The sequence below is a fragment of the Phacochoerus africanus genome, chromosome 4, assembly GCF_016906955.1.
Source record: "Phacochoerus africanus isolate WHEZ1 chromosome 4, ROS_Pafr_v1, whole genome shotgun sequence".
In the NCBI taxonomy this organism is placed as follows: domain Eukaryota; kingdom Metazoa; phylum Chordata; class Mammalia; order Artiodactyla; family Suidae; genus Phacochoerus; species Phacochoerus africanus.
The window spans coordinates 22,130,491-22,202,579 of NC_062547.1; positions in this window are offsets into that span (position 1 = coordinate 22,130,491).

Genomic DNA, 72,089 nt, shown 5'->3' on the forward strand with positions numbered 1-72,089 from the left:
TCTGTGGAGTGGTGTCTTACTGGCTGGCATGTACGAACTCAGGTCATAAGAAGGTTTCACAAAATTTTTTTTGTGAGTCATCTGCTAATGCTTTAACAATATTTCCTGTATTTAAAGCACCTAAAAAAATATTAGGGAGTTCCTATCATGGCTCAGTGGAAATGATTCTGACTAGTATCCATGAGGACACAGGTTGGATCTCTGGCCTTGTTCAGTGGGTTAAGGATCTGGTGTTGCCGTGAGCTGTAGTATAGGTCACAGATGCAGCTCAGATCCAGGGTTGCTGTGGCTGTGGTATAGGCCTGGCAGCTACAGCTCTGATTGGACCCCTAGACTGGGAACCTCCATATGTCGCAGGTGCTGCCCTAAAAAAAAAAAAAAGACTAAATAAATAAATAAAAACATTAAAAAAGACACTGAATCAAATGTCACTCTCAAGTTCTGAACCCATTGAATAATGGACAGGAAGAGGTACCTTCCTCACATAGTCAGGTATTACTTTGATTCGTAGTCAAGGTGTATTGAGATACACACTTGGTACCTAAGGCCAAAATAAACTTGCTATCATCCCCCTGCACCTGGTCCCTGATGCTTCATGAGGTGAGAGGTGTTGTTACTGAGCCAAGTAATTGCAGGTAGGAATAAACCTGCCTCTTACCTTCCAAAAGCGGATGGTACAGCTGCAGTCATCCTATAAAATGAGCCACTCCTATTCTTGTGGGGATGGAGGTAGAGGTGTAGGATTGGATTCTAACCAACACCTCCAGGAGAGCCGGAGGTTTATCAGTAGAGGGAACACATCATTCTCTTTAGACATAGTTTTGCCATGGCATCTTATTCTATTAATTTTATTAGTTTAATACTGTTAAGAATCTTACGGTCTTTCATGTAATGAGCTTCTTAAGAGTAACAAGTGTGCTGACCAAACCAGGATCAAACGCTAGGAGGCTCACACACTAGGACTGATGGAAGAATATTATAGTAGAGGCATTCACCGCGGTAGAGGTCTATGCTCTCCAATTTTCCATTATACTTGAGAGGCAGCACACAGGAATCTAGCAAATCTAAGCATTGGATACCAGAAGGCTTTTAAGAAACTAATTAGCAAAGTGATAATCTGGCATGATTAAGAGCCAGAATCTATCAACTGCGCATGAAACAGTCTTAGCTCCAAGTCTTGTTCTGCCAAGTCTGACATCCATCATTAGAGAACATAGACCTCTTCCTTGACAGGAGCAGTGTGCTAATGTGTAAGTCTTAGAGTCCCAGCTCTTTGACGTCCTTGAACATGGCTGAATCTGGTATATAAGCCTTTTACCAGAATTGATTGCCTGAGCATTTGCGCCATAGCCGACTTCCATGTGATCTTCATGAGGCCAACTCCTTCTTTGGAGACCAGTGTAGGAGATAAATTTTGGACCAGCCAATTCTTACTTCTCAATGTTGGCTTGATTATTGTCATCTTATCACACCGTGGTGCTTAGTACTGTGTATTGCAACATGTAACTATTGCATAAAGGGAACAATGCATAGATGAATGAATGAATGAATGAATGAATAGGAAAAAATATATAGTCCCTTGAGCTGTTTTTCCCTCATACCAATTCTCCATTCCTCATCTGTCAAGGGGTAGGAACAGATGCCTAGGCACTAATTAGGAATGGAAGCCTAACTCTCTTCTATATGATAAAGTCCTCTTCTTTGATCTGAAACTCAGAATCACTTCATGGTCAGATAATCCTTCCCATAACAACCATGGAGTCACAGACTATAAGAGTTCTCTAAGTCTCTTAATGAAAGCCCTCAAGTTTGTCTTTAAGTTCCTTTTGAGATGTGATTTAAAAAAATCCTTTTAGGAGTTCCTATCGTGGCGCGGTGGTTAACGTATCCTACTAGGAACCATGAGGTTGTGGGTTGGATCCATGGCCTTGCTCAGTGGGTTAAAGATCCAGTGTTGCTGTGAGCTGTGGTGTAGGTTGCAGACGCGGCTTGGATCCTGCCTTGCTGTGGCTCTGGCGTAGGCTGGTGGCTACAGCTCTGATTGGACCCCTGGCCTGGGAACCTCCATATGCCGCAGGAAGCAGCCCTAGAAAAGGCAAAAACAAAAAAAAAAAAGAAAAAATCCCTTTTATTTTGTAGAAAAAAAATCCCCTGGAATTAAATTCTAAATTCTAATAATAGCCAACATTTTTGAATGTTCACTAGGTACGGGTGCTATGATAAACACTTGACATAGATTATCTCATTTAATCCTCACAGAAACCAAATGAAGTGTTTACTGTCATTATCCCTATTTGATGAAGAGGATACTGAGGCTCCCAGAGAATTAATAACTTGTCCAAAATCGTCTAATCTTGAGTAATCAAGATTGCATGACCTGAAAGCACACACAGCAGCCGGGACCAGCCTTCGATTGAGGGGAAAACTTACAGAGGCAGAGCAGTAGCAGGTGAGCAATCTTCTCAGTGCCAGTTGCCCAGGGAACTGGTAAGCAAGACATTGCACTTGCGTCTTGAAAGGTGGGGCTCATGGGCTTCATGTTTGGGGCAATACCAGCTCTTCCTCTCGGATGACTTGAGGCTGAGGTCCAAATTTTATGGTTACAGTTCTTCAACATAGCAGAATGTAGCTTCCAGCCCTTGACTTTCTACCTCAGCATTTACAACTGAGAGTTATACCAGCCCATTCTTTGCTGTGATCAAGGTCTAGGACCTGAACCTTATGTTTTGATTTTGACTTTCAGCTTGGTTCTGTCCCATCAGCATTCTGTTAGGATGTCTGCCTTAGCTCCTCAATTGTAGCCAGTTTCCGTATCTTCTGGGTTTTAATTTCCAAATGATACCACTCTGTGATGCAAAGGGGAATGACAACTGTCTGGAAACCTAGCCCACCAGGTATCTAGGTCAATTGGATTAACCCTTGCCTCTCACTGGCAAGCCATTAAGTGATGGAATCTTTATTCAAATAGTGCAGTTGGATGCCAGAACCTTTCTGGTTTTAGGTGATTTGCAGTAAGAACTTGATCTAACTGCCCATATGTACACTTCATGTAGTGTCATAGCCTACAGGACATACTTTTCCTGTCATATATTTTTTTCTTATGTTCCTCGTTGGCCATTCTAAATATGTCTTATTCACCTGTTTGTAGTCCTTATAACTCCTCATACTGGTACTCTATGCTCTGTTAGAATGGGAGATTTAATTTGGTGGTGAATCATCTAAAGATGATATTTTGTTGACCAAATTATAGACTTTATAGAATTTATAGACTTCTCTACTGGGGTGTCTGTTTGGTGATGGAAGATGGGAATATTTTAAGAGGTAGGGTTCCTTAGAAGAAATGGTAAATCCGAATTCAGAGATTATGACTTCTGTGCCATGTATGTTCATCTTTAGGAGATTTTAAACCAGAACTAAGGATATTAAGAATTTGTCTATGTGTCAGTTGGGTTACATGGTTCCAGAGTTGTTATCAGAATTCTCTTTATTTATGTCATGATGTCTAGTTTCACTCTTTGCAATAGTTCTCACTTCATATATTTATAAACTTTGTAAGCATAGAATGTATCGAACTAAGATAAAATGTCAATAATGTAAATGGTAATAACATCTTTACCACCAAATTATAAAGTTAATGAAGTCACAGGTGTAATCATTTTTGCTGGTTGCTATACATACCTGGTGCCTAGATATGAAAGCAAAGTTTTTATTCAATGAACATTTACTGTCTTCATTAGAAAAGTAATGATTGATTCTTTTGCTATGAAAATTAATTATTAAATCTTCTGAATTGTCTTGGGATGTCAAGATATTGTTTACATTGTATTTATTTATTGATTTAGAGGTGAAAGGAGGATTTTTCATATTAAGAATTTTTCATGTATGAATAGGATGGGATGGGAAATGTAATCATCTTTGTTTTACCACATCCAAATCATTTGGCTTTTCCATGGTAAAGGGTCTATATTTCCAAAATAATTTTTTTAATCTTGTGATTATAAGTACTTTCATGTGTATGGAAGTTGTGTGTGTGTGTGTGTCTGTCTGTCTGTCTGTCTATGGAGAGGGTGGTTAGTGATTTGAAACACATACTCATTTCTGGTGATCATCCATCATTTTGGATATATAAGACCCCCTTCCTTCAAAAAGGAGAAAAAGAATGTTAAATAAGAATGGACCAGAGGAATTCCTACTTATGCAGGTCTCCCTCATAGACAGTTATCCCATATCACTTAAAAGACTGAGGCCTCATGGAGTTCCCGTCGTGGCTCCACTGGTTAATGAATCTGACTAGGAACCATGAGGTTGTGGTTCAATCCCTGGCCTGGCTCCGTGGGTTGAGGATCCGGCATTGGCGTGAGCCGTAGCGTAGGTCGCAGATGCAGCTTGGATCCCATGTTGCTGTGGCTTTGGCGGAGGCCAGCAGCTACAGCTCCGATTAGACCCCTAGCCTGGGAACCTCCATATGCCATGGGTATGGCCCTAGGAAAGACAGGAAAAAAAAAGAAAGAAAGAAAGAAAAAGGCTGAGGCCTCATTTACGAGCTGTATATCCTTGCACAGGTTCCTTCATCTTCCTGTGCCTTGTTTCCCCACTGACAGAAAGGGAGTAATAATAGTAATGACCTTATAATTCTGTTGTGAAGAATCAGTGAGTTCCCCCATGTAAAGCATGTAGAGCAGTGCCTGGTGCAAAGTAAGCCCATAATAAACATTATCATTATTATTATTTTCATATGCTACTGCATGAAACATTGCCTTATCCAAGCAGCATATGCAAGTCAGAAATGAATGATCTCTGATCGTGTCTTCAGTGTTTCATGAATCTATAGAGAGCATTTAAGACTCCCACAGTTGTGTCCTGGCTCAGTAGTATCGAACCCAACTAGTATCCATGAGAATGTGAGTTCAATCCCTGGTCTTGCTCAGTGGGTTAGGGATCTGGCATTGCCTGGGAGCTGTGGTGTAGGTTGCAGATGCGGCTCAGATCCTGCGTGGCTGTGGCTATGGCTGGCAGCTATAGCTCTGATTTAACCCTTAGCCTGGGAACTTCCATACGCCACGACTGTGGAGGCAAAAAGCCAAAAAGCAAAAAAAAAAAAATCCACATGAACTCAAACCATGATGCCACACCATGGCATATGGAGGTTCCCAAGCTAGGTGTCCAATTGGAGCTACAGCTGCCAGCCTATACCACAGCCACAGCAACACAGAATCCAAGCTGTGTCTGCAAACTATGCCACAGCTCACGGCAAGGCCGGATCCTTAACCCACTGATTGAGGTCAGGGATCAAACCATCAAGCTCATGGTTCCTGATCAGATTTGTTTCCACTGAGCCACCATGGGAACTTCTGCCTGTTATGTCTTAATGAAATTAGGTTTCCTGGGACCTCTCCAAACCCCCTTGAAATGTCCTTAAACTCTGAGAGTGATTGGGCTCCTTTGCAGTGTTTTTTAAACTGGGGCTAGCCCAAGACAAACAATGGTGGTAGATGAGGGAACTTTCTCTGATAGTACCTCTGAAACCTCAAGTCACCAACTCTACATCAATCCCTATTCAGCAGAGTTTAGACAGAGGAGGATGAGGTAAACCCCTGATTTTTTTCCCCCCATCCATATTTCTAGTCTAATATTATAGGCAGAAGATTAAGCCATGACATATGATGGTTCTGTTAGGCGACAGAACCATGGCAATGACTAGAAACTCCTATAGGCCTTGAAAAATGTAGCTTTTGAAAATTAAAAAAAAAAATATATATATATAATATTGAAACACACATGCACAGTCAAATGCATTTCAGGAAGGTGTGAACATTTTTTGGGTATTAGTTGAAGGTAGACTTCTGATTTAGGTTTCTGTAAGCTTGCTTTGGTGCCCTTCTGTCTCTTTTCTGGGCCCTTATCCATTTGACTTTCTGCCCAGTGACCCACTCTCTGACTTCCTTTAGATAACTTGAAAATATTGACTGTACAGATGCCAAAGGTGAAAGGGATTTTCATCCTCACAGAACTCCAAATAGCAACTCTCTTTTCTCATTCCCAGAGGAATGATTATAATCTTATTTGGAGTATTTTCTGCTGTACTCTAATGTCTACAAAAGAATAAGGCACAGAGTTTCTCATAAACTACATTTTAATGGGCTTTGTTAAAAAGCCAACTTACCCCAGCCACAAAGTGGAAACAACAACAAAATTTTTGACTTAATAAATGAAATACATATATAAAGCTTCAGATGTTTTTAGTCAAAATAATATGATGACTATGAACAACTATACGCCAACAAGTTTGAAAATCTGGAAGAAATGGACAATTTTCTAGAATCTTACAGCCTGCCAAAACTGAATCAAGAAGAAACAGACCAACTGAACAGACCAATCACTAGAAATGAAATTGAAGAGGTCATAAAATCACTCCCTACAAATAAAAGTCCAGGACCAGATGGCTTCACAGGTGAATTCTATCAAACATATAATGAGGATCCGGTGCCCATCCTCCTTAAACTCTTTCAAAAGGTGGAAGAAGAAGGAATACTCCCAAAGACATTCTATGATGCCACCATCACCCTCATTCCAAAACCAGACAGAGATAACACCAAAAAAAGAAAACTATCAGCCAATATCTTTGATGAATATAGATGCAAAAATTCTCAACAAAATCTTAGCCAACCAAAACCAACAACATATCAAAAAAATTATACACCATGACCAGGTAGGGTTCATCCCAGATTCACAAGGATGATTCAACATATGCAAATCAATCAACGTCATATACCACATTAACAAAAGAAAAGTCAAAAATCATATGATCATCTCAATAGACGCAGAAAAAGCATTTGACAAAGTCCATCATCCATTCATGATCAAGACCCACGCCAAAGTGGGTATAGAGGGAACATTCCTGAACATAATCAAAGCCATTTATGACAAACCCACAGCAAATATAATACTCAACGGGGAAAAACTGAAAGCCTTCTCACTCAAATCTGGAATAAGACAGGGATGCCCACTCTCACCACTGCTCTTCAACAGAGTTTTGGAAGTCGTAGCCACAGCAATTAGACAAACAAAAGAAATAAAAGGCACCCACCTAGGAGGAGAAGAGATCAAACTGTCACTGTATGCAGATGACATGATACTGTACATAGAAAACCCTAAGGACTCAACCCCAAAACTCCTTGAACTGATTCATAAATTCAGCAAAGTAGCAGGATATAAGATTAACATTCAGAAGTCAGTTGCATCTCTGAATACCAGCAATGAAATATTAGAAAAGGAATACAAAAATACAATACCTTTTAAAATTGCGCCTCACAAAATCAAATACCTCGGAATACACCTGACCAAGGAGGTAAAGGACCTGTATGCCGAGAACTATAAAACTTTAATCAAAGAAATCTAAGAAGATGTAAAGAAATGGAAAGATAGTCCATGTTCCTGGATTGGGAAAATCAATATTGGAAAAATGGCCATACTACCCAAAGCAATCTACAGATTCCATGCAATCCCTATCAAATGACCCAGGACATTTTTCACAGAACTAGAACAAACAATCCAAACATTTATATGGAACCACAAAAGACCCAGAATTGCCAAAACAACCCTGAGAAACAAAAACCAAGCAGGAGGCATAACTCTCCCAGACTTCAAGAAATACTACAAAGTCACAGTCATCAAAACAGTGTGGTACTGGTATCAAAACACACAGACAGACCAATGCAACAGAATAGAGAACCCGGAAATAAACCCTGACACCTATGGTCAATTAATCTTTGACAAGGGAGGCAAGAACATCAAATGGGAAAAAGAAAGTCTATTCAGCAAGCATTGCTGGGAAACCTGGACAGCTGCATGCAAAGCAATGAAACTAGAACACACCCTCACACCATGCACAAAAATAAACTCCAAATGGCTGAACGACTTCAATATACGACAGGACACCATCAAACTCCTAGAAGAGAACATAGGCAAAACACTCTCTGACATCAAGATCATGAATATTTTCTCAGGTCAGTCTCCCAAAGCAATAGAAATTAGAGCAAAAATAAACCCATGGGACCTCATCAAACTGAAAAGCTTTTGCACAGCAAAGGAAACCAAAAAGAAAACAAAAAGGCAAGTTAACAGAATGGGAGAAAATAGTTTCAAATGATGCAACTGACAAGGGCTTCATCTCTAGAATATATAAACAACTTATACAACCCAACAGCAAAAAAGCCAATCAATCAATGGAAAAATGGGCAAAAGACCTGAATAGACATTTCTCCAAAGAAGATATACAGATGGCCAGCAAACACATGAAAACATGCTCACCATTGCTGATTATTAGAGAAATGCAAATCAAAACTACCATGAGATACCACCTCACACCAGTCAGAATGGCCATCATTCATAAGTCCACAAATAACACGTGCCGGAGGGGCTGTGGAGAAAAGAGAACCCTCCTGCTCTGTTGGTGGGAATATAAACTGGTACAGCTACTATGGAGAACAATTTGGAGATACCTTAGAAATCTATACATAGAACTACCATATGACACCGCAATCTCACTCTTGGGCATCTATCCGGACAAAACTCTACTTAAAAGAGACACATGCACCTGCATGTTCGTTGTAGCACTATTTACAATAGCCAGGACATGGAAACAACCCAAATGTCCATCAACAGATGATTGGATTCGGAAGAAGTGGTATATATACACAATGGAATACTACTCAGCCATAAAAAAGAATGACATAATGCCATTTGCAACAACATGGATGGAACTAGAGAATCTCATACTGAGTGAAATGAGTCAGAAAGACAAAGACAAATACCATATGATATCACTTATAACTGGAATCTAATATCCAGCACAAATGAACATCTCCTCAGAAAAGAAAATCATGGACTTGGAGAAGAGACTTGTGGCTGCCTGATGGGAGAGGGAGGGAGTGGGAGGGATCGGGAGGTTGGAGTTATCAGATACAACTTGTAATAGATTTGCAAGGAGATCGTGTTGAGTAGCATTGAGAACCATGTCTTGATACTCAAGAACTATGTCTAGATACTCATATTGCAACAGAACAGAGGGTGGGGGAAAAATGCATACATCTAAGAATAACTTGATCCCCATGCTGTACAGTAAGAAAAAAAAATAATATGAAAAAATGTAGAATTCATGATTGTGTTTCAAAGTTTTTAAATCCAATGTGGTTTTTTTTGAATAAAAAGTGAAATGTCCCATATCCTTACTAAATATATGTACATAATGCAATATATAAAATTTTTTGAAGATAATTTTAAGAGATGTTTTTAATGAAGCCTCTTCATTTTTTTTTAATGAAGCCTCTTCAGATGTATCATATAGAAATGTATAGATCTCACATTAAAACCCCTGCATTAATTCAGGTTATTGCCAGACCCTTGCAATCAGTTCATAATCAGTTCACCCTACTACACAGTGAATGGGTTACAGGTTTGCCATACTCTCTTTCTATCTACAAGGCAGAAAGATGGGGTCAAGTGTGACTAAAATCTCAAGATAATTTTCCTTTCATTTTAAGTAAGCATGACAGTTTCTCCCACTAAGCCATAGAAGTCCTGTTTTCTACATGATTTTTTAAATCAAATGGATTGAACACAGAGCTAAATAATTACTTGTTCACTTATTCTTTTGGTAGCTGTTTATTGAATACTTGCTGTTAACTATGAACCAGGGTGTTAGATGTGGATGGGCTCATAAAGGTGACTAAAGTGGATTTTCTGACCTTGAGGAAGTCATAGCCTATAAGGGTAGATAGATACTCAAATAAGGACATATACTGCATATGCTGTATGTGAAGACCTTTTGGAGCACAGAGGCGAGTTGGCATAATTTTATTTGGAATGAGAAACAGCTTGAGGACACATACCACTGAATTTTGTCGGTTAAGTGGAGTTCACCAAAATGAGTGCATATATGTTGTTGTTTTGCTTTGCCAGTAATTAATTTTCTGATACAGCATTTTAATGGTTGCATACTGTGCCTCAATATGAATATAACACAGGTAATTAAATTGAGCTTTTATTTTTTGTCATCAGGCTAGATCCATTTTTTGGCAACTGTGAATAGCATTGAGATAAATATATGTATGGTGAAATCATAGCACATGCCTGTGAATCTCTTCTTAGAATACATCCCTGGGAGTTCCTGTCATGGCTCAGTGGTTAACAAATCTGACTAGGGACCATGAAGTTGCAGGTTCGATCCCTGGCCTCGCTCAGTGGGTTAAGAATCCAGCATTGCTGTGAGCTGTGGTGTAGGTCGCAGACGTGGCTCGGTTCTGGCATTGCTGTGGCTGTGGTGTAGGCCTGTGGCTACAGCTCCTAGACCCCTAGCCTGGGAACCTCCATATGCCGTGGGTGCGGCCCTAGAAAAAGACCAAAAAAAAAGAAAAAAAAAGGCAAGAGTACATCCCTGGATGTGAAAGTATTGGCTCAAAGGGCCAACACGTTTTTAAAGCTTAAATACATTTTCCCAAGCCAACATTATAAAAGGGTAGGGCTTTGAGGTCAGACAAACTTGAGTTCAAATATAAACATTCCTTTTGTTGGTTATTGACCTCGGGCAAGTTGATTCAGTTTCATTACTCTTAGTTTCTTCCCTTAAAAGAAAAAGGCGGGGGGATCATAATTCTTTCCTAAAGTATGGCTTTAAACACTGTAGTATTATACTTACTGAATACCCCCTGTTTTTGTGTAGTTTTTAAGTCTACCACGCATCTTTTTACTTTTTTTAAAAAAGAATGGGCATCATGTAAACTGAACACTTCTCCCATGCTTGTCAGTGGGTTATGAGGTTTTCATATTATGTTGATGTGGGGCATTGACTCGAAGGGTCTGGATTTATTTTTGAACTCTTGTCAGCGCTCCATAATTAACGTTGCCCAGAAGAGAAATGCTATTTTGCCTCCTGCATCATCCACACAACTGTCAGCAAAAACGGAAGCCATCGTCTTTACCATTATTATTGCTAATGTAAGAAGCCAAAAAACAGCTGGATTTTCACACACAGGGCTGTCAGAAGCACAGGCATTTAGTGAAATCTGTTTTCAATTTCAACCTACCTCTTTTTGCTTTAAGAAATGTGTTTAAAGGGGAAAATATCATTTTTATCCCACAGGCTATTTTAAAACTCCTAATTTGGGATATTTACAGATCTCAACGTTGTTGGTCTCAATGTTGCTTTTCCTCCTTGACATAAAAATGTGAAGTTAATGTTGATTGCTTAGTGGCTATTATACTTATCTACTTTTACTATTCTATTTTCTCTGCATCCTCATTTCCTGTAATGTTTCAGTTTCTCTCTCGGTTCTCCAATTTTGCTTAAATGTATAATGGCAGTCGGTAGATATGATCTTTTCAAATGAACAGTTCAAACGGCTAAGTTTGCTGCAATAAAAGGGCAATGTGATAGCTTAGACATTTGCTCTTTTAAAAGGCAAAAAAAAAAAATCTGTAGCCACTGTAGTTACAATGTACCCAAATTAGGTAGTCTGTATGGGAATGTTGTTAAATTGGTTTTTTGGGTTTTTTTTTTTTTTTTTTTTGAATTGCATACATGGTGAGATTGTGAAATAGTCCATCCACTTTGTAAAGCAGTTTGGCAGTTCCTCAAATGTTAAACATAGAATCACCATAGGGTCTAGAAATTCTGCTTGTAGGTATATACTGATGAGAATTAAATAAACTTTTATACAAAAATTTGTACATGAATGCTCAAAGCAGCATTATTCATAATAGTCCAAAAGTGGAAACAGCCCAAATGTCTATTAACTGATGAGTGAATATATGGTAGATCATAAAATGGAAAATTATTTGGCCACCGAAAAGGAATGAAGTACTGATACATACTATAACGAGTGAACTCTGAAAACATTATGAACAATAAAGAAGATAAATACAAATGGCCACATGTATTATTCCATTTATATGAAGTGTCCAAAACTAACATACAGAAACAGAAAGTCAATTACTAGTTTCCAAGGGTTGGAGGCAAAGGAGGCTGAGGTGTGATTGCCAATAGGTGTGGAAATTATTATTATTATTATTGTTATTTTGTGTCTTTTTAGGGCCACACCCATGGCATATGGAGGTTCCTAGGCTAGGGGTCTAATTGGAGCTGTAGCTGCCAGCCTACACTACAGCCACAGCAACACAGAATCCGAGCTATGTCTGTGACCTACACCACAGCTCACAGCAATGTCGGATCCTTAACCCACTGAGCGAGGCCAGGTATAGAACCCAAAACCCCATGGTTCCTAGTCGGATTCATTTCTGCTGCGCCATGACAGGAACTCTGGGAATTATTTTTGAAGTGATGAAATGTTCTAAAATTAGATCTTGGCGATCATTGTCTACCACTCTGTGACTATCCCGAAAACCACTGAACTATATATACTGTAACAGGGTGACTTTTTGGTATATAAATTATACCTTAGTCAAGCTCAGATAAAAAGTGACATTATTAATAAAAAGTAACATCATGAATAGAAAATAGAAATTGGGAGGGGTGAAAATGATTGGGGAAATCATGATTAAACAGTTTATCATAATAAGCTTTTCATGTTTGACATTCGTCATAAACATTTCTATTTTTAATGACTTTGGAATGTCTTTTAACTACATGAGCCGTAAGTTATGTAAGCATTTCTTGGTTTTAAGTGTAGGTGGTTGCCAACTATTCACTAGTAGAAGATTCCTTTTCTTGATTATCAAGAATCAGGCAAAGTGTGGGTGGTCACTGACATATACTTGGTGTAGTGGTCAGTCTCCTAGGACCTGGACATATAGTCCAGAAATAACTACAGCTGGCAGCCTAGTTATCATAGAGGTTCTTGTACTCTCACCTAGGTCACTGCTGTCCTTGTAACTCATTTTAGGAATGGATACCTACAATGACCTGGCCAACAGTCATTGAAAATGTCCTTCACATGCTCCTTATTTGGGGGAAAATGTGGATATCCATTTTTTTTCCTCATTGAAAATATATTTCAAAGCTTCTGAAGTTCCCATCGTGGCGCAGCAGAAATGAATCTGACCAGGAACCATGAGGTTGCAGGTTCAATCCCTGGCCTTGCTCTGCGGGTTGGGGATCCAGCGTTGCCATAAGCTGTGGCATAGGTCGCAGACGTGGCTCAGATTCTGTGAGGCTGTGGTGTAGGCCAGCAGCAACAGCTCTGATGAGACCCCTAGCCTGGGAACCCATATGCCATGGGTGCAGCCATAAAAAGACAAAAGACAAAAACAAACAAACAAGCAAACTTCGCTTAGCTAAATGTGGCAGGCAGATAATTCACAAACTTGTAGACCATAAATTCTGATAGTCTAGAATGGAAAACAGGACAACAGGTTAGTTGAAAAGCTTCACATGTCTTTTTCCTAATGTAAGATTTAGTAAGTTTAATGATATTATAATGAGATCAAATCAAATTTACATTAGAATGAAAAATGAGAATAACAAATGGAGGTCAAAATGTGCTTTCTCAGTTCTATGTTGCCCCCATTAGATCTACAGGGCAGGGACTTAATGCAAGTTGATGTGTGATTGCTCCAGTTTTAAAACAATGTAATTCAGTTTACATCTGGTTTCATTAAGGCTGTCGAGATTGCACCTGAGTGATTCAAAGAGTAATGTGATGGGTACCAAGTGTGTGTATAGAAGTGTATTTTGATTCTGCACTTTATTGTTAGAACTTGCATGGATCTCATAACTCTTCAACGTGCAAAGTCTGTTATGATTTCATCTTGTGTAACTGCAAGCTAACAGCTTTGCTTCTCAAAGAAGTCATGTGATCAGTCCCCAGTAAACCTTTTGCAGTGTGTGACACATTCACTAAGTGATAGAGAAGATTCAGAGAGTAGATTTAGGCATGCAGTCACATGGCCTGTTGCTTAAACTAAATGAAGATGAGTGTGCTAACACTTTGTCAGTTTTCATCTCTTCAGTCTCACAGCTCTTTATAAAAGAGAGATGTTTGTATGCAAAAAGGTCCCAGTTGGGGATTAATGCCCAAGTCTCTACACAATTTTACATAAAACAAACAAACATTATCACAGGACTTGATATGCTACTAAGTTATTTCATGGAGTAATTAACACATATCCTGTGATTATCCTATGGGAATGTTTATATTCTAGAGTTTACAGTATATGGAACCTGAGAATCAAAGTGATTTAAACTTTTCAGTAAAAGTATAAAAATGAGAATTGGGAAAGGGAGTATGAAAATCAAATCGCATTAGTCAAGACCCTATTCTAGCACTATTTGAGAAGATTCTAGAATGTAAATACATTCAGTCCTCCAGAAATCATAGAAGGTGGGCTTTCGTATCTCCATTTTACAGAGAAGAAAGCTGCAGGTCCCTGGTCACAAGCCTAGGTTAGCAGATTTTCAATTTAGTGCCATGGATTTTAGAGTGTAGACCACCTATTCTAAGCACAGTCTTGATGTTGGGCTGATACTCAGCTTTTGTTATGAAAATTGAATCATCACTGTCTTGCACACCTTGATTAATGACTTAATACGCTACTCATCCTCACATTTAATTAGCTACCTGTGTTTTCAAAAAGGTTATACTTCACTCTTGGGTCAAGGCACTGGGAAAGCCTCAAATCAAAGTAATCTTGATTTTAAAAAAGAAGAAAATACTGTGGAAAGGAAGACTGGGCTTTCTTCATGCATCCCAGATGGTTCCTGGTGCAGAGTCTCTCCACTACACACACTGATCAGACCTTAATGTAAATAAAGAGAGAAAGATGAGGAGGCCTCATAGAAACTGGAGAAACATGTACCGACTCCACAGCAGCCCCTAGAGGATCATAGAGAGGCCAGAGCGCCATCCTGCCCTTACCCTGCAGTGGGGAAGTCAATGGGAATGTTTTAAGCCTCATTATAAGCACACCATCCCAACTTTTCCAAATACTGCTCCTTTTTAACCATTGAAATGGTGTAGACAAGATAAACTATGAGGCCCCACTTCTTTCTACAGTATTTTTTTTTTTGGCTATTACAATTAAATTTTACTTATTTATTTTTAATTTTATTGGCATATAGCTGACTTCCAAGGTCATATTAGTTTCGGGTGTACACCAAAGTGAATCAGTTATACATATACATATATCCATTCTTTTTCAGATTCTTTTCCTATAAAGGTTACTATAGAATATTGAGTAGATTTCCCTGCACTATACAGTAGGTCCTTGTTAACGATCTGTTTTATATAAAATAGGGTATATACACTATTTCCATCCTTCTAATTTATCCCTCCCCCCCGCCCCACCCCATGGTTTCTGTCTTGGAAGCTCCCTCTTTTTTGTCTTTCCTCCATTTGTGGGCTGGCTTCCCTTAAGGGCAGAGAGATGGATGCCAACAGCTCCTGGAACTAGAACCTGCCAGTTCACACTTAGGTACTAGACAGCTTTACCAGCCCACAGCTGACAGTAATCACTGGAACCAAAAGATGTCATAGGAGCCTGCTTAGCCATGACAAAGGCTAGGAGGCTTGTACAACAAAAAATCATCTTCTCACATCCCGGAGGCCAGATGTGCAAGATGAGCATGCTGGTGGGATTGGTTTCTGTGAGGCTCTCTACTTGGCTTGTAGGATGCTTGTCTTCTTGCTGTGTCCTCACATGGTTTTTCCTCTGCGCACACATACAATTGTGGCTCTTCCTTTTCTTAAAAAGATGCCAGTCCTATCAGATTAGGGCCCCCCTCTTTTGACCTCATTTAGCCTTAGTTACCTTCTTAAAAGTCCTGTTTCCAAACACAGTCACATTGGGGGTTAGAGCTTCAATGGAAATGAAATTTAATGAGACACAATTCAGTCTGTAACAGATAAGATTGGATTAATTTGCTCACAGGAGTTGTACTGCAGCCCCTGGGTCTTTATAATCACCAGAGGGATAGAGAAAGGTAATTTAAAAATGCTGATGCTGAGGCCATACTCCAGAACAATGAAATCGGGATCATCCAGGCCAGGGAAGAGAAGAATAAGCACTTTTTAAAAGCTCTCTGTGTAATTTTAAATTTACATCCAGGATTAAACACAGACTTAAGTTGTTTAAGGCCTATTGGTCTAATCTATGAGTAGAATATTGTGAATCCTATTGAGAAAAAAGAAAAGGAGAATTAATGCTGGCATGATAAGCATATGATAAACTGCTTACAAAGGATATGTATTGTATATTATACTTATTTGTATCTACACTGAAAACCAAATACTATATACCATTGTATACTTAGGAATGAAGGTACATGATAATAGACAAAGTTCTAGAATCAGATAGCTAGGGTTCTAATTCTGATTACATGATCTACATATTTCTGAGAAAAATAAAATGATAATAATAGTATCCACCATTGTTCTAAGATTAAATGGGATTATATATTCAAAGCTTAAAATAATCTCTCAGTATGATTATTAGCAATAAAGAAGTCAAGCTTGAACAACTGAAAGTATCTATTTTCATTTGTCTTCTCCCTAATCCACTGAGATCCTCAGGCTTTGGAGGAAAAGATTCAGCAGCATGTCCTTGCAAAGGCCAACTTAGCTGCATTTTACATATCAAAGTGATGAGATTCTGGGCAATCAAAGGGCATGGTGAAATAGCAGAGTCATTCTGAAACAAAGGTTAGGGTCAAGGTAGAGATACTGGAAACCTTTGAGCAAAACTGTTGCTATTGGAAGTGATTTTTGAGCTTGAGGGTGCTGCTGGAGCCCTAGCAGAGCATAAAAGCATCACTTCGTAGGTCACTCTTGTTCTGTTGGGATATTAGATTTTTTTTTTGTCATTCATTTTAAGAATCTGCAAACCCCACATGCTGAAAATTTTCAGAAGATAGCGAACAAATGTATTTGGAGTTGAAGCTGCCCTATGTTTCTCAGCTTTTTCTACAACACTGAGCAGTTCAGTTTGGCATTTCAATCTGTCTCCTCTTACATTTATATTGGAAAAAAAGCAGACCTGGTAGAAATGTTGATTCTGAGCCCTGAGAATGGTGAAAAGATAAATCTTTTATTCACTTTCTTTTAGAGATATGTCCTTATTCTCATCTGAAACTGCGGGAAGCCTTACCTGTCTCATCTTTAGCCATTTTGATGAAATTGCCATAAAAAGCTTTTCTCTGTTTTGTGTGACTCTTTATCTTAATTGGAGGTTTAAAGGAGGTTAAAGGGGACTATTTTCCTGGTTATGTTTAAAGGATACAGCTTCCTTGTAGAAACACTGGTTAGCTAAGGAGGTTTCTTCTTGAATCGTTTAGTGATTAAACACATGGCTTCAGAGTTAACCTGCCTGGCTTGAAATTTTGTCTTCAACATTTACTAGTTTAACTTTCCTAAAACTCCAGTTACCCATCTGCCAAATGAGGGTACTCATAGCGTGTACTTCATAGAGTTGTCACAAACATTAAGTTTGCTACTGGATAGGAAACACTTAGAACACTTAGAACACTGTTGCCCTTTAAAGATTCCTGAAACTTATTTTAAGCTTCTTCGGACAAGCCCACTAAAGGCACTAAAGTCTATGAGAAAGAAAACTCGCCTCTAAGGCATAGCAGTCTGGGTTTGAATCTTGACTCCTTCATTTAGGAGCCCAGTACTTTGGGGCAGCAATCGCTAGTAGCCTTTGGTAACTCATCTCTAAAATGGAGCGGTTATAAGGTCTCCTTTGTATATTTGATGTAAAGATTAAATGAGATAGATGAACACACATTGTCACTGTCCAAGTCTAAGCTACTCTTTATCACCTCTTGCCTTCAGGTTGCAGTAACCTCACAGTGGGTCTAACAGCCTTCATTCTTACCCATTTACAAGCCATTCACCACACAAGAGTCTAAATAATTTAAAATGTAAATTAAATTATGATGCTGACCTGCTTAATATGTCTTTTGGTTTTCTATCCTTTTTGGAATAAATGCCAATTTTACAACCATAATGTATATGGCCTCTCAGTAATCTATCCATGCCTACATTTTCAAGCGTATCTTGAACACTGTCTATTCCGTTCAATATATTCCAGTCACATTTGCCTACTCCTAGATTCCCGGACATACCAAGCTCTTTCTACCTCAGGCCCTTTGCACATGTTCATGCTCACTAATGCTGGGATCTATAAAGGGCCAGTGTTCCTATTCGACGTGGACATCTCTACTCAAAGTCACCTCTTCAGAAAGGCCTTTTCTTATAGTCTTAAGTGGGCAACCCTCCAGGGTGCTCTCCATCATATATCACCTCTTCAGTACGTGTCCTCAGACTTTATGATTACCTTGTTCATTTACCTGTTTAGTTGTGTATTGCTTCTCTTCTCTGATACTTGCAGACAGAATCTTGTCTGAATTGGTCATCACATATTCCATAGTGCCTGGCTTCTAGGAAAGGCTAGGGAATGGAAGGAAAAAAGAAAGAAGGACAGCATAAAAGGTGCTTAATATATTTTATCACTATTGAAGAAAAGAATTATCACATCATACACCCTGAATATATAAAATTTTTATTTGTCATATGTACCATGATAAGCCAGAAAAGTAAAAAATAAAAAATTAAAAAAAAAAAAAAGACCAGTGCTTGATTCATGGCTCAGAATGTGATCTATCCTAGAGAAGGTTCCATGAATGCTTGAGAAGAATGCATATTCTTCTGCTTATGAAAGGAAGAGCACAGAGAACTCTACTCAGTAGTCTGCAATAATCTATATGGGAAAAGCATCTGAATGAGAATGGATGTGTGTATGTGTACAACGGAGTCACTTTGTTGTACAGCAGAAATGATCACAACATTGGAAATCAATTACACCTCAATAAAACTTTTAAAAATGCAAGGAAAAAATAAGACAAAGATTAAATTCTAGTAACGATTAAAGAATGTTCTTCATCACAGAGTCTGGACTCTGGAATGGACTTCTGTGAAGGGAAAATGGAGTTATTCTTTTAAAGCCATGATTGGAAGAGTTGTCTCTCAGGAGGAAAGTGGTGTCTCTTTTGAAGTGGTGTTGCTTGACTGTCCATATCTGGACTTGTCCACCAGGTAAGTGCCAGGCTGGCTGGAGAGATATCCACTGTGCAAGGATTTTGGCGCCATACTGCTTCTGCCACAACCATGCCACCCTCAAGACATTAAGTGTTCAAAGAAGGATGTGGTCCCCAGTCAGATCTACACTGGTGTCAGCAGGCTAGTTGGTCCACATGGGATCTGGCAGGGTCCTTTCTGCCTTCTAGCTCCCATCATTTCCTCTCTCACTGAGCAACAGAGTCCCTATGTGGATAATCTTAATTCTTTGCAGTCTGCATCATGGCACTGCTATTTCTAGAAGACCAGGATAATACTTTCTTTCCAAATCTGTTCTTGAAGGCTCTTGTCTCACTGAAATTGCTTTTCCTGTCTCCACCAGCTGGACACTCAAACTACATTATCTCAAGAGGGCCTAATTTAGTTTTGCTATCCATCATCTGGAGAAAAAAAAAAATGTGAGGATTCATCCTGATCTAACAGTTTTGTGTGTCTGCTTCAGAGAGATAGAGAGAGGCTATACCTGGTGACATGCCTCCTGCATCGGTGTCACCCGTGAGTGACTTCTCCAGAAGACATTCTCCCACAGACTTGCTTGAGGGGCAGTGAAATTTGTGTGCACATATATGTTCTCTGCAATACTGATCCCAGAGAATCACCTATTCCAGGTACCCTTCTCAGGCCTTCTCATAGATTAGTGCCCTTAAGCCTCACATTCCACCAATGAAGTAACTGTGATTGTGGCATCTGAGGTGACCCATGAAGTTGTGTGGCTGAGATGGTAACCAGATAATTTGGCCTCAGGGTGATTCACTCTTAACTACTACAGTCTACTCCCTTGATGGTGGTAGATTTTTCTTAAATTTTATTTTTAAATTTAATAATGTTTTTTTCATTTTTTAGTTTTATGAAAGTATAGTTGATATAATGTCATGATAATTTCTGTGGTCAGCGGAGTGATTCAGTTATACAGATACACACATCCATTCTTTTTCAGATTCTTTTCAGTTTCTGTTTCTAGGTGTGGGTTGGTGGGATACAAGACTATCATATATATTGGAAAATAAAAATGTTTGCAACTTTACTTTTAAAATATTAATAATCTAAGCCCAATGGCCTCTGTTAAAAAATAAATGATTCTTATTTACTTCTAAGCCAAATTTTAGGCTTATAATTGTAATTCTACATCTAAAGCTGTCCAATATTTGAATCCCTGTTAGCAGAGCAGCTGTCTTTGCCTCAGTGTCTTAGATGAGATTTGCAAAGCTAAAAGGTTTGTACTCATCATATTTTGGAATTTTGTTTTGGGACTTTCAAGTGTTTGGGATTGTCAGAATGGCAGATGCATGCAGTAACCCATCCATTGTGTCAGTTCAGGTGTCTGTCTGTAGCCCATTCTCATGAGACAGGAGGGATGGAAGCTAAAACAACAGACTTGGGCTGAGCTTAAGGACTTGCTGAAGAAATAAGGCTTTGCTTTGTGAGCATAGCCCAAAAAGCTGATAAAAGTAATCTGTTCTCAAAGCAAGAATTTCCAGTGACTTAGAATCAAAGTAATACCACATCATATTCCTTCGATAAATTATCAGCTAAGTGTGCATATGACATAATAGTAGGAGTCTCTGAGACTCAGTTTGTTATTAAATACCTGTTTGGGGGAACATACACCACAGAATCTCCATTTCAAACTTGAGCCAGTTGAAGAGAAGCTCAAGAAAATAATATTGGAGACAACAGCATTTCTATCTCAGCTCTGCTCTTTGCAAACTGAAGGCCATTAAGGAAAAGTCACCAAATAACAATAGTCTTATAGCTAAAACAGGCAAGTCTTAGAGCTAAAATAGGCAAGATAAGACCTCTATGTTAGGGCTCTCTTGAAGATTCATTTTTTTTAAAAAAAGTATGAAAAGTGATTTTAGCGCCAGGCCTCATACACAGAGGACACTCAGCTAATGACAATTAATCAAAGGAAATCGCTATATAGCTAATACAAAAATCTTTACTTTCAGGCTTATCCTTAAAACTTGAGAGGGAGTGGCAGAAATAGCTCCCTAATTAATTGGTGAGCTAGTACTAATTCTGTATAGAAGGACAATACACAGATGGTTGGAAATCCAAATAATTCCCTACAGTGCTCCCCACTGGCACTCAGTGTGTCAAACAACAACAACCCCCCCCCCCCAAAAAAAACCCCAAAGAGTTGATGTCAACAGAAAGCCAGTTTGAACAAGACCATTTTATCTCTAAACTCAGCATTTAGAGCTTTTTCATGTGCCCATCAGTACTGGTTAGATTAGTTAGGGAATAGAGAGGGAATGAAGTCTTGGACCATCCAGGGGAGAGGACATCAGCCAATTCTGGAGGGAGCCCAGGTTGATCAGGTGCCAAGAATGGGGCAGAGAGGCTCCTGGGAGGTGTCAAGTGTCAAAGCTAATTTTTTTTTTCCCACTTTGGACTCAAAATTATACTATATTTGCTGCAGTTGGGGGTGGGGGGTGTGTAGGTGGAACAACAACCCAAATCATCCTGGGTGCTAGGAAGAACCCCATTTAGAACCACCCCCATCCCCCTCACCCCAAAAGCATAAAAGCAAAGAAAACCAGCATTGCTCATTTTTGTATAAATACTTTTGAATAATTAACTTTTTTTCCCACGAAAATTTGCCAGTGCTAAAGTCAAAGAAAATCAGTGTATATTCTCTGAGATGTTTATTAATTTTTAAAGTGGAAAAATTATCAGCTAGAATACCAAAGAAAGGGCTTTAGGTCTCTAAATTTGTAAATAGGCAGATGTTTGTTGGGGGTGAGATTGTTCAGGAAGAGAATTCTATTTTAGAAAAAAAAAATTAGTTTGGATATTATCTTCAAAACTATAGTTTATCATTTTATTGTAAAGAGTGTTTTCCAATAATTTTTCTCATGAAATAAACACGTTTTCCTCCCACAGAAGTGAACTTGAATCCCCAGGAACAGAGGTTTTCAAAACCTCGTAACTGGGTATTTTTTAGCAGGACCTGAAGGGTTAAGCCTAAAGCTACCACTAGGTGTCACCTTGTGATCGCTTTTGGAAACACAGGCGCCTCCCCTGGTTCCGAACAGGAAGAGGCACCTTCTAGGTTAATTTCAGCTACTGTTCATTTTCCTTAAATAGAGATTCTTACTCGGCACATGTCAAATCTTCGGAATCTTTTGCTTTGTCTTACAGGTATTTGCAACCATTTAAACTTTTCACCCCACCACGCAGACCTCGCAGGAGGTAGATTTTGAACCCAGGGGAGCTTGATGTAATGGGGCCACGTTGTGGGGAGAGAAAGATCTTAGTCTTGTAACCCCTGTAAATCTCCTTTAGTTCCCCCCCCCCTTCTAGGATACCTGAAATTAACTTTCATGTTGAGAAGTAATCTTGCTCTTTTGGAAAAAACCTGCAGCAGGGAAGCAATTGATGGCTACCCCTAGATAAGTTCCATATATGGAAATTCTGGATTTTCCACTGATTTTCTCTACCACATCTCCTCAATTCTCCTCCCGCTTTCTGTGTGCTCCCTTCTCAGGGCATGTCCTCAGTAGTCTTTTCTTTGAGTCATTTAGTCAATTTGAAAGAAGTTTTACAAATTGAATTGTCCACATTAGAGTGTTAAATCATTCAACAATTTGCCAATTCCGGAAATACTTTGTTTGAAGAGAGTTGCGGTGGGAGGCGGTGGGCGAGGAGATGGGGGGGGTGGCGGGGGCGGCTAGGGGGTTTGACCACAGAGAATAGCAATTCAGTACAATTAAACTAGGTGGTGGTGGAGGAAAGAGGATGGTTTGAATCCCAGGGCATGGTGATTACTCTGTTCTGGAAATATTTCACATGGCTACCTAGATAAAATAAGCTTTGTCTCTAGGCACAGACTGATATTTAGTCATGGCTGCTAATACAGATGGAAGCTTCTTTTTTCCCTTGGGATTGGATAGATTAACTCCACCTGGATTAAAAAAAAAAAAAAGAGGGAGAGAGAAATTATGCCAAAGAAATTCTCTGGAGAAGAGCAAGTCTCCATCTGAACCCATAAGAGAAAAATCATCTGAAACATGCAGAACCAGATAAAATCGTAGCGTCATCAAGTTGCAACAAAGCAGACGTGAGTTGCTAGAATTTGAACACCAGTGGAAAGTCCCATTCTATTATAGAAGGAATGTCTTTTCACTCCTTAGAAATTTTCTAATTTTCAGCACATTTAAGAGTAGTCCATTCATATATTCCTTCCTTCAAAAATCGCAACACCTATTAATAGTCATCTTAACACTTGGAACTAAAGACATGACACTAAACAAGACTGAGATTGGCCACATCCTTACCTCTGTGGCACTTACATTCTAATTGGCGAAGTAGACATCAAAGAATTGACATATATAAATTATTTCAGGAATGAGAAATCTGTGGACGATCAAGCAGGGCTTAAGAGTTGGAGCTCAAAAGAGATACTACAGTCTTTGTAATAATTTTCATAGATGTAAACAGGATAATGAAAATGAGCAAAAAGGGTTAAGCTCGCTGGCTGTATAATCTTGAGCAGGTCCCAGAGGCTTGGTTTTCTCATCGTTAAAATAGAATAATACTGAGCAGTAAGGGGGTGTGTGTATTTTATCTGTGAGCTCTGGAGAAGACCTCTGAGGAGGTGACTTGTGGCTGAAGTTTGAATTTTGAGGAGCCAGCCACAAGCTCTCTGAAAAAGTGTTTCAGAAGAAAGTCCAGCTAGTATAAAATTTCTGCACCTGGAACTGTCTTGGGGGGTGGGGGTGGTCTGTGAATCACAGGAGCGCCAGCCCAGCTGAAGTTTCGTAAGCAAGGGGCAGAGATGGGGGAAGGAGTTCACGAGGAGATTATAAGAAATTATATAAGATGCTCCAAGTGAAAGTTTCTAGCATAGATTGTAGCCCATGTGAATGTTCAACCAACCCATCCCGAAAGTCCCCATTCCGCCTGTAATAAAATTCAAATTCCTATCTAACTCCTTACCTATGAAGTCCTATTGATCTTTGCCTCCTGAGATGAAGACTTGCACACCAGACGTATTTGGTTCAGTGACTATGCCAGTATGTCCAGAAGAGGAATCACGTTCTGGCAAGACTATGCTAGTTGTGCTACAGCCTTCCCCAGCCTCCTCAGTTCCTACTGATGGAGCCCAGGTCCCACCACAGTGGTTCAGTCAGCTCCCTGAGTCCCCTGCTGCCAAACCTTGGCAGGTAACCCAGTCCTGGCCAATGAGACAGAAGAGGATATATAAGAATGTTTTTCTTTTGTGATAAAGAGACACACCCGAGGCCTGCCGATCCCTTCCTGCTTTTGATTATTATAGGGTGAGGTTCAGTGCCAAGCACAGGAGCTGCTGCAGTCATTTTTTCCTTAAGGGAGAAACTGTCATCAAAATCTGAGGCTAATGGGACTATGGAAAACCCCTAGGTTTTTGGAGACACAATTTAACCATTGACTAAACTGGGGAGGTGTCATCTCTTGATTTACTGTTTTAAAAATTATTGTGTCTTACTGTTCAAATCTGCTTGTTTTTTTTTTTTTGAAGTCTCATACTTTTACAGAATGTATGAAAGCTGATAGAGTTGTCTTTTTTTTTTTTTCCTGTTTGTATCTTTTTAAAAAAATCTTATGGGAGTGTAGCTGACTCACAGTGCTCTCTGTATTAGTTTCAGGTTTCAGCAAAGTGAATCAGTTATACATATACATATAGCCATTCTTTATTCATATGTAGGGTCCAGCATAGCATCGTTGTCTTTTTTATTTCTACGTAGTCAGTGCCAATGCAAAGGTATAAAATCCATACTTAGGAAACCTTTGTTTGTTGAGTGAATTTACCAAGACTTAATTCTTCAATCAGCAAAGGCGTTAGTATCTTCTCCTTTTTAAAGGAATTTTAACCCAAGGATGACATAACTAAAACAGTAGTCAGGACACCTGAGGGCTAGACTTTACTCAATACGGAACTATGTACGTAAGAGGTGAGTAAACGCAGAGGGCCCAGGAAACGTTTTTCTACGCTCTACTTATGTAAAGCGTGAACTACATGTTTGTCTCCTGATTATGCCTCTGGGACTTGTATTGAATCAATAAAGTCACACTCCTCACCACTGTATCAGCAGCTAGATCGTCTCGCAGAAGACCTCAGTGAAGCATGACTACTGTTCCTATGGACCAGATCTGGCCATATTTTCTATTTCCAATGACTCCCCCCTACATCTTTTGTTTAAAACACCCTTTTTAGAAGGATTCATCTTGCAAAGAAGAGCTACCTTTGTCGTCTTGTTTGGATTCCATTTGTAGTTAGATTCTCAAATGCTTGCATAACTTCTCCTTGAAGCAAATGATTCATGTTATACTCCACGTGTGTTTATTGACATTTTCTGAATCCTGCAAATGTTGACATTGATACTAGACGCTGAATCATTATCTTATTTTTCATTTTCTGAAGAATTAAAAGGTTATTATCAATTATACCTGGGTAACTATTATAACATAGAGAAATTACACTTTTAACTTGGATGGCTGTTATTATTCATAGTGATATAGATTTCCACCATAATACTTTATGATTTTTATTTTTTCCATTATAGTCGATTTACAGTGTTCTGTCAGTTTCTACTGTACAGCAAAGCGACCCAGTCATGCATATGTATATATATTCTTTTTCTCACCTTATCCTCCATCATGTTCCATCAAAAGTGACTGGATGTAGTTCCCTGTGCTATACAGCAGGATCTCATTGCTTATCCACTCCAGATGCAATAGTATGCATCTATTAATCCCACACTCCCAGTCCATCCCACTCCCCCGCCACCATAATACTTTTTTTTTAAAAGGAAGATATAAATAGAGACTCTTAGAATGAAGGAGAGTACATAAATATGTTTCACGTTAGGAATCAGATAGCTGCTAAGGCATATGCAATGGAAGACTAGTATAAATTTAGTTCTTCGATCATCTATGGAATCATCAATTGACCTAATTGTTTATTATCCTTTAATTTCTGTGTATTTTGTCATAGACTCCCATAAGTGAATTATGATGTATTTTAAATACGACCCAACTTTTTTTTTTTCACAGAAAAAAATGGTAGAATGGTTTTGTGCTTAAGATACTTGGTGATGCTGACAGCAACAAAAGTAATGGCAGTGATGGTCGAAGTGGTGGTGAATTTTATTGTGATATCAGCTCTCATTTATTGAGCACCTACTGTATACCAGGCATTGTAATGAGCTGTTTACTCATAAAACATCACTGTTATTCCAAAAAATAGATATTATTATATCTTATCCAAAACTAATACCTAGAGTGACTAAATGATTTCCTTATTTTAAGTTGTTTGATGAGAAGAAATCTTGAGAGAAGTAACTTGCTTGAGGCCAGGAGGACAATAATCATCTGAGATGACAGAAGAATTCATCATCTACTAGGGCACATGGTAACAGAAGGAAGTGTCTACTGCCAATGAAAGGAAATTCCATCTCCATTTGGAGAAAAAAAAATTCCATCTCTGTATTTTGCTTGTAAGGAGTTCTGGGGGAGTGCTACAGATTTCCCTCAAAATATTTGCAGGTATTTCTGGGAAATAACATCACACCTGCACATCCTCTAGAGACTAGAACACAATGATGTGTAGGACAAGCAAACAGCTTTTCCTTTCTTGTTATTTTCTGAAAGTTATTTTTTTAGCATGTTCACAGCTGGGTTGCAGAGCCCAATAAAATGATAAGCCTATCTTCCCAAATGTCAGGATAGGCGTCTGGATCCACCACCTCAGGCATCTCTTAGAAATAGAAATAGATAACTCTTTATCAGCTAAAGAGCTTATTTTCTAAAATAGTGTTGTCTTATATTGTATCCATGAAGGGGGCTGGTGTGTACAGAGATTTGTAGATGAATCTACTGCCAAACAACAACCAAAAAATCCTTACTTTATTGCAGATGTACCACTTAAAGTTAAATATAACTGAAACTTGTTTACTGTCCCAGAAAAAAATTGTACTACCATCACACAGATTCCTTCTTTTGGATCAAAAACTTATTCTTTAGGTTTAGGCCAGGGAAACCACAGAGGAATTTCCAGTTGAAGAATGAAAATCAGTTTTAAGCCTTTATTGTGCATCTTCCTTTCAATCCCCTATACCTGACACAAGATAATGAAGATGTTTCATCAGACATTTCATTTTCTACCTGCAGAAAATTTGAGACAGGAGATATTAAAAATTGTTATCATTGAATGACTAGTTAGATCCTGGCATTAAATTGTCAGTCCTGGTGAGGCTGAGTTGCAGTCTCAAAGAAAACTTGAGATATGTTGGAAAATAATGCGAACAGACATGGGTCATCCCACCCATCCATCCAACCACCCATCCATCATCCATCCATCCATCCAACCAGCTATCTATTCACCCATCCATCCAACCACCCATCCATCCATGCATCTATCAATCTGTCAATCCTTGCATTCTTTATTTCACCCTTTCTTTCATTTCTTATAGCAACAACCCAAATTGAAACCTTCTGATAAGTGCTTAGTAATTAACAGTGAACAAATATTGATTTCCCCTCTATTCAACAAAGTGGTCTTATCCCTTTAATCTCCCAGAGTGCACCCTAAGAATGGAGCTTAATGGATTCAACTCAAAAAATTAGGGATTGTCACTGTAGTTTATAATATAGGTTCTCATCATCACACTACTATTATGTTAATGAATGTTTTCGGATGAGACATTTAGCTTTGCTATGCCTCATCTAGAAAATGAACGAGCCAGTCTAGTTGATTTCTAACAAGGATTCTTGTTTTTAAATGCTGTCATTGCTGTTGTTTCCTCAAAAGTTAGCTTCTACCCTAAGGAATGTTTCTCTCTTTGAATAGAATGTTCCATATCGTCGAGAAACAGGTACACTTCACTTGAGGGAAATGTATCTTTAAACTTCAGGTGGACTTAGGTGGAGGTGCTCTGATCTGAGAGTAGTACATTTTGAAAATATTAAAATTGGCATTGACAAATGTCACAGAGTTAATATTACTTGAGCATAGAGCAAATGTGACAAATGTTACTCTTTTTTTATGGACAAAAGCCCATAAAAAAGAAGAAGAAGAGGAAGCTGATTTAAAGGAGCAAATCAGAGCATGTGGAGAGCTCAAAGAAGGAAATTGAGCAAATCTATGATAGAAAAATAAATATACACACAGATACACACTTCCCTAATATTCCTGAAAGAAGAAACTTACTACACTTGGTCCATTTTATGGATAAATAATAGATTAAGAGGCTGGTGGCCTGAGTTTGAGAAGAGAGACATATTTATATTTCTCTCATCTTCATGTCTGAAGACTCCATCTAAGTTGTAAGGCCTGGATGGAATTCTTATTCCCACCAAAAAAGACCTTGGGGCCACTTTCCCTAAAGGAAATATTTGTGTCTTGCATTCATCTATTTTTAGTTTATATCAGTGTTGTTTTGCTCTTTCAATGAGTTATTTTATCCACTTAATAAATTATTTTCATTCACCTTATTTCTATTCCTGTACCCAAGATGGCACTTTGCATAGTAAAAAATGGGTTAGTTGTTCTAGTTAGTTCTAGTTAGCCAGAATTGCAGCCCTCAACAGAGGTTAAGAGGATGAAATTATTTATTGATAATTTTTCATGTACATCATTTTATCTCTTGATTCTTTATTCAAAGAATTTTTTAAAGCGACTGTTTGAGGTGTATATTCATATCTGCATTTAATGGGAATCCGTATGGGAGATTTCTTCTTTTTTTGCGGGGTGGTGGGGGGGGACACATCTGTTGCATGTAGTAGTTCCAGAGCCGAGAATAGAACTTGCACCACAACAGCTATCCAAGCCTCTGCAGTGACAATGCCAGATCCGTAACTGGCTGTATCATAGCAGGAACTCCAGGGAGATTTATTTTCTAAAAGTTGCCTTTTTTTCTATGCTTTTTCTGTTATTCTTTCACATTTTTAAAAAATATTTTAACTTAGAACACAGGATTCACGTAGTAAAAGTGTAGTATTACAGAGCTGGAAGGTGATTAACTGCTCACCAAAGGTTGGTATTTCCTATTCATAGTACCGATTATTGATGGATGTAGCTGCTCATCTTAGACCTAATGAGCATTGTTGGCCTTGTGACTCATTCCTACCATTAGCATTTGAGCAGAACTGATGGGCATCACCCTTTGATTGAAATGGTTAAGAAATGTAAGGACTTCTTCATCTTTTTCTTTGCTGGCTAGAAGTGAAAGACTCTGAGGCTCTGGGAGATAGCAGAAACACAACATGAAAGGGAGTTAATTACTAAGCTGTGTGTAAAATTTTGTCCACGGATAGTTTAATAAACCGTTAGGTGAACAAGAATTAGACTTATTTTGTTCAGCCACTGTGATTCTAGGGAATCTTCTATTATAGAAGTTAGCATTATCTAATTTAAGGACTGTCATGAAAAAGCTAGGAAATTGAGACTTGGTTATGTTTTCAGGTTGAAATAATTTGCAAGATGCTGGCAAAACTGGGATTAGCCCTGAGAACTGCAGAAATTACCCATTGTAAGGGACTTGAATGAGCAAAGAAAGCAACAGATTAGGAGAAATTTTAGAAGAGATCAAAGAATGAAAGAAGGGTGAAGGAACTACCTCATTGATTATTTATTATCTACAAAGAGTCCTTGAGCAAAAAGTAGACGGGGCATTCTTCCTCTCTCTTCCTTCCCCAAAGGGAGTAACTCCTCTGTTCATTAAATTAGGTTTGATGCTGAGAATGAACTTGGTAAATACCACATGATACCTTACCTTCTCTAATTTCATGTATTCTCTAACTTAAAGGAAGACAAAAGAAAGGAGGCGTAAAGAGATTTAGCGATTGAGCAAACCAACTCGTGCCTTTCACATTTTATGCCATTTGCCTACTCCATTGTCCATCTAAGTTTCCCTTCCATTCCATATCACATAAACTCTTTCTGATATGATCCAAATATTCTGCATCTGACTTCATGGAAATAAAAAATATGTAGGCATGTATCTCTCAGTCATATCTCTGTCCCTTTGCTATTTGGTAAGTTGTAATGTGCTTTTTTTTTGGGGGGGGGTTATTTATCCAGAGAAGTTTACTGAAGTCAAAAATGAAAAGACATCTGCCTATTTTCTGGCTGGACCTTTGTTCCCACATATTTCCATTCTCAGAAACATACCCTGCTTGACAGACACAGAGAAAATTGACATTTTGTGCAGTGTTAATAGTTCTGATTTTTTTTTTGAATGGCTTCATCTATGTGGACTAATTAATGGTAACATTTTTTTAATAGCTAGATCATGATTACTTATTGGCGGTGTATATTTTGTCAAGTCGGCATTTGTGAAAAGATCAGGCCATGATCTGACAAGGCTAATTTAAATAGTGTTTACATTGGTGAGCAGTTTGCAAAGGGCATGTTCACACAATGTGATTTGTTTTGTTAACCTAAAGAGAAAAAAATTGATGGAGGAGTAATACCTTGGGAAATGAAGTTGGGGCAAGAGGGACAGAGGGGTGTGTAAGGGGGAAAAAAAATGGAAAAGCAAAAAAAGAAACTATGTCTGAAATACATCTTTACCTACATCGTTTTAGTGCAGTGGTGAAAATATGTAGCCAAGTGAAGCATCAGTTATTTTTCGAGTCTTCATGAAGTTTAATCCTTTAGTGGACTCTGCAAAATAGAAACCCTGACTTCAGAGGAATAGTTAGCCCCTTCCCCTTCATTGGTATAAGGCTCAGTACATTTGATAAACCTGTCATTACAGCATAGGGGATACTTTGTATTACTTACAGATGTTGTATGACTATATTAGTACAAATGCAGTGACTTGAAGCAACATATATTTATTATGCATAGTTTTTGTGAATTAGGGGTCCTGCATTACTTAAATGGATCCTCTCCTCCAGGATCTTCTCTTACAAGGCTGCAATTAGGGTCTTTCCTGGGGTTGAAGTTTCCTATGAGCCTGGATTGGGGAAGGATGCACTTCCTAATTTGTACAGTTGATAGTAGCATTCAGTTCCTTGTGGACTGTGGATCTGAAGGTAGCCCTCAATTGCTTGTCACATGAACCTTCCCAACACGGCCATTTACTTCCATAAAGCCATCAAGGGAGGGAGTCTCCTGGAAAGAGGGCCATTATAATCTCATACAGCTATGTACATTCTGTCACCTTTGCTATATTCTGTGGGTTAGAAGTAAGTCACAGGTTTCAGCCACTTTTGAGGAGATTATGCAGGGCAGGACATGAAAAATAGAAGAATAACGGCACGTATTTTTAATCTAATCATAATCATGTAATCTCAGCACCCGAACTCCACAGGTATATGTATGTCCAAACAAGTCCAGAGTCATAAACTGATTAGCCAAATATCATCCAGTGAGCTAACAAACAACAATAGTAGAATCCAGCATTCATCAAGCAATCTAAAACCCTTTTTCTTTTGTCTTATTTATTTGGCTATGACCACTTCTTAAATTATTTTTTGGAATAAGGGATGATCATTCATTCATTGAAGAAATAGATATTGAATGCCTGCCACGTGCCAAGCACTATTCCAGTCCTTTCAACAAATAGCACTATTCCATGACTTGTTAGCCTTCACCTTTGCATGTTTACTCCCTCAGTACCTGACTTGCTACACATTAATGTGTATTATTCATCCATTTATTGTCTTTTCACTCTTAGATGTAAGCTTCAGGAGATCAGGAATTTGTCTTTTGTATTGCTTTGTTGACAGGACTGGAAGGGTGCTTGGTATGTTTACTGAGGAAGTAAACATACCAAGGTGAAGGCTAACAAATCATGGAATAGAGTTATTTTAGATGGATGTCCATGGAAGACATCTGATAGTTTGATGGTAAAGTAGAGAAGTGAGTGCATTGAATGGTGCCCCATATGGCAGTGATCCAAGATAATGACAAATGAAAAGGACCTGGTCTCAAGTATATAAGGGAAGCAGATTTTACCTGTCTTCTTAGATAGACTTGGCTGTGCTATTGGAGGTTAATGTCTTCTTTTGACACAGAAGTTAAATGTCATTTCCAAAGTCAGACAGCAAAGAGATGCCATAGAAGATTTAAACTTGCATAATTGATTCCAAAATCAGGGTCCATGCCCCAGGCAAGTGATTACATCTCTGAGGTTTCAGAACCATTTTTCAAATATATTTTATGCATCATAAATAAAATGAATAAAGGTGGAGCTGCTGTGCATGATGCAGAAGGTAAGCAAGAGATGTCCAGAACTCATCTGACCTAACTACTCATTCCAGAGTTCCCCATTTCCAGTGTAGCAGCCCCTTAAGGTTTAAACTGAAGAGCTCAGTTTATTAGCCACCCTGTTAGACCTTTCCTGTTAGACCCTCTGGTGAGCATGACCAAACGTCTCAGCAGTGTGTTCTGTATGAGGCTAACTTATTCACGGTTTGACAAGGTCATTACAAATTTTGTCTCTCATGATAGGAACTGGTATCCTCTTTTGCTTTTCTCTCTGATTTAGGGATGATCAGCAGGCTGAAAGACAGATGGACTTAGTTAAATTGGCTTCAGGGTGGAAAGGACCCCATTTAATCGGGCAAAAAGACATCTGCCATAATTGGTCAAGTCTAAAGCCAATAAAAGAGCAAGGAAAGATTTTTGGCAAAAATAAAGTCAGGAGACCACAAGAGGCTCTTAGCATGCAGCGGAGATTATCTTATACTCAATGTAAGTTGTAAAAAACACCAGGCAAGCTGGAGGTCTAGGGAGCTGTGGCTTAGCTATGTCTTCCCCAATTTAAAATAAAAATAATGTGTAGGACCCAGTGCAAACCAATATTCTTGACATGAATGAGGCACTATTAAGATAAATTTCTACAGATTGCAGAATAAAAACTTTGCCCTTAAGGAAAAAATAGCTGGAGAAAAAGAGGCCAAGGAGGGGTTAAGACGGATTATGATGATCAATTATTAATACAGATGAGCCAAGGCCAGCTGATGCTATCACACTTCATCATTCAAATTCTCATTATTGGAATATACAACAGTAAGTTACTGCAATGGTACTTTCCCTGCTGTGGTTAAGAGACGTTAATTTCTAAGGCGCCCCACAAGTGACAGTGAGCTTCAGAGGGGCTCAGTGCTAAATGATTGGATTGTAATTATTCTGAAAGGGCTTTCATCATCATTACCCAGCATTCTGCAGATGCAGCGTGTTTGAAAATAAACTATGGCCAAACGAGAGCCACATCATTTCAGATTTGAAACATCGAGCCTCTGGTTTGCTGATATATTTTTGTGGATGCAAGTGGAGACGAACACAAATGTACTCAGTCTGGCATATATCATCTTAAAGTTGTTTAGCTAATGCATCCACAGCCGTGCAGACAAGGAGATCTGTATGCACACTTCTGAAGCCATGATCAATGCAGTGGAGGAGAACTTTGGTTCATTCTTTGCTTCATTCATTTCATTCATTCCTGCAAACCTTACGTTAAGCACCCTGCATTGTGTTGTTACAACAATAAAGAAGGCAAATAAAACCCTGCCCCAGAGGCGTTCCCTATCCAAAGAGTTCTTCCAGTAAATGTTTGGATTCTCCTCTTGTTTACACCCCAACAGGACAAGCTAATTGTCTGTTTACTTTGCCAGTGTGCCTTAATTATAAGGCTTTCAAGGCCATTAGCTGATGAAGCTGTTTACATGTCACAAGTAGGTTTGAATTTCACCTCTCTGGCCCTTCATTCCTCTTGCCCTCCAAGAGGCTCAGGGGGGAGGACAAGGGGGCAGGGCAACAGGATAAAAAGAAAGTAAAGCAAGTGCTCCTGAGAAACTGTCAGTAGCATTGCATCATATCACAGGGAGAGTTCTAAAATGTCAGTTTTCATAAGAAAACATACTTCATGTGCTATGATGATCAGAGTTTTGCAGTTTGCAATCTAATTACAGGACAATGGGCACAAGAGCTGATTAACTCTAGCACAGAGTAAATTGTCAAAAAGAGGCCCAGAGAATGAGGCCAGCGTTAAATACTAGAGCCATTCCAGGAAGGGTCATGTCAGTGTGGGGACATGGAGCTCCTTTGTGACAGTAGGGAGGTAAAATGAGAACTAGGTAGGGAGAATTGAAATAGATGGAAGGTTCTGGAAAAAGTATCATCCTAGGAGTTTATTTCCTAATTCCCGTTTCACCTTTGTCTTCAATACTACTCCCTTCTCTTCTCATTCTAATTTCACAGTATCCCTTGGGACTGTCTCTTTCATGCCATCTCTCTCTCACCATCTTTGTACATACAGGTCATTGTCTTAATTAAAATCACCTCCTAGTGGGCTTCTTTTCTCTTAACTCTTTATCTCCTTGATCTTTCTGCTACAATCTTAACATCGTAGCCAAATCTTTTAAAAATGTAATCAAGATCACATCAGTCTTCCACTTAAACCTTCCCATTGCCAATAAATCCCCTTTGCTTGTCATGGCTGGCAGACATGACCTGATCTGGTCCCCTCCCAGTCTCTCCAAACACAGTTCCTGCCATTGACCTTTTCCTGCATACATTTCTGACCTATTGGCATCCGCTTCATTCCCCTAACTCACAAGGTCTTCCCCATATCAAAGCCTTTGTCCTGGCTGGATAATATTAAGTTTGTAATGCCCTATGTAAACTGAGACTTAAATACATCATGGGGAGTTCCCGTCGTGGCGCAGTGGTTAATGAATCCGACTAGGAACCATGAGGTTGCGGGTTCTGTCCCTGCCCTTGCTCAGTGGGTTAACGATCAGGCGTTGCCATGAGCTGTGGTGTAGGTTGCAGACGCGGCTCGGATCCCGCATTGCTGTGGCTCTGGCGTGGGCCGGTGGCTACAGCTCCGATTCAACCCCTAGCCTGGGAACCTCCATATGCCGCGGGAGCGGCCAAAGAAATAGCAACAACAACAACAACAACAAAAAGACAAAAGACAAAAAAAAATACATCATGGGTGTCAGAATTGCTGGGCATATTTTGAAATAATTATACAGGTGCAAATTATATCTACATTGTACCCTACAGGGAGTTTTTGAAGGCATGATAAATGACTCAGCTATGTTACCCAACTTCTATTTAGAAATTCTAGAGATCCTCACAGGATACTTTCTCTCTCATACTTTCTCACTCTTTCAACCATGAAATAGTTTATTATTATCAAAAGTGTACAGATGAGGAAACTGTGGTCCAGAAAGATGAGGTTCCTTTTCCAAGATCATGTGCCTAAGGTAGTGGCAGAATCAGACTTTGAACTTAGGTTTTCTGACTTGATTTCTTGCTTGAGTCTATACTACAAATACTGGAGAAAAGTGTTCCTTCTTATGTAACCTGAAACTTCCGATGTCTCTGATAAAATTTCATTTCTAGCAGAGTATGTTTTCAGGCCTTTTTACTATAATGTAAGATTGGATAAGAGAACACAACCAGGATTCCTTTAGTAGTTACTCTCACCTGGTGGTTGTGATGGTTGTGAGTCACCTGGAGCGTATAAATAGTATCAGTCGGCCTTTTATTCACTATCAGATGCTATTTCAATCTCTTTGGTCTCTGAGTGTTATTGCTTTAAGTGTGGATTTTCAACGTGACTCATTAAGTGGTTATATTATCCTAAAGTACTGGAAGAATACATCAGAAGTAAGTATTAAGCAGTTGGGGCTGTGAATTGGGATGCAAGATGGTTCTTATACTGAAATCATTACTATAAACTCCTTTGACAAGTTCTAATAGCTGCTAGATGCTGTTTTAGGTAATAGCTCAAAGGGAAAGAATATTTAAGTAGAGGCTTTTTTTTTTCTTTAAAAGAAACTCATTAGCATATGCTAGATGAGCTAGTCTACAAGCTAGATAAAAATCTAATAGGACTAAACTTGCATGTGAACATTAGCAAAGTAGCAAAGTGATAGTGATTGGTTAGTATTACCTATTTACCTCATTAGTGGGAGGTAATCCAGGAGGATTAGGGAGGGATCCAATTGTGCTAGCTCATTTGCAAGTTATGGCTCAAATAGAACCACTATGGACATTATGAGTTGACTCTCTTTTGTTCTACTCCTAACTTACTGTAATATTCTGAGAGTATCCATTAAGGCCAGGAATTGACCTTCAGCATTTAATTGATAAGCTCAATGTGTCTCTTAGGTTAATATCCATTAGGTTAATATCTAGAATATTTTCCAAAAGAGCCCAACAGAACAGGAAAACTATAGATGGCAGCAATTAGTTCTTCAGTGTAGGGGAATTTATTCTCTCTAAATTTATTATTTAGTGAGACCAATGGTAGTTCAGGAAAACAAACATTGAAAGTATGATTTTTTTTGTGTCTGACTGTTCTGAAAGATCCAGTTCTTTTAGAGATCACTCTTTTCATATGCATCAGATAGATTCCCTTTCTTCCAAGTTCACTGTAGATGAAAAAAAAAAAATCCCTAAAAAATCTAAAGTTCATTTTGACAAGTTGGTGTGTATGTGGCTAGAGAGAAGGCAGTAAAGGTGGACATCTGAAGATTCACACCAGTGTAAAATAGAAGTTGGAATGTCTTGCTTTTCCTATGGCCACACCAAAGAGGAAAACATTTTGAATGCAGGGGGTAAGTTACTTCACTCACTGAATGGGAAAACAGTTCATTCTATAGTATTGATGTGTTAAGAGTTTATTAATGACCAAGATCCTTAAAAGTTCTTTCTTTCTCCTAACACTGAGGATGGATAACTGACTCTGAAGGAGAGCATGCCTCCTTAATGATTACCAGCTTATAAGGATGTTGAGCTAAAATCTAATCATTATTTTTTCTCATTACCTCCTCGTTTATCAAACTGGAAGTTGATTATTGCACCACACTTTTGACTGAAGTAGATATGTTCTGAGAGTCCAAATTATCTGTAATAAGAATGATCCAATTAGCCAAATAGTCATGGGATCAGGGGTCTGCCCACGGTGGTGTCCTGTGGAATATGGTGAAAATCAGAATCCAGTGCTATAAGATACCAGTTCAGCCCTCAAATGGCTTTAGTCAGGTCATAGGTACTGGGTAGTCATTCTGAAGACTTTGCAAATGACTTGCTAAATTAAATACTCACACACACATGCACATGCCCAAGTTCAAATTTTGTTCCTGATTCCTTTGAAGAGGGAAGGCAGAAACAGATGATACCCATCCAGATTTGTTTAAATAGGAATTAATCTTCTATTCTGCTGGAAAATCTCTGGATTTAAACTACCTTTCTCTGGAGATGGGGAGGAAACATCATGTTTGTATATGACACTATGGGATTTTAAAAATACTTTTCATTTGCATAGCAGTTAACAGTATTGTCATTTTGGTTTCTCTCAAATTCTCTTGAAAATCACTTGATGTCAGCAATCACCTGGTGGCAGGTTGGATTATGTCCATTTTTTACTCAGTAATATCTGCAGCATTATACTCGGCCACTCTCTTCTGAGATTATGTCCTGCTCTTCTCCTGCTCAAGCTCTGCTCACACTGATCTTTCAGTTTCTTCCCCATCTCAGGAAGTTCGCATGCCCTTTTCGAACTGTATTCTTTCATGCTTCTCTTCTGCCTGGCCAGCTCTTAGTGAACTTTTCGATCTCTACTTTGGAGTCATTTCCTTGAAGAAGCTTTTCCTGAACCCCCTCCCTCCCTGAGTAGGTTTCCTGCCCTATATTAGATATGCTTAGCCCACAGCATCCCATATGTACCTCTTACCACAATTATTAATTTAATTCTCTGTTTTAATGTCTATCTTTTCCACGACTGTGATGTCCAGGAGGGAAGAAACATAGCTGTTGTTGCTACCAGCACCAACCCATGCCAAGGATATAGCAGATGCTTAAGAAATAATTTGCAATAAATAAATGATGTTTATGACTAAATTTAAATAACGTCACAAGTGTGACCTAGGCATAGTTTTCTAGATTTCAGAAGTCATATTATTTGCATTATATGACAACATCACATGCCTGTTACCTGGCAATGACTTGGAAGAAACAAAAAAATGATTTGCAATTGTCGTTCACTTGATGTTAATTGAAACAGGGACCAAGTGAATGTAAAGAAATAAGCAGAAGAGAAAGAAATCAAAATGTGAAGGGATATAAAACTGTTGCTAGGGGTGAACCAGATAGTTAATGAGAAGGAAATGAGAAAATTACTGAAAACAACCACAATCCAATTGGCATTTTCAGTTCAGGCCCTCAGGCTGGAAATGTATTGCTTTGGTAGAAAGGTCATTGCAATATAGAAAAAAAATTCCTCTTATAGACGTAGTCAAGTCACATGACCTTTTTGTCCTCAGGTTCCAATTTTGTAAATTGAGCATTAGATTATACAGGATCTGAAATCTCCATCTGCAGACTTGGAATGTCTATTCTGAATGGTTTTGCAGCTCACAGAGAACTAGATTTCAAGTCCCCAACTGCAGGCAGGTACCTAAGAATAAAGAGCCTTGAGGACTTCTTCTCCTAAATGCCCATGTTAACGTGATCTCTCCCACTTCTCGTCATGCGTGTTTTATGGCCATGAATTCACTTCTGAATCCTAGTTGGGCCAGTGGTATCCAAACCTGTCAGAACTGGTGCATGTGCATTATTTAGGAAGCATGTTTAAATCAGGTTCCTGGGTTTTACTTTTGAATAATCTGATTGAGAAGGTCTGCTATGGGTACCATGAATCAGGACATTTATTGAACTCTGGTGACTCTAAGGCAACGATCTGATGGGTCAGCATTTGAGGAATACTGGCTTTTTCCTTTGGTTGCTCTGTATTTTCAAAGGATATTTGCATCAGTTTAACTCTACTTTTACAAGGAAAGTTTGGGGGTAGCAGTAAAAGTGCATTGGATTATATCTAGGAAGTATTCCTGTTCAGTAGGCCCAGTGGGATAGCTGGTTTCTACCTTTATGCTTCAGTGGTAAAACAGGCTTGGGTGACACTGGGAAAATTAATATTGGACCCTCTGAGATACACTAAATATGAGATGGCATGTTTTGTAGAAATTCAGGCTTTAACCAAGGGATCCTGGCTTATTCCCAACTTGAGGCACATTTGGCTTCTTAATCTACGCTCTTTCCTACCTGTCGTATTTGGCTATGGCGTTTGTTGAAGTATTTCTCTTTCTTTCCTATTACGTTACTGTTTGTTATTAAACAATGACCATGTGCCCTGCTAGACATGACTGTGTTTTAGTAGTGGGTGATGTGATTGCCTATATATATAACTGTGAAGGCACTTTAGCATACTTCTGGAGAAATGTGCCTGTATAAATGGAAGCCATTATCATTGTGCTTAAATTGAAATGTCAGGTTTGGGTTTGAGATGGAACCTACTTCTGATTGCAAAGGAATCAACATTTCATGTCATCAACAAATGAACTCACTCAAATTAAACTCTGATTTTGAATTTGCTCTCATAAATATCGAAATGTCCAGCCAGGAGTGAAGGCAGGGAGGCAGGAACACATATGCAGAGATGAGAACATAGAAAATGGAGTTGGATTAAGTTGACTTACAATGCCAGTGTGGTCATACAAAGACCTCAGCCAGTCAGCTCAAGTTCTATTATTGTCTTCTCTAGAGAGGGTGAAACAAGTACCAAACTGGACTGCTCAGAACTCACAAGTAGGAAATGCAAGATCTCCATCTTTTTTTTCGAAAGGAACACATTTCATTCTTGTCTTAGGTTATTCAACAAAATACTTCCCCACAACTGCTGTTTGTACTTTCCTACTGGGTTAGTCCCCTGCAAGGAACACAAGCCTCTCCTTCACTACTCTTTCTTTTTCTTATCATTAAAGTATAGCTGATTTACAACATTGTGCCAATTTCTGCTGTACAGCAGAGTGACCCAATCGTACATGTATATACATTCCTTTTCTTATATTATCTTTCATCATGGTCTATCCCAAGAGACTGGATAGTTTCCTGTGCTGTACAGTAGGACCTCATTGCTTTTCCATTCTAGATGTAATAGTTTGCATCTACTAACCCCAAACTCCCAGTCCATCCCACTCCCTCCCCCTTGGCAACCACACATCTGTTCTCTATGTCTGTGAGTCTGTTTTGTAGATATGTTCATTTGTGCCATATTTTAGATTCTATATTAAGTCCTATCATATGGTATTTGTTGGAGATAATCTAAATGCCCATAGACAGATGAGTAGATTAAGAACATGTAATACATATACACAATGGGAATACTACTCAGCCATAAGAAAGAACAAAATAATGCATTTGCAGCAACGTGGACGCAACTAGAGATTCTCATACAAAATGAAGTAAGTCACTCTTTTTTTCTTATCCAGCCCTACCATCCCCCTTGTTATGTGAGGCATAACCTCACCTTGGGGGACTTGCTGTCTCTTCTGCCTAAAATCTCTTCCCTGAGGTATGGTGGCTCATTCTAGCTCCTCCTTCAGGTTCTGGACCAGTTGGCGCAGGGCTTTCCCCTGACTATCCTACTTAAAATGCACTCCCATTGCTCATTCCTGGCATCTCCCAAAGCCTTTTTCACTTACTTGATCTTCAAAGTATATTTATCACTATTAAACATAGTATAACGTTGATTTATTGTCAGTTTCCTCCCTAAAGCTTAAGAACAGGGAATTTGGGTCTGTACTCATTCACTCCTGTATGTTCAGTATCTAGAACCGTTCCCGATAGTAGTCACTCAATAAACTTGCTAAATGAATGAATGAATTCATGACTGTTGAATCAACTATGTGCTAAACTAAATTTCATGCAAAGCAATTGGTAGGGACTTATCAGAAATGAGAGAAAAGTAGCTGCTGAATTGACCTTAACTTTAATTGAATTTAAATGTTGACTTAAAGATTCTTATATTCAGAAGGTCCGCCTTTATTGTCTTCTTGTACAGTCCTAGGAAAAAGCTCCTTTTAGAGTCAGATACTTCCAATAATTTGACCTCAAGTCATCTCACTTGGGTCTTCTACATGTCTGCTTATGAAATTACCCTGGTTAAAAAAAAAATACTGGCTAAGAAATGCTATATATTCCCAAAAAAGTTTAATAAGTACCCACTTATTGTCAGGTTTTGGGGCAGTCTGTAAGAATACAGTGGAATCCAGGAATGCACATAAAGTCCCTGCTATTATGAGTTTAACTTTTAGTTGAGTAAGATTGGACAATTAAACAAGCAATAAAATGAGAAGAGAATATTCCAGGATACACTATGCATGCATGCAATGAAGAAGGTAGAGGGTAGACATGCTTCTTATAGTAAAACTGGAGTGAGGATTAAGAGCTGAACAGGCTAAGGAAAGGAAAGAGAATCTAGTCAAAATAAGAGCATGCAGGATGGTGACTGTTATATATTCAAGGGCCTGAGAGAAGACTAGAATTGTGAAAGCTTTTAGCCAGAAGACAACATGGCAAGAAAAGTAGCTGCAGAGGGATGTCCAGGCCTTTAGAATTATGTCAAAGCATTTGGATTTTTATCCCAACTGTAATATAAAGCTGTAGTAATCCTTAATGCATTCATAAATATTCTGCCTCTCTTTTCTTCAGCATTGGGAAGATTGTACTTCACCCACTCTGAAGTTAGGGATGCCCATGGAATTGCTCTAGTCAATTCGTTGTGAGTGGAAGTGTCATACTTTACATCCATGCAGAAGTCTTACTTACAAATCAGTACTTACAATCTTCCTAAAGCCACATTGAGCCAATGATCATGGAAGTTCCATCACCTTTGAGCACAGGTGACTATAGAGCACCCCTGCTGATCCACATTAGACATGCCGTATGCATGGAAAATAATATTTCACTTGGTGAAGCCACTGACATTTGGGTGTTGGTCTATTCTTACAAAATAATCTGGACTCTGGGGAATGAGAGAAGAGCAGATGCATGACATAATGAAATGGGTCTTTGAAAGATGACTTTGGTTGGAGTGAGGAAATTGGGATGGATTACAAAAAACCAGAGGCCTAGAGACCAGTTTGGAGGCTGCTATAGTAATTTAAGGGAGAAAAGTGACAGGGATCACACATATTTTACAAATATCAGATAAAAGAATGATGGCTAGGAGCAGGATCTCAGGTATCCGTATTTGGAAGAGAAAAAAAAAATGGGCAGATTCAAAATATATTTGGGCAAGAGAATTTGGTGACTGATAAGATACAGGAATGCAAAAGAAGAAGGAAGGCATTAATGAGATTCTCAAGTTTCTGGATTGAAGAAAGACATGAACTCAAGGGATAACAGAACACTGAAGAGAGAATATAGAATTTGGAACTATGAGAGGTAATCAGTTGGGTTTAAGATGCCTGTGCAGAATCCATATCTAGGTATAGGGAGATGATCGTTTAAAATTGGAGCTCAAGAGAAGGAGACCTAAGCCCAGGATATTTAGATTTGTGAAGCATTATGATAGAGATAATAAGTCCTTGTAGATGAGATCACTCTGAGGGCGTGTATTCTCTGACAAAATGCAGTTGGACATATCAGAGAATATCTTTGTTTAGTTAGTAAAAAAGAAAAAAAAAATGCATGTGATGGGAAGCTGCATGACGTAATCTTGAAAAACAAAGGGGATAAAAAATTTACCCAAAGCGGAGTTCCCGTCGTGGCACAGTGGTTAACGAATCCGACTAGGAACCATGAGGTTGCGGGTTCGGTCCCTGCCCTTGCTCAGTGGGTTAACGATCTGGCGTTGCCGTGAGCTGTGGTGTAGGTTGCAGACGCGGCTCGGATCCCGCGTTGCTGTGGCTCTGGCGTAGGCCGGTGGCTGCAGCTCCGATTCAACCCCTAGTCTGAGAACCTCCATATGCCGCGGGAGCGGCCCAAGAAATAGCAACAACAACAACAACAAAAAAGACAAAAGACAAAAAAAAAAATTTACCCAAAGCAGATTTGACTCCAAAAAAATCACCCTGAAGTGGGGAGTCAAGAGCAATACCTACACCTTGATTGATTTACAATTCTTTTACCAGTAACTAGACCAGTTATAAGAGAAAATATATATTCACTCCCCAGGGATTAAAAAAAAAAATGAATGATCTACTACTTTTAAGCTCTGTGGTTTATTCGAAAAAATACATTTTTTATTTTATTCTGTCATTTGAATCAATAGCTGGGAAATAAAGTCTAGAATTTTAACCAGAGATAAATGATTATTCCCATTTAATTATTTTGAAGTGACCTTAAGTGATAAGCTTATCTATATTGCAAAGCTCATATACAAATCACTTGACAAGCTCAGTCCACAAAATGAGCTTAGTTATGATGTTGCTGTTATCACAAGTTTATTCGTTCTTTCAGAATCATTTTGTGTGTGGGTGCCTAGCAGAAGCACAACAAAATAATCTATTTGATTTTGTCATCTGTTGTAGAATAAATTATACTCATATGGTGCTCAGGTATCCTCTCTTTTAAAAGTTAATGGTCAGTTATCATGACATAAAATTGATATGCATTTGTCATATCAAATGTTATGATATCACATAAATATTTATCTCAAAAAGTAGGAATTTAAAAATTCTGGAGTTCCCATCGTGGTGCAGCAAAAACGAATCCGACTAGGAACCATGAGGTCGAGGGTTGAATCCTTGACCTCTCTCAGTGGGTTAAGGATCCGGCATTGTCGTGAGCTGTGGTATAGGTCACAGAAGAGGCTTGGATCTGGTGTTGCTGTGGCATAGGCTGGCAGCTGTAGCTCCGATTGGACCCCTAGCTGAGAATTTACAGATGCCACAGCCCTAAAAAGAAAAAAGAAAAAAAAATTAAAATAAATAAATAAATAAATAAATTGGACATTTTCTGAGAACAGACATTCCTTATATTACTTCTTTATGTTTGGCTCATTTCATGACACCATGGAAAAGTCCTCTGGCATGGTTATCAAATAAAAATAAATATTCAACATGAGGCCATGCAGTAAAGTTGGAAAGACACTAATTCTGTCTTCAGAAAGCAGAATGTTCTCCGCTACAAAGTGATTTTCAACTTAGGATTTGAGTGTGAGCTCCCCAGACAAAGAAGGTGGCATGATCATTTTAAGAAGAAATTCCAGGTAAAATGCAGCATGTGAAAAAGATCTGGAATAGAATATGGTTGATCCATTCCAGGGATCGCAAAGTGTGATTTGATGAGGCTGATGGGTAGAGTAAATGTAGAAGCGTGGTGATGGATGAAAATGGAATTGTGAGTATTCACTGCATTTCAGTGTAGCTTTCATTTAAACTTCAAGTGATCCCCATCCCTCCAGAGACGAGATTGTGGAATTGGTAGTTTTGAAACTCATAGCTTTAACATTTCAAATTAATCATATTTTCTAGTCCAGACAGAGCTGTGAGTCAGTCCTGGACCATCATGCACAGTAAAACAGGAGCTGCTTTAAGATTCCCCATCAGTCTGCATTTTCAACATTTCTCACAGAAGGAGCTGAGTTTTCTCAATTGGCCCCACTCGATCATTTAAAAGCAATTCAAATTGTTGCCCAGGAGACTCCTCTACTTGGAAGAGCTGTAGGAACCACATGGGTTTCACACATATCAGAGAGTAGAATGCTTTCTTAGAAAACCCACTGGAACTGCGCCCCACATGTCTAGCTTCTGCCACTAACTAGCTGAGGTAACTTGGGTTTCTGGGCCCAAGTCAGTATTTCTGCCTCAGTCTCTTTACTTAAAAAAATGAATAGGTAGAAGTAATTTCTAGGGCCCCTTCAGCTTCTGTATTATGCAATTTTATGACAATTTTCCTGAAGAGTCTTAATTCTCTTGGACTATGACACACAAGGATTAAAAATTGTTTGTATATTGAATCAATCACTTTTCAGTCTATATCTTGTGTGAGTTTCAAGGGATGCAATATCTAAGGAAAGAAACAGCTGAATTAGTCCCTATAGGCATGAAGCTTATATCCTCATTGGAGGAGATTTTAATGAGATAAACACAGAAATAATCTGTGAATGACAAACAAATGGGATAAAATCTGGGAAAGAATTAAGAAAAATAGCAGGGTCTATGTGAGGGACACAACTGGAAGAATTTGATGTCATTGACACGGGGACCCTGGGGTGGGTGTGCCAGGCACTGAGCCTTGTCAGGGGGCCTGTCTGGAGAAGTGACCTTTGGAAGAAAGAGATGGGCTTTAGCCTTCTCAGAATGGCTTTGTGATTGTGGTCAGTCCCAGGGGAAGAATAAGGCACTTCCTCAGAAGCATATGGCCTTGTGGCAAATAAAGGTCTGGAGAGCAAATTCTAGGGCTGTATTTGATGGGTTTGCTAGAGTTGAATGTACAGATTGAGACATGGTAAAAAATCTTATTTCAGATGATGAAATTTGAGTTGATGGCATTCAGACTTTTTAATTAAGAACATGAATGCAAAATTGCTTTTTTTTTTTTTTTTTTGTAGCTTGACGCATTGAATATTTCTTCAAATTCTGTTTCCAGATAGCAAGTGAGGCTATGCAGATCCCCCCTCCTCTATTAACACCAGGCTAATCTGAGTCATCCCAGAACGATTGCACTTGTTCATGTCTTGTCTCCATTCTTGCAGTTTTGGCGTTTGCCTTCTGCCTCTGCATGGCAGATATGGATGGATGCATTTTAGGCAGTAAAATGGCAGCTTATGATACCTCAAGGGAGTATTAATCAGAATTGGAAATAATGGGATGATCTGGAGCTGGCCTTGTCATTCACTGGTTTTCATAGTGATGTAATGGGGGCAGCAATGCCACACACAGGTGGCCTTTCAGTCTACCTGTGATAATCACACTAGAAGCATCTGGGCCAGAGCACTTGCTAATTGTAATTAAGTAAACCCCAGCAGCTTAAGTTTTAATAGGAAATATTTTCCTGCAATTTCATTTAGAATTTTTTACTGTGTGGAGTTTGACTAGCTTGTAGGTCATGCAAATTAAAATATCTAGTGTGTAAATGGATGTGGAAATTAAGCCAAAAAGCTGACACTTGCTATCAGTTAAGGAGTTAGGAGTGTGTGGGGGTATTTGAAGCTATGGAAATGGTTTTGATCACCCAGGTAAAGTATATTCTTCATCGTATTTTCTCTTTTTCAGAAATGACCCCTCTTTTCGGTAAGTGTATCTGTTTTTCATGGGATAGAATTACCTCCTGGTAAATTTAAAGAAAAATGTCATCTATCTCTCTAACCATTCATGAATGAACTCGAAAAATATTCTCAAGTCTAATCTGGTGACTTACTTTCCGTTAAATACCTAGTCATGATTTTCCTATATTCATTTAAAGATGGAATTGAAAGAAAGACATTAAAATGTGTAGTATTTACTTACTTTTATCACATAAAAAGTAATAAAACGTACTACTTTTCAATTGCTGTCTGGGTCTTTGTGGCAATGGTCTTGTCCTATTTACTGCTATAACTTCACTGCTTTAGTGCTGAATATAATTTATTTTTAATTAAAAAATCATGCTAAATGATTTTTTTCCACATGATATATAATGGACCAAATTGAATCATGGTAAATCAAATATTGCAGAGCCGAAATTCCAACGAGAGAGTCTGCCTCAAATTATTTTACAGTATAACCCCTTAATGTTTACTCTTGTTCTAGATTCCTGTGCAGCATATGTTATAGATTTGCCCCGAGGAGCAGATATGTGGTTGGGTGATTGGATTATAGCCCAGGCCCCAGGTATTTGGGGATGGGCTCCTATGGATTGATGTGCAATTATATGTAGATGAACTAAATGAGGTAGTCCTGGGATATAACTCTTTGAAGAAAAGACAGACTCAGTAGCATTGAGCTGGCTGTGTTTTAATGAGATTCTTCTTTTTAATTGCTTGCCCTCAATGCTGGAAAGATGTAAGGAATTAAGGAAAAATGGCTAAGGGGTACATTGAAAAATTTTATATTCTGTTAATCTGGAGATTGGTATACAAATATAAGTAGGGCTTGGATAATATTTGAGAAGGTTTAAGCACTTTAAGACAGTCTATTTTTTATTTTATTTTTTTATTGAAGTGTAGTTGATTTACAATGCTGTGTTAGTTTCCGGTGTACAGCAAAGTGAACATAACATATATATTATATATATAATATATATACATGCTTTTTCAGATTATTTTCCTTTTTATATGATTGCAAATTATTTGGTAGGGTTCCCTGTGCTATACAGTATGTCCTTGTTGGTTATCTATTTTAATATAGTAATGTGGTTATGTTAATCCCAAACTCCCAATTTATCCCCTTCCCTTTTGATAACCATACGTTTGTTTTCTATATCTGTGAGTCTATTTCTGTTCTTAAGTAAGTTCATTTGTATCATTTATTTTAGGTTCCACATATGAGCATTATCATATGGTATTTGTCTTTCTCTGGTTTACTTCACTTAATGTGATAATCTCTTAAATCCATCCATATTGTTGCAAATGGCGTTATTTCTTTTTTGTGACTGAGTAATATTCCAGTGTGTGTACGTGTGTGTGTGTGTGTGTGTGTGTGTGCGTGCATGTGTGTATGTGGTATGCATAGATACCACATATTCTTTATCCATACAGCTGTCTGTGAACATTTAGGTTACTTCCATGTCTTGGTTATTGTAAATAGTGCCGCAATGAACATTGGGGTGCATGTGTCTTTTTGAATTAAGAGTTTTCTCCAGATGTATTCCCAGGAGTGGGATTGCTGGATCATATGCTACCTCTGATTTTAGTTTTATTTTTTAAGAAAAAGAACTTTAAGACAGTCTAGGAGTTCCCACTGCGACAAAGTGGGTTAAAACTCCAACTATGGTGACTCGGATTGCTGCAGAAGTGTAGGTTCAGTTCTTGGTCAAGCACAATGGGTTAAAGGATCCAATGTTGCCACAGCTGTGGTGTAGGTTGCAGCTGCAGCTCAGGTCCAATCCCTAGCCCAGGAACTTCCACATGCCGTGGGTGCTGCAATGAAAAAACAGTCTGGATTTGAGTTTTAGCTTTGACTCTTATACTCTATAACTCTGAGCAAGTTAGTTATCTTCTCAGAGTTCACTTTCTTATTTGTAAAATAGAGATAACAAAACTATCTCATAATGTCCTCACAAGGAAGAGTGATCATGTATGACAATTACCAGAAGAGAGCATTGTTTTATAGAACAGGTACTTCTGGCTCATATTTGCTCCAACAGTGGTCTGGGATTTGTAGTGATGAAAGAAGTGATTTAACTTTTATGAAAACCATTGACTTTTTGGTCTAAACTGAGATTTCTCTGCTTTGGACAACAGCTAGAGGGCATTTCAGGCAATGGTTTCCCTACGAACCACCCCAGTGAACAGTAGCCAATTGAAAATAAATCTCAGTGATTTTCTCAGGCATTTCGATTCTGCACCTCAACAGCTTATATATATAACTGAACTTTCCCTCAGCCTTCTAAGCATATTAAATTTGGATTCACATATCTCTGGATCAAATGGCAGCCTGTTGCATGGGTCTATCCTACCTTCACCTTACTCTATCCTACCTTCACCTTACTCTGTCCTACCTTCACCTTACTTTAGTCATTCTGTTGACCATGGTTCCCAAAGTCTAAGTCATGATGATGTTGATCTTAGAGATTGGAAACAATTCTTCAATGACAACATTCCTCTTGCAACAAACTGAGAGTGTCCATTGCCTAAATTCAGCCGTCAGCACCTACAGATGGGGAAAAGTAGTTTAAGTTAATGGAAGAAAGCCTAGATTTTGGAACCAAGTATTTGGGGTCAATTTTGGATTTCACTGTTCATCAGATGTAAGTTGTTAGCCAAGTTACTTAAACTCTCTGTGCTTTTGACATCTTTTTTTTAAGATATGATTGTGTAGAATAAATTAACTAAACTATATGGAAATCATAGAACAGTACCTGTCAATAAAAGCTAGTGATATAATCATATCTGCAGACTGTGAGACAATCACAGACCATGATGGCTTGAGGTCTGCATCTGATGGGACCATTGTCCTATCCACTGACCCACTTGATTTGCATTTTTAACCGGTAGCACATTTCTGGTATGTACAGTCATAGCTGAGAAATAATCTCCTGTTGATTAGCCAGTCAAATTACTTGAATCACCTCTCCAGATCCCATTCAGTAGATAATTAGTGTTTATTTCAATTTTGCTATTCATTATGCAAATTCCTTGCCAGTGTGCATCACCGCTGGGGAGTATGTGGCTCATGATTTTTTATTGGCGGTCATTGAAATGAAAGAGGGGCAGGTAGTAGGAAGCCTCTGCTTAGCTTAATTTGGTGACACTGTTTTGTATTTTGGCCAACCTATCAGTACCATCTCATTCGTTTTGTTATTACTGTTAATTAAATGTGAGTGTGAGAAAAGTGTTTCCAGTTGTGGAGTCGATTAAGTGATGAGGCAGTTCCCCCACGGTTTGATTTGTTTAAGCCAGACTGGCCAGAGTATGGAGTCAACACCCCCCCAGGGAAGAGTGGTATGAATTAGGTGGTAGAGTAAATGTTTTCCATTTCCAGCTACATTATTTGATAATGAAATGTGCAGACCTGCTGGCACTGGAGGCAGCCTGTGTTCTCTGTGGAAATGGATGAGATGTTCAGGTGCATAGTCACTGTCATTGTCCAAAAGGGAAAGCACCGGCCGCAGCTACCGCCTGCTCAGAGGAAGCAGCGGAAAAATTAACCTCCTGGGTTGGGTCGCAGTTGCTGGGACAGGGTTTTGTTTTCACCCCAAGCATGCCAGCAACTTTGTACTCCTGGCTAATTGAAAGATCTAGTAAAGTGTTGGGTGGCATAAAGTGACATTGCTCTTGATGTGTTTTAGTTGCATATTTTCTCCCAGAAAAATCTGTCTTATCTCTCTCTCTCTCTGTCAAAGCAAAATGTACCTCATTAGTTTTGCTGCATTCATCACATAATGATAAAAGCCATGGAATTTTAGTAAAAATATAGCAGGCTCTGAATCCAGGATTTGTTGATGATAAGCAATTGATAAACTTTGGGCGTGACACTTAACCACTCTAAACTTCAGGTTTGGGGGTTGGGGGTGGGGGCACGGGTAATGCTGGGCATCACATGGCCTTTTTAAGGATGAATGGCAAGGGTGTCTATTTAATGCCTAACATAAGGGAAGTGTCATACACGTATTGGTTTGCCGTTATTTCTCTAACGTGGACCACACTGAATCAATCCAACTTGCAAGTATTTGTTACTTCCCCAGAACTGTGCTAGAATCTAGGATAACAGAACCAGATGAAACAGACATGACTCCACTCCTATTTGGCTCACAGTTTATTACAAAGCCACAAGATGCAAGGGAAACATGCTGGGTGAGCATATAGCGAGGGGCCCTGGGCCCAGTGTTTAGCAGTGGCCTCCATTGAATTATTTTCTACCTGGAATAAGAAGCCTGAGTGGGGAGTTATCCAGAAGAAAGAGGGGTGGGGCCCAGAAAAGGGGGCAATTCCAGCAGAAGGCACAAATTATGGGCACCTTTGAGTAAGTGAATTTGTTGAGAATAAACATCTAATTTCTATTTTATGGAAGCATACCCACCCACCAATAAAAATTCCATGTGCAATGTGTTAGACGCTAAATCATGAAGTTTGAAGGTATGATTACAAGTGATTCTGTGGCCAAAGTATATATTGTTGTAAGTCGTAACATTGGCATGACACATAAACTAAGTATTTTCACCATGTGCTTGCGCATACTAAGAAACAGTGATGCGATTCATCTACTCTAGGGACTTGGGAAAATGTAGTTCAGCACTTGTGGCTTCTCCATCAAGCTTTGAGGACCGCATAGATCTATTGAATGCTTTCTATACTAAACATTTCATATGCATCTCATTTCATTCCATGAGGTAAGGACTGCTATTTTATTGGGGTTTGAATAAATACATCAACACTCGAAGTCCAGATATCATTTGTCCAAGAGGGCAAAGCTAGAACTGACAACAATGCAAGAGAGACTTTGGGACATTCATTATTAACCAGCTCTTCCCAACTACCAGACTTTCATTCTCTTACAAGTGTGAGCTAAACTGAGCTGGATTAACTATGGCAGGAAAAGAAGGACCAATTTCAGTGGTTTCCACTGAAATTCCGAGTAACCCATGGGGAAGAGCCTGGGCAGTAGAGCAAGGAATTCAGATGCTCTGGGACATGGTACAGGTTATTGAAAGTCTCTGAGCCTCAGGATCTTTTGAAGTGGTGATGTTGATAATGTTTACCCTCATCTGTAGGTTATGAGGATGACATTAGATATTGTATGTAACATGTTGAGGGCCTTACCTCTCACAAAGGCAGTGTCACTTCCCATTGCCTGCCCAACCCTTTGAGTTCTTTTGGAGAAAACTATGAGATCCTTCACAGAGCAACACCCATGAATCATTACTAAGCTCACAGGGAGGGTCAAGGGGACTCTAGGGAGGGGGAACTTTTCCTTTACCCCTTCTTGGTTTTATGGCTGGCCTAACCACTAAACTGACATAAGACAGAATGACAAGAGAAAAAGACTTTTAATTCTGTATTCACAGAAGCTCATAGAGGTATGAAACTCAAAGAGAGAACCAAAGCAGACCGTTTTGAAACCTTTTAGACAAACCATAAATTTGTGAGGGATTAACAAGACAAAGAAGTTTGGGTCTGGGGGAGGACATTAGTAAAGAAGAAACAAGGTTTATTTACACAGCCTTCTTAGCCCTGAATTCCTAATTTCTGGAGCTAAGGATGTCTCTCTACTTCCTGGTACAGGGAGAGTACCTTTCATACGGGAGATTGATTTTCCATTTTCAAGGGGACAAAGGAGGGTCAGAGTGTCCTTCTTGTATCAACTGCTTCTTACATAAATTTAATTCAAAATAATCAGTATGCCAAAGTGACATATTTGGGGGCAGCCTGCCCTGAACCCCATCAGGGGTCAGCAAATAATATACCTTTTCCTTGCCTAGGTTCTAGACTACTTGAGAAATAGGTCCAAAATAAGAGAAAATAGAAAGGTCGGTGGAAGAATAAATACTGTCTGTAGTGGTGGTAAAGATAAGATTAGGGAACATATCTTATTCTGAGAGCCCAAACAGGCAGGACTAACCGTAAGCCATATGGTACAGACTTACTATCCAGTCAAAGACAGCACTGGATGGGTAAGACTTATAACTGCCAGGTGCAAGGGAACACCCAGTCCCTGTCCCTGTGGCCCCTGCTCCCAAAGAGGATAAACTCAATATTTTATTCTTCCTCAGTCTAACAGTCATAAACTACTTATCTCACGAGATGCGAGATGGGGGGCCAGAGAAGCCAAGGGCATGGCCCTGTCATTCTATTTTGTAATATCAGGTGTGGGACATTAATGCCCCATGGGTGAGACCTACAGGGGTCAGCAGAAGTAGGTATGGAATCTGGACTGACCATGATCTGGTGTCTTCACAGAACAATGGGGTGACAGATGGTGTTTGATGCTAATTAGTTCTTTGACACTAGGCAGCCCCGTTGAACTGAAAAAATAAGACAACATTCTTACTCTAAATTATCAATTCCCTCTGCAACAGTAGAAATACACTGGTTATTTTCTCTTACATGCACATAAGATGGACTGTAAACAAATCAAGAGTTTTTGGCAGAGCTGGCAATGCAGTGCAAAATCAGTTTTGACAAAGCATTTCAAAAAATTGGCTTTCACTGACCCAATTCCTTGCAAGTGAGTTCGAGGATGCTTTTATTTCCTCCATCTTAATTAATGGAAGCAGGAAGTAGGTGTTTTGCAAGGGCGACACCTTGAGTCACCTTCAGCTCAGCTTGATGCCATCTTCTCTCCCTGGTCCATTATATTATATTGATTCTTCCTCAGAAAGAAAACTGAGCATTTTTTTTTTTGTACATATATTGCCCTATTCTTTGGTTCAGGCCATTGATAGCTCTCTTTACTACTAGACTTTTCTTCTCTCTGTTCCCATAGCAATTTATACAAACTTCTATTATAGCACTGAGCAAGTTGTATGATAATCATTTGAGTGTCTGTATCCTCTGCAAGACAGTGAATGGAGAGGAAAAAAAACAATGTATCATTATTTTATTTATTCTTACCATAGAGCCAGCCACCTGCACTATGCTCAGTAAAGTTAAATAGCTGGATAAAACAGGCATCCCATTCACATCTTTTCAAGCCTTTTAAGATAATTGTAGGACAGAAATTTTCAATTCACATTGCTAACAATCTTGAATACATGGGTAAAGGTGTATATTGGAAAAATGTATACAAAATCTTTATGCCAATATATTTTGTTTTTATATTTTAGAGCCACAACTGAGATGTAAGGAAGTTCCCAGGTGAGGGGTCAAATCAGAGGTACAGCTGCTGGCTTACACCATAGCCATAGCGATGCCAGATCCTTAACCCACTGAGCGAGGCTAGGGCTCTAACTTGCGTTCTCATGGATACTAATCAGGTTTGTTACCACTGAGCCATGAGGGGAACTCCTATGCCAATATATTTTCTATTTTAGTTTATATTTTGATGTTTGCTATTATAAACATCTTATAAAAGAAGCACATAGAGTTAAAAATTTAAAGTTCTAGTCATATATTGATGAAAAGAGAAAATTCCAGAATGTATTTACACAGTATGATTCTATTTATATAAAACAGAGAGGTACAAATGAAAAGTAAAAGGACTGGAAAAGTATCATATAAAAAGTGGTTGCATCCAAGTAGAGGAAGGGAAGGGAGAGGGTGCAAGAGGCAGTAAAAAGAGATTTCTGAATTAAGATTCTTTTTCTCTAGATTTTTAGCACTCTAGAACAATAGATTTTTCCCCTTATTTAACTCCCTAATTTGCTTATCACCCTGGTCCCTTCTGCCATCCAGCCCACCGTTACTTTTTAACGGTGGCAATCTTGCTTCTAAGTCCAGCGTGTGTGTGTGTGTATAAAATTTTAAAAATTTTCCATGAGCAGTTCCCACTGGGGCTCAGTGGTAACAAACCCAACTAGTATCCATGAGGATGCAGGTTCTATCCCTGGCCTCGCTCAGTGGGTTAAGGATCCTGCATTGCCTTGAGCTGCAGTGTAGGTCACATACACAGCTCGGATCTGGTGTTGCTGTGGTCATGGTGTCAGCTGGCAGCTGCAGCTCCGATCAACCCCCAGCCTGGGAACTTCCATATGCCACAGGTTTGGTTCAGCCCTGAAAGGCAAAATAAAAAAAAAAATTCTATGAAAGTTGGTTCTTTTCTAATATATAGGATCCACTCCTTAGGTATCTCAGAATATAATTTTAGCTCTTTCAAAGTCTTCTCTTTGTTCTATGAAGTCTGTGGTCTTGCAGGTCATATTTTTCCTGTACATGGTATTTGATCATATTCATGATTAAAGGTTTGATAATTCTGGATTGCTCCCTCATCCATCTTTAGATTGGAAAGTAACTGCTCTCTGATGCTGATGAACTGCTTCCCCCAAGAGTGTGTTATGACCTGAACATGCGAGGGAGGAATACAGGATTAATTTATTTCTGCAAGTGGAGGTTCCCTTTTAACCAAATTTCCTTCTCCTCCCACATGCCTGCACTTGCCTCTCTTCTAGGTCCAAGATGTCAGCTGCCCCTTCTTTGTATACTTTTCATAAAGACTCAAAATTCCCACCAAACTTTCCAGGTTTTTAAGTGATGAGGCATAGTCTGATAGCTAAGAATGTGCTCTTTGGAATCACGCTGATGTGGAGAGAATCCTGGATCTGTTGCTTACCAACTGCATCAACTTGAGCAAGTTACCATTTTTCTCCCCTTTTATGGAGGCACCTATAGCATATGGACATTCCCCAGCCAGGGATTGAGTCTCAGCACAGCTGCAGCAGCCTTGGATCCTTTAACCCACTGCACAGGGCCAGGGATCCAACGTGCACCCCTGAAGTTGGAGTCTTCAGCCACTGTGCCACGGTGGAACTCTCAGTTACTAAATTTTTTTTTTCAGTTTCTCAGCTTCTTTACCTATAAAATGGAGAAGAGTAATAGTATCCTTCTCATAGACTTGTGGGAATAGATGTGTTAACCGGGGTAAACATACTTGGCACATAGTAACCACTCGTAAAAGTCTAGGTATTATTATATCAATCGTCTTAAGAAAAAAAATATATTTTATTTGAAGAGAGTTTAGAATTGGGTCTACTTGCCTGTTCTCAGTCTACCCACTTGGGGAAATTCTCTTTTCATCTAATGTTTAAATTCTCATTTTCTGGATATAGAACAGGACATACATGTTTAGAAAAAAAATCACATAAAAGCCCATTTAGGAAATGAATGAGGCAGCATGCTTGTTTACCTTCTGTTGGAATGATGATTTAGCCTGCCCTCTGCTTACAGATGTCATCAGCAGAAAGCTTTGCAAGATATGTAAACTTTTGATGTAAGATGAAGGAGCCCAAACATAATTTTTGTTATTTCTGTCAATAGTAGCTTTAAGGAGAGCAAATCCTCCTTAGGGAAAAATTGCAGTTAGGTACAGAACTGATGTACAAATATTTGAGCTGAATGGATTTGACATGGCTCTTCTTTGCTGTATCCAGGCATCCTCTAAGATCTGCCTCCCTTGTTTCTCTAATGCCCTTTTATTCTGCCATCCCCCTTTCTTCTTCCAGTTCAGTCAAACTGGCCTTCTAGCTGATATGTGAACTTGTTGAGCATTCTTCCTTTATAAGTTCTTTGCTTTAGATCTTTGGCTGTCTGGAGCACCAATGTTCCTGCAACCACCACCATCCCTGGCCCCACCCAGATATCGGCCTCGCTAATTATCCTGCCTCTTCCAGGCCTTAACTCATGTCTCACCTTATCAATAAAGATCATCCTGAATATAGTCTTTCATATTTCAAATGCTGCCCTGACTCCCCTTGCCATGCTTTAGTTTTTCTCAAAAACTTATTACCTTATAGCACACTTGATAATTCACTTATTTTTTTATGTTGATCATGATAGCTAAGCTCCACAAATGCATGACATTGTCTTTGTGTGTTGATGTACCCCTAAGACCTAAAAAGTGCCTGGCCCACAGTCAGTGTTCACAAAAATGATGTTTGTAAATTATGACTGAATAAACATATAGAATAATGAGCAACTCACAATTGCCAGGTATGAATTTTTTTAACCTACTGGTGGAAAAGGATAATCAAAATGTTGACAGTAATCCCAACCTTACCATCACATTTTGAGATATTAAAGAGATTGAGCAGTATTTGTTTATTTCTAATGAGTAAAATATTTATTCCAGATCCCATCATACTGGCAAGAAAATTAGTGACATATTGCAATTAAGGTGATAGTGCTTCCGTTTGTGGTCAGTTTTAGGGGTTCATGTTGGGTCATCATGTCCCCTCTCACCTTAAAAATGTCAGACCCTCCATCATATAATTCCAGTGATGCTGGGGCAGACACGCCTGTGCTTTGTTCCTTTTCTTGCTGTGATCTTTTCTAACAAGTCTGTTTATTTTTGCTTTGCGTAGATGGATCTGTGGGTTTTACAAAGAGTCAATTCAGATCATTAAATCCTACACAAGGCTGAATAACAAAACAGAAAAATCTGTCCACAAAATGCTAAAATCCTTCCTCTGACTCAGAACCTTGCTTTTCTCAGTCTTTGAGTCATCACGTGGAAGATGGTTTTACATGTTGAATTCCAGATTTATGGTGGCTTTGGCCTGAAATGGATGTGTGCAAGGAGGAATAATTTATTGGGTGAGAAAGATCAGGCTTTAATTTGCAAAGCCATAAAAAGCTTACATGATTTTCTCAATTTAGGAGGGAAGAGAGACAGAGAGAAATATTAGTTACATTCTATATATAATATCCCTAAGCAATGCCTAATGTAAGAATAGCAGGAGTAGGGAAAGGAGAGAGGGCATTTCTGCAGAGATCTACTTTGACTGTATGAGGGATGGATATGTCCCATGGTACACTACTCCAAAAGCTCTAAGCTGATAAGAATCCATCATTGAAGGAGGGAAAGCAAGGAACTGCTTTTTAGGAATGCCATGGAGGGAGGCAAAGGGTTAAGCATCCTCTATACTTGAGTCAGGCAACCCCATCAATCTTCAGCATCCTCCTTTGATGCCACCACAAGTGAACTAAGTTAAAGGCAGTATACATATGATGCAATGAGGTGTCATGATAACTGCCATCCCAATAAACATATACTCTCTGTAAAATATATTCTTGATAAGGGACCTTCAAGTGGAGACCCCTATCTTCCTTTTCAGAAAGCTTGCAATTCCCAGGTTCATGGTCAGTAGAGCTTCTGAGGCTACAGTTGCCTGTGAAGTATACTGGAAGATACATCCTATAAAGGTGTTAGCAGGGAGCAAGCAGAGAATTCCTTCAAGCTGTGGTTGGCAGGAGTGTAGGAACCAAGTCTCTAGGGCAGGTGCTGCCCCAGAATTAAAGATCAGAAAGAAGACAAAGTTAGTTTATTTGCAACACAGAGTCCCCACGTTGGAATTGGCCATCTGGACTTTCTAATACATTTTCTAACACAATCAAATAAAATTATTACTGCCACTTGTTTTGTTGTTGTTGTTGCCTTCCTCATTTCATTATCCTCTTCCCAAAATAGAGAACCACACTTCTCATGGACTCCGACCCTGGGCTGAAGTGATCAGCAAAGCAGCCATTAAATATTATCATGCCATTCTACCTAATTGCTTCTAATTGAAAATTTACAAAAAAAAAAAATCTTTCATACCCAATCCTTTACATTCTGCTTTTTTTTCTGGATCTTTAGAATGTCCCATCCATGGTCCCAAGGAACAGTCGAAAGCATGCCTTGCAATTGCACAACTCAGTACATCTTAAGTTAATGATGGCCTGCTTCTTTTTTTGCCAATAGTATAAATTTGTTCTGTAATATGTATGGTTTTGATTGTCTGAAAGTTCATGAGAATTTCATTAACATTGCCTCTTCCAGAAAAAAGAAAGTGTGCATTTTTAATTTGGCTTATGTGGAGACACACACACAAACACACATACACAAAACATTTATTCCTTGGAAAATGCTTTATTGAAACTTTAGAATTCAATTTAATTCACCAGTAGTTTCTGACCATGTGTTTTTAATCAGATACTGTGCAATGTCCTAGGGAAAAGAAGTGAATAAAAAATTGGTCTTCTTCTCAAGGAATAATAGGCTTAAAAATAAATTATGATACAAGGTGATAATGACCATAATGGAATTAAGTACAAGGACCAGAGATAATAAAGAGGAAGACATAAAAATTACACCTTATATGGGAGGATGGGATAGAGAAGCTTTATGGAAAAGTTAGTTTTCTCTTTTGTCCTCAGCATCTAGGACAGTGCCTGATATACAACAAGTACTAGAATTATGAGTCAGTTTTGAAGGAGAGATAAGGTTTAGTTTTATGGTGTATTAGTTTCCTGTGGCTGCTGTAACAAATTGCTATGCACTTGGTGGTGGCTTAATGTAGCAGAAATTTATTCTCCCACAGTCCTGGGAGGCCAAACTTCCAAAATCAGTTTAATGGAGCCAGAATCAGCAGGTTGACAGGGCTGTGTTGCCTCCAAAGGTTCTAGGGGGCAATATGTTCCTTCCTTGTCCATCTTCTGATGACTTGTGGCCACATTACCCTAATCTTTTCCTCCACAATCACGTTGCTCTCCCTTCTTCTAGGTATATGCCAAATCTCCCTCTACCTTTCTTTTTTTGTTTTTGTTTTTTTGGCCTCACCTATGGCATATGGAGATTCTGGGGCCAGGGATCAAACCAGAGCCACAGCAGTGACACTGCCAGGTCCTTATCCCACTGAGCCACCTGGAAACCCCTCTCTCTACTCTTCTTTAAAAAGGACACTTGGAGTTCCTGAGTGGCTCAGCAGGTTAAGGATCTGGTGTTATCACTGCAGCAGCTCAGGTCACTGATGTGTTACAGGTTCAATCCCTGGCCTAGGAACTTTTGTATGCTGCAGGTGCAGCCAAAAATAAAGTAAAAGGACATTTGTGATGTTAGAGCCCATGCAGCAATCCAGGATGATCTCATTTCAAGATTCTTAGGTTAATCAGATCTGCAAAGATTCTTTCCAAATAAGGTAATATTCACATGTTCTAAGGATTAGGGAGTTCCTTGTGGCTCAGCTGCTTACAAACCCAACTAATACCCATGAGGATGAGGGTTCGATCACTGGCCTTGCTCAGTGAATTAAGGATCTGGCATTGCTGTGCGCTGTGGTGTACATAAGTCGCAGATGTGCCTTGGATCCGGTTGTTGCTGTGGCCGTGGCATAGACCAGCAGCTGTAGCTCCGATTTGATCCCTAGCCTGGGAACTTCCATATGCCGCAGGTGTAGCCCTAAAAACAACAACAACAACAAAAACAAAAAAAAACCCAAAAAACAAAAAACCAAGTTCCCTGGATAGAACCTGATATCTTTGGGGCCACCATTCAGCCCACTACAATGGGCCAAGAAGGAAATCATAAGCATATAGGATTAAGGGCCTATCACAGTGGTAGGCATGATGTTAGTGAGAGAAAAGAAATATTATACCACAAAATACCATTTTAATAAATTGATTTGATGATGTTGGTGAATAGTTAACACAATGCACTTCCTAGCCTAAGACAATCCCATAATATTTGTTTCCTGTAAATCCACCCTGTATTTATTCTCAGTCCTACTTAGATTCCACATTGTACTGAATATCTGAGGTTACTCATAGTTTCTCTTTCAATTAAGTGATGAAATCTCCCTGCTCTCTGCTTTAAGCTTTCACTCAATCTTTCATTTATAAATATATTCAGTACACATTTATTGAGTCAACAGTGCGAGCCCTATACTATACTACATTCTAGGGATGAAAAGATGAAGAAAAACCAAGACAACCCTCAAAAAGTACCCAGCTCAGTTGAGGGATTCATGCCCTCAGGAACTAACAAATGAGGGATATTCAGTGCTATGCTAGCTCTAAGTTTCCTGTAACTCAGTAGTACTGTTAGATATATGATAGTTTTCATCAGATTTTTTTAAGGGTCTTGGAGTTTATAAGGCAGCATGGAGGAGAAGGGAATTTAAGCAGTTGGAACAGTGTGAGAAATCTGCAGAGTTACTAAGAATTATAGATTTGGAAATCTACAAGTAACTTCACCTAGAATATGAAATGGTTGGTGATAGATTAAGGTAGAGAGGTAGGCACGGAAAGGACCCTGAAAAACCTTATTCATTGTGGATAGGAATGTTAATTCTAAATTCCAGTTCTGTTTGGGATTAACATACACACACTACTGGGAGCTCCTGTTATGGCTCAGTGGAAACAAGCCCCTCAAGTATTCATGAGGATGCAGATTCAATCCCTGGCCCTACTCAGTGGGTCAGGGATTTGGCATTGCTGTGAGCTGTGGTGTAGGTCACAGATGCGGCTTGGATCCCGCATTGCTGTGGCTGTGGCATGGGCCAGCAGGTGTAGCTCTGATTTGACCCCTAGCCTGGGAACTTCCATATGCCACAGGTGTGGCCCTAAAAAGAAAAAAACAAAAACAAAAAGCATATATGTAAAACAGATAAACAGCAAGGACCTACTTCATAGCACAGGGAACCCTGCTCAACATCTTGCAATAACCTATAATGAAAAAGAAATATATATATATGTACACACACATATATACACACATTTGAATTACTTTGCCATGCACTTGAGACATTGTCAATCAACTATATTTCAATAAAAAATAACAATTAAAAAATTATGTCTAGGAATGAATCCTTAATACTAGAGTATAAGACAAACCTCAACTGGCTAGTATGGGCTTATTGATATCACAGTTCCTCCCCTTTTCTCAGATAAATGACCTTTCAAAGACTTCCTATTCTACAGAATTATCCTTTGACTTTGGTCACTTCTTTCTAATTTTGTGCAATATTATTTATTTATGAACTATGATGGTACTCGAGGCATTCATTAGTTTAATACTAGAATGCTAAATTATGGAAATGTCTTGAAATATCCTCTTTCATATTTGAAAATATTTAGTAGCACTAATGGGTGGATTTTAGAGGTAAATTACCCTGGGTACATTTTGTAGATAACTTTTATAGCATTTTTCCATGCTAACTAGACCAGGGTTCACAAAATTTGCTTTCTCCTGTGGTGGCTGAAGATATTATTAATGCCTCCCACTGATTCTGGAGTTGAATTTCTTTCTTTGCTCTGTGGGCCATCAGGCTATCAAGGACTTCATCGAAAAGAGAGATTGAAGTTTGGATTTTATAGGCTGGAAGAAGCTCCGTGAGACAGCAGGATGATGTGGGCTGTGATTTGCTAGTGTTCTGGGTAGAATCTGAGTTCTAACACATGCTACCTCTGTGTAGAGAAGTAATCTCATCTCTGAGAAACAGTTCCTTATTTGTAAATGAGGATAACAGTGCAGTCGTATCATTAGCTGGACGTATTCATGTAAGAGTGGGCAATGTACAGGGAATCCACAAGGGCTGCGTGACCTCAGTGGTCTTTCACTACATGTGGATCTGGAGGGTGAGTGAATGTCATGATTATCTGAACCTGAAATCACACAGGACTATATGGAAACTGTTGCCTAACTAGACTTTCTGCCTAAGGACTCAGCCAGCTGTGATCTTTGCAAAAAAGGAACCATAAATATAGAGACCCTGACATTGCTCTCCTTCCTCCAACTGATGTCCTGCCAATTTTTCCCATTGTCTGAGTTCATTTGACAGCCAAGGGACAAAGGAGATCATAGCCCACCCAAGTTCACAGATAAGGATGAGGAAGAGTGGCTAGAGTGGATATAGCTGGGCAAATGGAAGCTGTCTTGGAGTCTATGAGAATTAACTGAGATAATGCATGTAAAGCATTTTATACTTGTCTTACTATGTTAGCCAATGTTTTAAGATATGTGAGGCACAGGTTTCCTTTTCTTTCTAAATTTTTTATCTGACATTTTATTTTTATTTTATTATTAAATATAGTAGATTTACAATGTTTCATTAAGTTTTTGTTGTACAACAAAGGGACCCCATCACACACATTTACTTGTGCTGTACAGTAGGATCCCATTGCCCATGCATTCTAAATATAATAGTTTTCACCCAAAAAAAACCCCCAAATGCCCATCCATCCCACTCCCTCCCCTTTCCCGCCCTGGAACCCTAAGTCTGCTCTTCTTGGCCATGATCTGTTTTGTTTATTTGTTTGTTTTTATTTTTATTTTTCCATCATAAATTGTTTACAGTGTTCTGTCAGTTTTCTGCTGTACAGCAAGTTGACCCAATCACATATACATATGTACATTCTTGTTCTCACATTATCATGCTCCATCACAAGTGACTAGATATGGTTCCCAGTGCTATACAGCAGGCTATCATTGCTTATCCATTCCAAAGGCAAACAGTTTGCATCTATTAACCCCAAATTCCCAGTCCATCCCACTCCCTCCCCCTCCCCCTTGGCAACCACAAATCTGTCCTCTAAGTGTATGATTTTCTTTTCTGTGTAAAGTTTGATTTGTGCCATATATTAGATTCCAGATATAAGTTATATCAAATAGCATTTGTCTTTTTCTTTTGACTTCACATAGTATGAGTCTCTAGTTCCATCCATGTTGCTGCAATGTTTGTTATTTTTAGATAGAATCATCTGTCCCATATTTTAGATTCCATGAATAAGTGATATCATATGGTGTTTGTCTTTTTCTTTCTGGTTTACTTCACTTAGTATGAGAGTCTCTAGATCCATCCATGTTGCTGCAAATGGCATTAGTTTGTCTTTTTATGGCTGAGTAATATTCCATTGTATGTATGTGACACATCTTCTAATCCATTTATCTGTTAGTGGACATTTAGGTTGTTTCCATGTCTTGGCTATTGTGAATAATTCTGCTATGAATATAGGGGTGCATGTTTCTTTTTCATTGAAAGTTTTGTCCAGATATATGCCAAGCAGTGGAATTGCTGGATCATATGGTAGCTCTATATTTAGTTTCCTGAGGTACCTCCATACTGTTTTCTGTAGTGGTTGTACCAATTTACATTCCCACCAACTGTGGAGGACGGTACCTTTTTCTCCACACCCTGTCTAGCATTTGTTGACTTGTTAATGATGGCCATTCTGACTGGTGTGAGGTGGTACCTCATTGTAGTTTTGATTTGCATTTCTCTAGTAATTAATGATACTGAGCACTTTTTCATATGCCTGTTGGGCACCCCATATGTCTTCTTTGGAGAAATATTTATTTAGGTCTTCTGCCCATTTTTGTATAGGGTTGTTAGTTTTTTTGTTGTTGAGTGGCATGAGTCGTTTGTATATTTTGGAGATTAAGCCCTTGCCTGTTGCATCATTGTCAAAGATTTTCTCCCATTCAGAATAATTAGGTCTTTTTTCATGTTTAGATTTCTAGTTATCTATCCATATAAATATTTATGGGAGATCTCAGTTACAGCCCTCAGGCTGACATTCTTATGGCAACCATACGAAGGGCTTGTTTACAGGATGTGGAATGTAGAACGAGAGGGACCTGGGTTTGAATCTGCAGTTGCATCACTTCACATCTAGCCTTTACCAATTGATTAACTTCCTTCAGCCAGAATCTTCACTTGTAAAGGAAGGATCCAGATCAGCGCTCCCTCCTGAGTTTGCTGTGGATTCTGTAAACCCATGCTTGCACCCACACCATACAGACTCCCACCCTGTGTGCTCACTAAAGCATCCATATCTTTCTTCTTGTCCCCACCCTGTCCTGTCCATTTCACTGTAACTCCGATTATTAGGCAAGAAGCTCTCACTCTAATGCCTTCAAGGCTTTACATCCCACCTAAAATCGAAATAACCTGCTGTGCTTTATCTACCTTTTACATAATCAACTGTAATAAGGATCCTGCAGTCAGATTTTAGCTGACATTTTTGTTGGTGATGCACTAAGCTGAGGAGGAATTAGCTCAACTTTTTTTAACAGGAGAGTCTCCTGTGGAGTTAATGGGTAGCAGAAACTTGTTAAATCAGCAAACATATCTCAGAGACCTAACCTGCAAAGAAATATTTTATTAGGAGAGGTATGTAAAAAGCTTACTGATGGTGGGGAAAATGGACTAAGTTGTATTTGCTTTGCGTGTGTCTATTGTGAGGGGATAAAGGGGGGTTCTGGATGGATTTCCACCAAAATATGAATTGTACTTGTTTGGATTAGGCACTGTTTCTAGTTTTTTCTCTGTCTGAATTTGTTTCTCTTTTTAAAAATAATATTTTATTAATAAGGAAGGTAATACAATTATTTTATAATTTTAGTGAAACAAAGTAAATCAGAGAGCATGCTCAAGAAACAACAGGAAAAGTTTATATTGCATTTGGAGGAAAAAAAACTCTAATATTTGAAAAATAATTGATGTTCAAAACGTGAAATAACATCGTTCTAGGAAACCAAGACTTTTGACTACTTACTATAAGCTTGTTCCTGGAGCTGAAGTTTAAATAGGCATTCAGACTTGTAGACACATATTTAAATTATACCAGCAGTTTTTTTTTTTTTTCAACTATGTGGAATGAGATGAAAGAGAAAATGGTCGTTAATTTTTTCCTGGTTGTGTCAATGGAAAATTACATTTTGTAGGGGACTTGAAGTATGGGTCTGATGTTGGTGGCAAGAGGAGGGGAAGGGCATGGTAGGCCATAAACAAAGGCTTGATGCCTTCAGAGTGAATGACACTCAAAAGACTTGTCTCCTCTGTTACACAATTTATAAATCCTGACTTTTTAAGACTGTTATTGACAAATGTATTTTTCAAGGATGATTTAAATGTAGCCTTTTACGACAGACACCAATTAACAACTCCTCTGCTGAAAAGAAGATACAGAAACACAAACAACTATAAGATTTTGATTTAAAAAAATAGTTCAGTTAACCGTCATTTTAGCTAAATTAAGAAGACTCTATATGGTCAGGGTCTTTCTCACTCTTTTTTTTTTTTTTTTTTTTTGAGAAACAACCAAAGATATTTATTTGAAGTTACATTTTTAACTCCTATTTTAATAATGTGACTATACATTGAATATAAAATCAGGCAGTTCGCATCATGGAGCAGCAGAAACAAATCTGACTAGGAACCATGAGGTTGTGGGTTCAATCCCTGGTCTTGCTCAGTGGGTTAAGGATCCGGCATTGCTGTGAGCTATGGTGTAGGTCGCAGACATGGCTCGGATCTGGTGTTGTTGTGGCTGTGGCATAGGCCAGCGGCTACAGCTCCAGTTGGACCCCTAGCCTAGTTACAGCTCCAATTGGACCCCTAGCCTAGGAATCTCCATATGCCGTAAGTGCAGCCCTAGAAAGACAAAACAAAAAAACAGAATATAAAATCAGAAGATTTGAAAAATACTTCCATTTTTCATTCATTGTTACTTAAAATGTGGAATTTTTTTCAAGTGGGGCATCTTAAAATTTAACTAATTTTTAGATTCTATTCTTCTCAAGGTTCTTTGTTTTCATTAAAGTTTTATTGCAGTATAGTTGACTTATAATGTTGTGATAATTTCTGCTATAAAATAGCAAAGGGAACTCTACCCAGTGTTCTGTGATAATCTGTATGGGAAAAGAATCTGAAAAATAATGAATGCGCGTATATGTATAACTCAGTTATTCTTAACTTCTCTGTCCTGATTATTTTCTTCACTTCTTATACTCCTCCATCCAGCAAACACCCAAAGCTAGAGGACGTTAGCTCCTTCCAGGAAATCCACAGTCCAGAATAACTCCAACCTAGCAAACCTCCACCTCTCCCCCTTCTCTGTCCATCTCATGTCTCCCTAGGAAGGCAGCTGGGCACAATTACCTTGTAGATTTCTTGAATTAGAATAAACTTTACCTTTTTCAGAGTTAAACATCAAAGAATGGAAACAACAAAGAATGGAAATAACATCAAAGAATGGAAGTTTTTTTCACTGCTTCAGATACTTGCCCTGTGTTCTTCTGATATAGTCCCAGGACCTGAGCTAGCTATGTTAGGAAGGAATTCAGATCTAGCCCCTGCCATGACTGCATGGCGAATGACAATAGCAGCACAAATACCATTCTATACCAGGCACTGGGCTGAGGGTTTTGTATAGAATACCTCATTTAATCCTACAACAACCCTATGAGGTAAATGTCCTTATTCCCATTTTACAGGTGAGAAAAGTCTCAGCCAAGGTCCCGTATGTGACGGAACTTAAAACACCAACTGGATGAGCTCTTACGTGGTGTGCCATACCTATTGGTGTCCAGGACTGAGCTTTCTTATTGATTCTTGGGTAGCTTACTGACAGTGTATACTTCAGGAGAAAGTAAAAGACCATCAAGTTTATCTCTGTCTTCAACTGCGCATACAATTCTCCAGGGCTTGTTATCATAGATATCACTGCCCATCAAGGACTAACTTCATACCTGATCCTCCATGCCTCAAAATCAATTTGGTTATTTGATTCCATTTACATGTCTTTAATGACAAATGATCTCAAGGGTCTTATTTACCATAGATATATCTTCTTGGGTGAGGTGTCTAATTAATCCATTTTCAACCATAAAACTCAAAAGAATTCATAGAGTTGGTGGAATTGTCTTGTGTGATTTTTATTCCACAGTTGAGAAGATTATTCCCAGAGGAACAAATTTCTAATGTGGCTGTGGGCTAGTCAAGTAGCAGATTGGCATATAATGCCTGACTATTTTTTGTTTGTTTCAGTTTTCCCCTGCAGAGAGCATAGTTTCAAATCTTTCAGATGCATCAGTTGAAAAAAAAAAATCTGTTTACAAGGTTGGTTCCTCTACTCTGGAAAGAAAACAAAACAAAAATTTGGAATGGGAGTGTATTCCAGGATTTAGCATATCGCTTTTTTCAAATCAGATTAAATAGTTGTTAAGTAAATAAGCAGAGGAAATACAACAGTCAAGTTTCTTAACCACATTCTTCCTTTGCTCTCCTAAGCATTGCAAAGAATCAGAGGCTGGTAGAATTACTGGTTCATTGCTTTTCTCTTTAGTAGCAGACACCTTGTTAAAAAAGGAATTCAGGTTCCAGTCAAGAAAATGTTCACTAGCGTTTAGAGCAAAATATTGCCTGCTGAGAGAAGGGAATGAGTCCATGTCATCCACAAGCGGTGTGGTCAATTAAGCACCTGACTCCAAGGTGGACTGATGGAGCGCTTCACCTTGAGAGTTGATGGGGAAATATTATGTTTGGTGGTTAAATTAATGCGGAGAAAAGTTAAATGACCCAGGCTAAGACTAACAATGAGTATAGTCTTCATTCATTCATTCAATGAATATTTAATGCAAGACCACTATTTGCTGAATGCTGTGGACATAAAAAGAAATACAAAATAGAGTCTCTAATATAAGAAAAAAAGGTCACATTCTATTACGGAGGACAGACACTTAATTTTGACGTGAGATTATAGTTCTGTAGTGTTGGTTTTTCCAGAGTCTTGTGGTACACAGAAAAGGAAGCTATCGATTGGTTCGTTTGAGGAGGGTATCAATTTAGAGAATGCACTCAAATAACATGTTCCTTGATCTTGGTCTTGAGGATTCTGCCAATAAAAAGAAGAGAAGATGACTTCTTTCAGGAATAAACCTTCAGGTATTTTCTTTATTTTTGTCTCTTTAGGGCTGCATCCCCAGCATATATGGAAGTTCCCAGGCTAGGGGTCAAATCAGAGCTATAGCCACCAGCCACAACCACAGCCAGGCAGGATCCAAGCCACATCCGTGACTTTTAACCCAATGAGTGAAGCCAGGGATTGAACCCGTGTCCTCATGGATGCTAGTCGGGTTCGTTACTGCTGAGCCACAATGGGAATTCCTACCTTCAGGTGTTTTTCAGGCATTTAAATTTCCTGAATCTTATGGTCCTTAGTAAAATAGAAATGATATTAGAAATGTTCACTAAATACCACCTCTGTACCAAGGACTGTGCTCGGTAAAGGGCATTCAGTGACTGAAGTGTTGCTCCTGTACTTGCAATGAAATGTGCAGTCCAGAAGGGAGGCAGTCGTGGACAGGAAGAATTACTATAGAACAAGGTCAACTAATTTTTTCATAAAGAATTTAATAGTCAGTACATTAGCCTCCATGGGCCAAATAGTCTCTTTGCAAACTACTTGACTCTGACACTGTAGCATTAAGCAAGTTGCAGATAGTACATGAACAAATAGATGTGACTGTTTTTCAGTAAACTATTGTTGATCAAAAGGGGCAGAAGGTAAAAATCTGGACCATAGACTGTAGTTTGCCAATCTTTGAAGTGGAGTGTAATAACTCGATAAACTGAGTTGTTAAAAAAAAAAAAAACAAATATCCAGTAGAGAAGAAGAACTGAAGAACTTGTAAGGAGGTAAACTGAGGCAAGCTCAAATTACCAGAAATTGCATTTATCCAGGGCTCGCAGAGCAGTTACCATTTGGGAAACACATGCTGTAGCAAGCTGCAAGGAGTCTCTTAAGGGTTTGGGATGGACTCTGTTTATGGGCAAGAAGTGCAAAGAGGTAGACATCCAGACAGAATCCAAGCAGTAAATTCATTGGCTTGGGGATGGGGAGAGAGGCAGATCTTATTGGTCGGGAGATATGTCTTGGGTCTTCTGTAAATCAGGCATTTAATGGAAATTAGTCTCTTGGTTCTTAAATCCCATTCTTCTGAGGGTGAATTGTGGGATTCTTTATTTCATATCTTCTGGTTCCATTTTAGATTGAAATCCTTTCACAGCTTCGTTCATAAAGAAATTCAAAAGCAAACAACCTTGTATTGGTTTTCACCCTTCAAATGAATCAAAGGTTTAAAAATGTGTCAATGCCCCGAACTGGCAAAAGTATCTAAATTGTGCAGTTCTTGAGAATCCTCAGGTGAATTGTAAAAAAGAAAACTTGCACAGGACCCTTGACAACTATTTGTTGTTCCATATGCTACTTTTCTTTTTTTTCCTTCAGGCTTCATGGCCATTACATGGACAATGTTACTACCTCTAATTTATGAAAGAGAGAAAGAGAAAGAAGGAAGGAAGGTAGGAAGGAAAGAAAGAAAAGAGAAAGAAAGAAAGAGAAAGAAAAGAAAGAAAAGAAGCTGAGACTCCAAAATGCTAAGCTGCTCACTTAGTAAGTGTCAGAGACAGAATTTGTACCTAGATCTGCCTATAGCCTTTGCCTTCAAAACACTGTAACATACTAGCTCCATGCTAGCACAATTTACTATGTGCATTATTTTTACTGTAGCAGTTCTGCAGCCAGGAATTTATCCACAGAAAGTTAGACAAGTGTGTGTGATTTAGGTGGAAAGTATTTTTTTTTAATTTAAATGACTATCAGTGAGGAATTGGACAACTAAAATACAATCCTTTAGTAAATCTTAAATATAATACAGCTTTGAAAAGGGTAAGATAGAGCTCTGGCTGTAGATGTGAAAAGATGATTGAGGATAGGCTGAATAAAAAAATAACAGGCTATACATTCATTTTTTGGTATGATCCCATGTAATGTCGTTACATATGACTCTGTATGTATATAATTAATATATTTACAATATGGTAACACTCGGATACATTGAAAAAGCTTAAGAGATTAAGCCACAAATTCATAATATCAGTTACCCCATGGATGCAAGAGTACCTATTTGACTCTATACATGACTATGTACATTTATGCAAACATGCCTGAATGATTTTCTTTTTTTTTTTTCTTTTTACTAGTGTAGGATACTTCTGTCTGGGGGTGGGTAGAATTAGGAACAAGCTCTTCCTTTCTTATTGTATATGATTTCCTTGGATTCTAAACTGGTGTCTGGAGTGATTTCTCCTTGAATCCCATTTCAGTGATTGTTTGCTGCTTTGGGGCTCTCCTGGAAAGCAATCACTGTGTACCCTTCCTTATAGCCATCGTATGCCCAGCTGAGAACCACAGCAGAGCTGTGTGAACACTGCACTCCATCCTGTTTATGCTTCATTCACTTTTGTTCAGCATCATTTCTGTCTTCCCCTGTGCTTCAGTGAGAAATAGGTGATGCCATAAGGTTGAAATGTTCCTGGACAGCCTCTGGTTTGGAAATAGTGATAATTGCAAGTGACATTGAGCAAATGGCCTCTTGGTTTTCTAATTCTTGCAAATGCTAGAATGTGTGCTTAATGAACTCAAAAAATGTTCAAATAAATTAATAATCACTGTGACAGTGCTAAAAATGATGTTTGGAAGCTGACTTTAACCAGAATACGACAGAATAACTGGCAAAGGTACATTGCTTGTCAGGTCTTTTGCCTCACAGTTAATATTTCTTTTTTATGATATAATTTTTAAATTTTATTGACGTATGGTTGGATTACAACATTGTGTTAATTTCTGCTGTACAGCAAAGTGATCCAGTTATATATATATGTGTGTGTATATATATACATAAACACACATACATACACACACATGTTTTTAGTGGTTTTTTTCCATCATGGTTTATCTAAGGATATTGAATGTAGCTCCCTGTGCTATATAGTGAGACTTTGTTTATCCCGCCTATATATAACAGTTTGCATGGGCTAATCCCAAGCTCCTGATCTTTCCCTCCCCCATTCGCCTCCCCTTGGAAACCACTGTCTGCTCTCTGTGTTTGTGATCAGTTACTATTTCTTAACATTGGTGGCACATTCAGAAGAAGAGGAAAGCTTGCAGAGAATTCAGATGGTTCTATACCCAGAGAGTGCGATTTCATTAGATTGGAGTGGGATTCAGACTAATGATGTGGATGGCTTACGCATCTCCTTGGTTATCTTAGGTTATAGCTGGGATTGGAAACCACTGTTCCAACTCTTTTATTAGAGGGGTTACCTTTTGGAGGAGATATTTTAGAGAACAATTCTCCCAGCTTCCTGCTGGGCCAATCTTACATCTTCACTAGAAACATCTCTTTTCAACCTGTGTCCCTTTCTGTTGGAGTCAACCAACAGTCAACCAAACATTGAAAAAAACTTTGCATATGAAGGGATATTAGCAGCCTTTCTTTTTATGTTTTTATTTATGCATTTATTAGACCATGCATTATTCCTCAAAGAACTGAAGGTTACATAGACACTTCTATTAGTGCAAAGTAAATGGCCTTCCTGATCCTTTAATTGATGTTCTTACCTATTCATTCTGGAAAATTATTAATTTTCAAAGCATGCTTTCATGTTGCTCACCGTGTACTGGCATTCTATTACTTTTTGAGGTTTGCTTCAATTTTACCATGTTTGTCAAAGTTCAGGATCAGAGTCATTGAAACCTGTTCTATTCAGCATTGGCTTCAGAGATAACATGGTAGTATTTTCACTGAAAGAACAAGTTGTCTTCCTTATCTCAAACTTCTTCCTCTGCCTCCCCTTCCCTGCCACCAAAATCAAAAGTAGAAATAAGAAAGGAATGTGTATTAAATTTTCTGTAATACACATTATCCTTATAATCCTCATTATCCTTATTTTGTTATTCTACCAATAATCAGAACATATTTTTTATCTTCTGAAATGCATGATACAAGCACTGCTTTTTTGTACTATAAATGAGGAAATGCTTGTCTTTGTTAAACTATATCTGTTTAAGTCATTATCACAGTAGCTTATCACTTTGACAAGCCCACGATTTACCATGAAACAACTCTAACTCTCCAAGTTGAATCTTAATGACTTTCTTTTATATCAAAACATAAAGCACTTTGGCTGATTGTCATTTATGGGCCTTTTGTGTGTGTGTGTGTGTGTGGTTATCAGAGGTAATCTAGAGTTTATCAAGAATTCCCACTCAAGCTCTCTGCAGCCAGTCTTTCTAAGTGTGCACAAAACACAACAATCGATTGGAATCTCATTCCAAAAAGTAGGAAGTCTGTGTCCCATTCAACAAAGATGCCATTAGCAAAATTCTTAACAGCACCACATCCTTAATAACTAACAGATTATTGGTTCCTCAAGAAGAGTTCCTGGACCAACAGCGTCAGTGTCGCCTGGCAATTCATTAGAAATGCAGATTATTGGGCTCCACGCCAGATCTATTGGACAAAACGTCTGAGAGACACTTAGGTATTAACAGGCTGGCCAAGTGATTCTACTGCACCATGTAAGTTTGA